The sequence below is a fragment of the Chelmon rostratus genome, chromosome 9, assembly GCF_017976325.1.
Source record: "Chelmon rostratus isolate fCheRos1 chromosome 9, fCheRos1.pri, whole genome shotgun sequence".
Lineage (NCBI taxonomy): Eukaryota > Metazoa > Chordata > Actinopteri > Chaetodontiformes > Chaetodontidae > Chelmon > Chelmon rostratus.
Genome location: NC_055666.1, coordinates 1,204,276 through 1,276,364, shown reverse-complemented (window position 1 = coordinate 1,276,364; position 72,089 = coordinate 1,204,276). Strand labels below are relative to the sequence as shown.

The window sequence follows — 72,089 nt, the reverse complement described above, 5'->3', positions numbered from 1 at the left end:
TGAAGACATCAGCAGAGACCGAACACCAACAACACCGAAGATATGGGGCAGGCGATCCAGACCATCACAGACTACAAATGGAGGAGCACCCCCATCATGTGTGAGGCCACGTTGCCCGATGACCTTTACAGCTTTTATGCTCTCTTCGCTCTCCTCAACAAACTCTACTCCACACCTACAGTACATGAGAATGTTGTTTGTTGATTTTAGTTCAGCATTCAATTCAGTCACCCCCATTCGCACTCTGGGTTTGAGTCATGGACATCTCACATCTCCACCCTGCTAAAGAAAGCTCAGAGATGACTGTATTTCCTAAGGAAAATCTGAAAAATATCACACACACCATCACCATCACCACAGGCTTTGTTTCATGTCAGGTTCAGGTCTCAAATTTGCTCGTACAAGTTGGATTCAGTCAGGTGAGGTATTAAGGACAGACTCTGGCCAGGTCTCATTGTTAGGCCTGTGCATACCTCTCGTCTACACGTGATTCTAAATGTGATGTATGTCTGCATGCATATTACTGCCTTTGTGTGTACCCCGTTTTCACCCCCGTATCTGCCCCCTGCATTTTGTAAACTGTGAGTTTTAGACCATTGAATGTTCAGAAATTCTAACTCATGGTGAGGAATGAGTTTGTTCTTCTCTCTGTTTCCTCCAACATACCATTTAAAGTTACATCACACTTGTACAGTGCAAATCTGTAGCACCCATCTGTAGCACTTAGCACAGATGGTGAAAGGTGACAGTTTGAAAATTTTGAGTCATATTCATATCCAGACCCAAACTGAAAAAAGAACATTTGCCAGTAATCTCGTATCTCAGTGGGAGCAAAGAAAGTGTAGAGCGGCACCAGTGGGAGGGCATTCTTCAGGAAACAGCGTTCACACCCTTAACAGCTGTGTGAATCCAGAGCGCAGCTTCTTCTCTATAATAAACATTTACCAATTCAAAGGATGCACCACAGTGAGAATTCTATAGCTCAAATGCTTTCAGCTCCATGTAGCTGCATGGTAATTGCTCCACTTATGTGCAATTAGTTGAATGTATCTTTGCATCTCACTGCTATACCCAGCCATTATCACTTTTTCAGTTCAGGTAGACTATACATGATAAAGAGTTTGGTACTCAAACTCTCACACATCTCACCGAAGGCTACCTAACCCTGGGAGACTGCTTCATAAGAATAACATGACATTTTGTTTTGGTATTAAAAATTTCATCTAGGTATCTCTCCTTCCTCCTCTACTGCTCTTTCCCTCTATCTTCTTTCAGTGAGCTCAGGTTGAGAAAGAGCTCTGATATTTGAAGTCTACTAACCTATTAAATGATTGATTACCACACTTAAGTATCTCATATTTAATCACCACTCCAATGATGTATTTAATGGACCTGCACCTTGATGAAGATGCCTGTTGAATAAGGTTGGTGTTGGAAGACATTATATGTGTGTGTGTGTGTGTGTGTGTAACCGGGGGTGGAAATCTATTATTTATTGTTATTAATACCACAAAGTCCGCCAGAGGAGTGCGTAAGTTCCGGTGATGATGTGTTGGGAGGTCGCGGCTGTCCAATCGCGTCGCTCGGAGCGCGTTACAAGCTCTCCGCCCTGTCTCTCACTCAGAAGGTGAGGGGAAGCGTGCGGAGCAGCTGCTACAGGTCGGTTGCTACAAAAAAATACTATTTTCACTCATGTTATTTCAGAAATGAGTGACATTTGTGAAGATTTGTTATGCTTATTTATGGATTGATAATGTACTTAAACAGATGCACTTTACTAATAAATGTTTTTTTTTCTATTGTTGCTCATGAAGTATTGAATCATGTATTAATTATGGTGTACACTGAATCTAGCTGGTTAGTGAAATGTTTATGGATGCAGAATCGAATCAATGGCGAGCTAGACACTGATTTGGAGCCGAGCAGTCCCAGTTAAGAGCTCTCCTGGTCTGGTAGTAGACTCTGGCCGCCTTGTTCCCCCCTCACCTCGCCTTGTTCCCCCCTCACCTTCTCTTACACCCATACACACACACACACTCGCACTTTGAACATAGACAGTGGACATATTGGACTCTACCCTTGCGGCGCACATGCTGGATTGTTTTTTTCCTCATTCTCTATGAACTCTGTGCCTTGTGATACGCAACACTGTGTGTGGAACCGCTGCCCTATTGGCTACATCTGAGATTGATGTTGATTTGAATGTCGTTGATGCATCAGTGCAATGTCTTATTGAATTAATTTTCTCTGCAGATTGTAAATATTGGGGTCACTGTATATACTGTCACGCATTAATATTTGGTACCAACTGCATCTGCTGTCTGTTGTGTTTTATTGTACCACTCAAAGTTCCCTCTAATTTTTTAAGCGTCTGAGCAGACACACAAGCTCCCTGAGCACACTGAGGACCACCGTGAGCAACATCAGATGTGTACGCTGTGGCCACACACCAGTATCACGCCTGTTCAAAACCTTAGATCATAGCAAGTTACATGGCTTATTAAAAGAATCAAATTACAGCAGCAATTTTCATTAGTTTAGTTTTAATATAATTGATTTGGCCCACTTAAAATGAAAAAGACAAAAATGTGAGAGTCCTGCTAAGGTCCAGTTATGGCATGGGTGAGGGTCATGTTCTGGAAGAAATGACACATATACACCTTTCAGACATAAAATTTTGTTCACATTAAAACATTCACATTTTGCACAATGTATATACATATACATTTATGTCCATATATATCCATTTAAAATTGTTTTAAATCTGGAAAAAAAAAAATCATTATTCCGAAGGACAATATTATTGGTCTAATTAACTATATTATATCAGTTCTAAAAATAGATATTAATTAATATGTTTCTGTTGAATTTTATTTTGTGCAGAGATTTTCTTGTGCGCTGAGTATGTGCAAGCAGTGCGCGCAGCTTAGAGGGAACACTTCCGAGAGTTGAACCCACCTTCTGAAGGCCTAGTCCCAAATGCTAGCTTCATGCTAATCTCTTTTAAAGCTATAATTTAGTCTGTGTACTTGCTACATTTATATAGAACATGTCACTCTTAAATACTCTGATTGGTCAATCGGCAAAATTCAGCTGTTTATTTCTTAATAGATGACCACCTGCTAAAGGGGCGGACTAAAGGGGCAATCTGTTATGCACTGATTTTGAAAATTAGACTCCAACTACAACCTGTTTCTACCTTCTCAATGAACGAAAAGTCATTGATATATTTGCTTTCTGTCCCCTAGTAAGCACAGGAGTCAAGCAGATTGCCAAACCAAATCATTCATGAGGACTTCCTGAGTCACAGCCCAAAATTATCTAACTGGTCCCATAGACAATGTAGGAAAGTTTGTACAGGGATCATGGTGGCTGTCTTGAAGGAGGTGGGGACACTTTCTATCACACTATCCTGTAACAGTGAGTATCAACTAGCTGGTAATCACATGTTCTTAGTACACAGCCAGGCCCAGCAGCTTTAGATGCACTCTCCTCAGCTCCCTCTGTGGATACTGACAATGACGGCTCCTCTGGAGGCACAGTAGATTTGTCAGCTGACTCTTTGTTGAGGAGATCAAAGCAAGCATAAATTGTGTTAAGCTCATGTGGCAATGTTGATGGGGGGGGGGGGGGGGGGGGGGACTGGCTGCTTTCTGAGTGGGAAATGATTTTACTATCTTCATGATCACCACATCATCATCACGTTTGCTGATCTATGACATCACTGATAATTTGTATTCCTCAGTATTGATTGAGTTCTCCTGGGTGGTGCCATCTCTAAACATGTGCCAGTCTGTGCACTCAAAACAGTTCTGTAGAGCTGATTTAGCCTCAGCTGTCCACACTTCAACCGTTTTTTTCTGATGGTTTGATCCTTTTTATCAGCTTGGAGTAAACAGGCAGGTGAAGCAGGGAAAAATTGGGTTGGTGGAGGCTTTGTAGCTGTCAGGAATGTTTGTGTGAACATGGTCCAAGGTATCGTTTCCCTGGTGAAGATGTGGACTTGCTGATTGAATTTATGTGAAACAGTTTTGAGGTATGTTTGATTAAAATCACCAGCTACAATAAAAACACCATCAAGTTGTTTTGTCATGTGACTGGCAATGACCTGAGACAGTTTCTGTAGTGCTTTTTCTAAATTTGCATCTGGAGCAATGTAAATAGCAACAACATAAACACAGGTGAATTCTCTGAACAAAAATGGAGCAAAGTTTGCTGGAGCTACTGGCTGCAGCAATGCATGTGTTGCTTTCGCCAAATTAAAAGTAATGTACCACCATTTTGTACAGATAATTTATCAATGAATTCACTCAGCATTACACTGATTGGAATCATATGTTCACATTGCTGTGTCTTCAGTGTTTGAAGGTTGAACTAAATTGAATCGGACCATTGCAAAGCCTTTTAGGGATATGACTCACAAAGTTAGAATTGAGGCAAAGGCTGTCATTAGAAACACTACCCCACTCTGTCCTCCTCACACATAAACACACCAAAGAGTGCACACATGCTTGCAGACAGACACACTTCTTCCTGGATAAAGGGGAGCTGAGTGCCTAATGGTGCATTGCAGGTGTGGATTCAACAATCCATTTGTCAGGAGAGGCATTCAATTAGTGCTGGTGGCCAACATGATCATCTGTGTGTGTGTATGCACATCTGGTGAACACTATGTGTGTTTTTACTTGCTTTCATATTTTTATGTGTAAAACATGTGCTTGTACCTTTGCAGAGGGCACAGCATGATAGCAACATTTAAATTACCTGGTTTTAAGTGAAATTCTAAAATTGTCATGCTTTGGGTTTTGGTTTAGTTATTTCCTGTTATATGTTAAGAGTTTCTTCTCATGCGTGATGTTTTGTATATAAATTAATAAAATGCAAATTTGTGCATGTTTGGATCAGCATACGGAATGTAACCAGATTACAACACTAATCGAGTACCAATAAACATCATGTACATCATACATTGTTTTTATTAGCAAGGTATGATGTATATTGTTATCTCTGACCAAGAGTGGGTCGAAGTGTGCATGTCTTTAATTACTGGGCAGAACAATGTTACTTCTCCTTGTAATAATGTGGAGTCATGTTCTATTCAATATTCATTGCATCTGTACCTGTTTCCAGCCAAGCCCAAATATCTTTAAAAATGCAGTCAGCCCTACTGTGCTTGACATGTAGGAATTATGACACAAAAGTTTTATTTGTCCTGCGCACAAGAGTAGTCTCAGTAACTCAGGGTATTCTTAAAATCACAAAATTGATTTTATTTATTTATTTTCTGTGTATTAAGTAAATCAGGGGCCTGAAGTTCCTGAAGCTGCGGTGGAAGCCAGCAAGCTCAAAGAATGCTTTTATTTTTTTAGTAGAGGACGCAGAAGCAGGTGAGTAAAGGTAACATCAAGGTGTAGTTCCAGTCACGTTTTCCTTGCATGTTTAATATGCTTATAAACTAGTGGACATACCAAATGCACCTCTGTCTTTCATTCTAATAACTAAATGACTTTTACAGTTTCTTTTTTCTCTCTCTTTGTTTCCATCTCAACAGCATGCTCTTTTTCTCTGCATCCTCCTTCCAAGTCCTGTTCGGGAAACACATTTTATTGGCAGGATATTTCCACCATAAACAACCTTACCAGAAGCACTTGAAATTGCAGATAGGAGAAAATTCACATTCACCCAACTTCTGGCTCCTTTTTTGGCAGAGAAAAAGCCGTGAGAAAGAAGGGAGGAGGAAGGACAGACGGAAAGTCTGCCGTGTCTCTTCCTGTTCAGTTCAGCTGAGAAGATTTTAATGAGCATCCGGTGAAAGCCTCCTTAACAGGAGAAGTGAGACAATGAAAGCAAGATGGAAGCTTTAATAGTTTCTGAGGCAGGTCAGATGCTGATGATGAGATGGACTGGTCAAGTGGAGATGATGGGTGGATGAGAAAGAAAAGGGTCATTGCCCTCCACTCCTCCATCGCTCTCTCCTCACTGAATATGAATACACAACATATACAATTGGGTAAAAAGACCACCAATACAATATCTCATATTCAAATAAAAGTGTATTGTATGATTACTCTGAGTTGATTACTCAGTTAGCTAGAGCAAGAAACAAGATTTAGGGCCTTGTTTCAATCCCAAAGTGCAACAACAAACAGTTCACATATGTGAAGCAGCACAGAGCGCTGAAGGGCTAGATGCAGTGGGATGCAGTGATAAACAAGTACTGAGTTATAACCGACCAGTCTGATGTGTGTAGAAGTGTGTCTGCTGATTCTGTTACATGGTCTTTGCATGTGATTTAATGAAGATAAACAAAGTGGACAGCTAAGTGTAACACACTTCACTAATAAAGACCACATCGATAAGATACAGATTTATAGTGGTTTCATGCCTATTATGGATGGAGGAGAGCATAGATGATGAGGGTTGAGTGACAAAGGGACTGAAGGATGTAGGGAAGGAGAGATGAGGGGAAAGAGGGATGAATGCATGAGGAGTGAGGGATGAATGCATGAGGAGTGAGGGATGAAGGGATAAAGGAGTGAGGGATGAGGGGATACACTTAAGGTTACACTATTATGCAGCTGTGGGAAGAAGATGCTGTAAATAATGTGCAGTAAATAATGTTTATGATATTTACTGCAGGCTTATGTAAAATATAATATGTTTCAGTTCATATAAATCAAATGAAAAAGTGTAGAAGTACTATTGAAGAAATTCACATTTAAGTGCAAACAGTAATATTGGCAAAACACCTGTACCACAGAACTGTAATGTGACACTGCTACTCTTGCATTCACCTTGGATCCTGTGTATTGACTTCCTCTCCTCAACACTCCTACAGGAAACAGTTTTGGAAGTTTGACTTTTGCTAAATTTTTTGTCTTGCTCTGTATAAGTACAGCTGTGTGTCGCTCGCATGATTTCCGCCCGCTCATCATCCTGCGCTGCCTTCACTCGCCGGCTTCTTTGTCACCTTCTATTCAGCAATGAGCCAGGCTGTCCCACCCCTTCACCGGCTCTTGCCTTTTCACCGTGTCCTGTTCTCCTCCCCTTCCTCCCTCTCCTCTTCCTCCTCCACCCCCGCCTTCTTCTCCTCCTCCGGCGTTCAGATGTACAGCCGGTGTATAACTCTTGTCTTATGGATGACTGAACGCGCAGCAATCCTGACACTACGCTGTGCTGAATGAATAGGGAAATATAGGGCAGTGGAGGAGTGGAGCATTCATCCAAGTGCTTTCACCCCTGTCGCGGTGCGTGTACTCACAGAGAAACGACTTTTTCTTCCGCCAAAGTGCACTCTGCACTTGCAAAAAAGAACGCTTATTAACTTTAGATGAATAACCACCGGTGAATGCGGTGGGGCTCGCAGTGGGGGTAGAAGTGAGGTAAAGAAACAAACAAAAAAGCAGAGGGTGGAAACACAACAGGGTGGTAGGAGGCAAAGCACTGGGGAGGCATATCTAGATGAAGTAAAGAAATTGGTGTTATGGAGCTGCTACACTTGCGGTCCGACTCCCTGCCTGTGCTCGGCTCGGGTCTGAAGTGCTCATTTGTTTCTCAACCTTATCATACCTCGGTTTCCCACCCCAGTGAACACACACAGACTCAGTGCAAAGGTACACACGACAGATCCATAAAGAAGCCGGGAAAAAATAAATGTTTCCTCGAGAAAACAAATAAAGCTTCTGAATATTCTCAGACTACAGTGAGTCTGACTATAAGACCACAGCTCTGTTGGAGCTGAGTTTACATGAGAGCACTATGCTTTCAATTCATCCTCTCTAACACACGCACATATATGCAAACTCATACACAACAACCCAATGACCCCTCAACCTTAATCACAATGCACAATCCCAACACACATGCACCCCAGCCCAGCCAATCCCCCATTTAACACTCACGCACAGCCTCGGGGGCCTCAAACCCAATTAGCCAGGAATGTGAGCTACATATGCGGTAATGGTGGCACTGTGTCACTGTCAGCTGTGCTACCAAAGAGGCCAGCAGACCAGCAGGTTGAGAAAATACTCCAGACCACAGTGAGGAGAGATGGCTTGTTTGGCAGCCAAGCTCACAACAAAGGAGAAAGTTGGATGGTTGGTGTGTTGTTTCTCGTATTTCTGCTGTGGTTGCCTTTGCATATGGACCGTGTTTGAGGTCATTTTATCAGGCAGGCATGTAACATTAACGTGATGCTATAGACAGAACGGTGTGTTGTTCCAAGGTGGAGCAGCTACAGAAGATTTTCTTGTTACATGGTGGCTCAGGCCGCATGCTGTTAGCGTGCTAGTTGGCTTAAACTTGTTGTTTGGTCTAGTTTGTGGCTCAGGCATTATACTGGTTAGCTTAGCATGCAGTTAGCTTGCTACTTAGCTTTGTGGGCTACCTTGGTTCATTCGGTGGCTCAGAAGGCATGGCAGTTAGCCCCATATATTGTTAGCCTAAAGTGATGTGGTAGACAAGAGTGCATGCTTTGTTGCTTGTTAAGATAATGTAGCTGAGGGTCATTGTTTGCCACAAAGTGGCATACTGCCAATGAGCATGCTGGCTGGCACGACATTACATTAGCTGGTTGTAGTTGGTTAGCATGCTGTTTGCTGGTCATACTGTGGACAAAAGTGAATACAACCGCCTAAGGAGGGTTGTGTGGAGTGTGTGGGTGCGTGTAAAGACGGGGTGGTTCTGGGATGCTGGAACACTATGGAGCCTTCTTGGTGGACTCGGCTCAACGAAAAGGTGCCAGCCTGATCACCATGTAGACTACTTGCACTCTTACACCCACAAACAAATACATTTTGATATCATATTCTTTAATGTAGTGAGACATGTCAAGGGACATAATTTAAGATATAATTCAGTCTAAAATGCAGTGTAAATAAGGCCACGGCATGCTGTCAAGTATCTGCTCTTTGCTTGGGTAAGGACAGGATTAAAAAAAAAAAAGCTTGATAGGCCAATACATCATCTAAAATGAACACTAGGCTATGACTTTGTCAAATGTAAATATTTGATGTTTATTCATGAAAAAAAAAATTAAAATATGTAGGCAGAGCTAACCGAATTGTCAACAAAGACAAATGGCACAAACAAACAAACAAACAAACAAACAAATGGCAGATTTCAGGTCATGAGGAATGTAAGGGTCATGTGATCGACAGAGACATAGGCCGCTTTTTAGTGAAGATGCTTGCCATCATCTCACACATAGTAGCAATCGCTCAACAGTCTCCTCATCTCATTTATAATAGTTCACTGTAATTTATTTCAGTAGATAAAATTTTACTGTTCAAGATATTTTATTTCCATACCCCACATAAAACAAACATTTGTAAAGTGCCAGGTAGATTCAATGGAGCAGTGTCAATAATAAAAGCTACAGAGTCAGTCTTGCTCAGTTTTGTGAAAAGTATCTGATCTTTTAATCATATCTCATTTAAATTGTTAGTTAATTAATTTGTTATACATGTAAATTAGTGCATGTCATCCTCAACTTCTCACAACTTAAAGGAGTCTTTAGCTACTTTCCATTGAAAATGATGCATGTGTATAATAATCAAAATTAACTTCACTTTGACCAGATACATTAAAATGCTGCAAACATGCTGCAATCTAATGTATATAATACTGAAACGATCTAAAAGGAGCTAATGCATGATATACTACTAACTAACTAATACTTTTTTCCTTATAATAGTTGTGTATTTTTACTTATCATACATTTTGAATGCCATACTTTTACTTGTAATGCAGTATTTCTACTTGGTGGTTGTGGCTTTTGCCTAAGGATCTGAATACTTCTTTCAATACTGCTCATTACCATCAACTGTCAGGTTCACAAATTCACCTCACAGACAAAATATTAGCCAGGAGAGGACAGAGAGAGTGAAACGAATGTTTTCTCTTCCTTCTTTCCTCCCTGTAAGTGACTTGACTGAGAAGCATGAATCTCAGCAGCAAGTCAGAAAGGAGCGTAAAGAAGCTGAGGGGATGGCATGCAACAAAAGAAGAGAGGCAGAGTTGAAATGACAAGCCCTGAGGATGTGCCTCAGTTCGCTCCACGATGAAGAATAGCAGGGATTGGATTTATGCTGCAGTCGAGGTTTAGAGGCTCAGTTGGGGGTTGAGAGGACCTAGTGTGCTTCTTAAACCACACAAGGTAATTTTTAAAATAGTTTGGTCTGAATTAGAAATAATTTAGCCTGAAAAGCTCTGTGAAGTTGGCTGTGGTGTGATGAGATGGGCTGCAGTTCACCTCATGATTTGTCCTGTTGGTTTGGAGGAGATATTACAGTGTTTTTGTGGAGATTACTTGTAAACACTGGTTCAAAGGCATCATAGTAAGAGGTGACAGGTGTAGTAACTCCTTACGGCAAAGGCAATTGAGTCATAAAGTAGTTATTTTTTTTGTTTTTTCAAGAACATACCTTTTCACATTTTCACTTTTTTAAAATCGTACTTTTACTTTCTACTCAAGTATTTTTTGGGGGGAGCAATGCACTTCTAACTAGTCTTTATTTCGAACATGTCACCAACAAAAAGTAGTAATTTTACATGTCCGAAAAAGAGCAGGGAGAAGCATAAGCTTATTTTATCCTACCCCTTTTCGTCACTCAGTTATGGACAATCATTGACTTCAATATTATCTGTACCTGTCATATACATACATACAGTATATATATATATATACCTGTACACCCATAAACATATATATCTGAACAAGTACATATTTACAAACAGGTTAAATACTTAAAAATGAACAAGCCAAAGGAACAAAGGAAAATCCATGAGAGCACCCAGTGATCCTCAAAGCCCTTCTTCCTCTCTATACTTCGTGTAGAAAAACCTTTTAACGTTGTGCAAGAATAGCAACATTTTAAATTCAAATCATCTCTTCACATCTTTAATGCAAACAAATAGCTAAAACAAAGTGATTATAAAATGATGAAACTAATTATAAAATTAAAAATGGCATTTGAAACACTGAATCTGCCCAACATTACTGAGGTTCAGCCTGCAAGGCATCTGCTGTCTTCCCAGTTTTGGACGCCTTCTGTGTGAATAAGGTCATCATTCAAGGGAGATGGCGGTCAAGTTCAGAGTTTAATGTATTGGGCAGGTCCTGGTTTGTAATCCTTTGGAACTCTGCATACATATACATTTAAAAACAGAGCAGAAGGAAAATACAGTACAACAATATTACTTTAACCTAGTTTTATTACTTTTGAAATATGTTCTCCAAAATGAATGACGGCTTATCTGGAACAGCAAATAACGGTTAATTAACCAGTTAGCATTGTCTAGTTGCTTTATGAATTAAATAAATTTGCTAACCTCTACTACAAACCTGTCTCACCATTTTTTTTGTCATGGCCTATGAGCCAGGTCGTGATAATGTAATTTCATAATAAAAACATCTACTCGGCATCACCGTTATTTGTGAACTCTGATCCAGTGGCTCCGGGGTGTCGGTGTTTAAGGTGTTCGTGCATCGCCGTCGTGCTGCCATGAAATGATAGTTGAGCTTCACAGAATTTACATTTCACGTGTTTCGTTGGATTATTTTCTGTGAAATGTTCAAACTTTGGAAAGTTTAGGTCGGAGTTTTCGAGCCTCTCCTTCTGTTTGTTCCGCCATAATTCATTCATTCATTCTTCTTCTCAGTTTCCTTGTGCGATGTAAACGGTGAGCGATACTGCCCCCAGCACTTTCTGTAGTGCACTGCAGTTACAGATGAGCACGAAGCGGACTGTGTTTTTATCATACATGACTAGTCGACGCTTAAATTTTCGCGTCGACAAATTTTTATTGTCAACGTAATCGATTATGTCACTAATCATTGCAGCCCTATTGCAGACAGGTATAAACTATGTTCATTTAATCTAGAAAAGGTTAGACATGTTTACAAGAGAAAAAATAATGACACATCTTCATGTCCTGTCTAAGACATTCGTTTGGACAAAAAACACTTGAGAGTAATATTCTCAGCTCTACTCTCTGGGAAGTAACTCTGTTTTGCCTTTGTAGTGCAGGTGTGTGGACTACATTTGCACTACACTATTAACAGTCTTGCAATTTAATACTTTAAACAGACATTTTTTTAGGAGCACCTACACCTAAATTACACGATAGACCCAAAGGAAACATCATGCAAGAAATGGCACTTTTATCCACTCCAACACTAGCACTAATAGAGCACTTATTTTATGAACGAAGCACTGATCTCATTCACACACTGCCGCAAGAGGGGGGCGTGTCTCGGTTATTCCGTAAATGAATGAATGAATGACTGAATGGATGAGGCAGCACTTTTGAAGCGCTGGTTTTTGGCGGGTTTTTCCCAAAAGTTTCCCAACAGCTCAACTACACACAAACGTCTGTGGGTCGACTGTGGGCTAAAACAAGGCAAGGTTGTGTTAGCTTCGTAAATCAACTGTTAGCCCACACTGCTGTAAGTTCAGCGAGCCTGCCAACTATGTTAATGTTTAGCCAACTGCGTTTTTTAAATTGGACACGAACGTTAGCCACTAGCTGCACTCGGTTGGGCTGTCATCCTGTGACTAGTTGAGCTAACTAGTTAAATGGGTCTAGTTATGATACTCTTGTATTTATTTTAAACTGATAATTAGCTGTGCCATTCACTTCACTTTATTCACAGGCCTGCAATGTTTTATTTTATTTTTCATTTTCTTTTATAGCCCAGTGTGAGTGTGTGTGTGTGAGTGTGGGCTGTGGACATTTTAGCTTATGTTCATTTTCATTCATGTTCACCTTCCTTCACTGATCTAATGTGGGTCAAAACTGTGAGATCCTTGTGTGGTTTTTGAACATTGTTACCAGTACACATTTAAAGGTCAACAGTGAACCAGTTACTTAATTTGAATAATGTTTTATAACTTTGTATTAAACAATTGTGACTGTTAAACTAAATCTGTGTTTTAATTACAAGGTTAATAATTTGTGGTTACTTAAAATACAGGTTAGTTTAGACACTTTAAAGGGGAGGTACCTAAATTTGTGCTACTTCTTGGATATTATTGGAGGCACCACCAAATTATTTCATATTCTTATTTAGGTCTTTACTGGTATATTGCGCCAAATCCAGACGAACTCAGGCCACGTTCCATTGTACTACAACACCCCAATCTATTGTCAGTCACTATTAATTAGCTACCTGGGACTGGGGTTACATAAGTTAGTATAAATTAAGTTTGCAATACTAAATCTATTTAATTATTTTGAACATTTGGGTTTACAGTGTACACATAGGGCTGTCACAATTATTACAATAATCGTTAATCGTGATTATTTTTCATATTCGCAATTATTTTTTATATTCGTGACTACTGTGAATTATTTATTTTATCCACAAAGTTGTATTAAATAGCGCTCAGAGTCCGATGTCATCGGACTCTGAGCTCGTTAACAGACAGTGTAACGAGGTTTGTCGCTAAGGAAATGCAGCCGTTCAATACGGTAGAAAAACCAGCATTTAAAGAAATGATGGTATGGTAGTAGAATATACAGAAAATAAAATAGACAATATAATTGTCAATCGCAATTATTTGTCTGACAACTAATCGTCTCCAGAAATTCCTAATCGTGACAGCCCTATGTACACGTACATTTTTCTTTTCCTGCCATAAGTGCTCTGATGCTTTCAGGTCAGCAAAATGTATTTAAAGCAAGTGAAGTAGAAAATGGACAGACAGGGATGAAAGGAAAAAATCTTTTTCTATTTTTTTTTACTGATGCAACTAATCCTGTGGAAATGTCACATCGTACTCACCACTCTGCTGCTCTTACTTTCTCTTTTGAACAAAAATGTTGTTGTCATTATTTTTCAAATTGCGATCACAATGTCATTTTTCCCCATCATTGTTAAACTATTGTCAATTGAACTCAGCAATTACTGCAGATCATTCACAGTCAAAGCACACCACGAAAAGGAAGAATTATGCCCAGTGAGCTGCTGGGTGATTTTTAATATGAAATATCTGCAAAAGAAAGTTGCAAGAATTTCATGGATGGCAAGTTAACAATAATAATTTTGGTATAGTTTTCAGACTTTGGAGACTTGAAACACTTGCTGAATGATGCTGGCAAAAGATCGTGCTTGTGGTGTAATAGTAAGTATGCCGATTAATGTGAAAATTAATGAGAGTTTAATTTGGTGCATGATGACCAACAGATAAATTAAGAATCAGATGTGCTCAACACATGTATAAACACACACACACACCCTGGTGGCTGGCATGTGTAAGCGACCTGTATCAAGAGGAGCAGATTAGATGTAATAGAGTCCTATGGGCCGCACAGCTTCCTAGTGATATAGTGGATGGGCCTGTCAATTTGACGGACAGCTTATGATACTGTGGTTGGATGGGTGCAGAGAGGAAAGGTGGGGAGGGGAGGAGGTACAGGAAGAGAGTGATGGATGCTACCCCTCTCTGGGCCATAAGGAATGAGTGATCTCCACATATCTATCACCTGACGAGAGGAAAGGAGGGATGAGAGAGAAAACAGTGCACATCCAGTCCTGCCTGGTCTTTTCCAACCCGTCCAGTGGGGAGTTGAGGGGTAAATCTTGTGTGCCTTATTTTGCTGATTGCCCTTCTGACAAGATAAAGAGCTTTGAATCCCCCAGGGATGTCCTGGGATGTCCCTAGGCCAATCACAGAGCAGACAGCAGGCGTAAATCTGGTGGAACACACATATATACACACATGATAGCTGGCAGTGCTGTTTTTGATGGATTTATGTCAACACTATCTCTGTCTGTTGCTCTCTCTCTCTCTCTCTCTCTCTCTCTCTCTCACACACACACACACACACACACACAGAATTACACTACAAAAGAATGTAAAACTTCCACTTTAAATGCTCATGTAAAGATAACTAGGATGTTTGGAAAACCATGGTTCTTTGAAGTCTGTCAACTGTCAAACAGAGAAAACGGAAAGCAAAATCACTTAACTACAAACACCCTTTATTGTTCAACTGAGTTAAAAGATTTCCTGCCCAGCCTCTTGAGCGCAACACACTCCCTAAATAAATACACAATCTGTAAGAACTTTATTTGCCCTAAAAAGATAACTCTAAAAAATGCAACTCTGAAAATACATCAGTCGTCAAGTGGCACTTGACAAATTCCTCTTTACTTTGGCATGTTGAATCTTCAGTGTGACGCACATCAGTGCAACAGTGACCATCTCATCTCACTCTCAGAGAGAAGCAAATAAGTGGAATTCCAAAAGTGATGACTGAAAAGTCCATTTTTAGGTAGCTACTACATGGCAAAATAGGAGTAATTATTATTTTGATTACTTGATTTATTGTCTGACAGGGGGGCTGTTTTGAAGCACTCCATTCCTTTATTGAAGTTTAAGTACTAATACCAAACTGTAAAAATACTCCATTATAAAATGTAAAATGTTACTTAAGGGAAGTGTATTAAAAAGTATTTAAAAGTAGAAGTACCTAATGCAGAAAAAGGTACGACTTTTATACTATATTATATTTACTTATGCAGCAATATAAAAACAGAATGTTACTGTTGTAGTTGGTTGAGGTGGAATATTTTTTGAATTAATTTAATTGTATAGGACTGCAACAAATGTATGCACTATGGTAACTATTTTCTCCATGAATTGATTGTTTAATTTTTTAAAAAACGCCAATTACCCAGAACTCAAGTGGCTCTTAGTTCAAGATGACACTGGATGACCAGCAGCTGGTCACAGTTGCTCTGACCCCTTTTTTCTTAATTTTCCTTTTTTCTATTCTATATAGGCATTTTTATTTAGCTTGTGAAGCATTGCGCAATCGTGCATGTGGGAAACCCACTTTTATTACACTTTTATTTGGTTTGTCACTGTTTTTTGCATTTTTTGGATCCATGTTGGGGATCCCTTTTAGATTCAGCCATAGCTCCGAGCGTCCCACATACACACGAAGAACTCCTTAATCTGTGCGGCCCTTCTTTGCTGTACGCGGACAAGCCCGTTGTCCCTGCGGAGATACACAGAAAAAGGAGAGGCTGTAGAGGTGGACGAAGTGTGTGCAGCCTCATGTGTTTCATGTGTTTGTGACTCTGTGGTTTCCCTGGATGGATTTACACTCACGTGCGTGGACCGGAGTGGTCTGTGAGGTCCTCTGCCACCTCTCCAACCTTAACCTCAGCCTGGAGAAGATCCCTGTCCTGTGGAAGACCTCCTGTGTGGTCCCGGTTTCTAAAATAACTCACGCCAAGGACAGACCTGTTGCCCCGACCTCCCACCTCGTGAAGGCCATGGAGAGGCTCCTCCTCAGCCACCTCCGCTCCGTGGTGAGCTCCACCCTGGACCCACTGCAGTTTGCCGAAAGGCCCAACATCGGGGTAGAGGACGCCGTCATCTACCTGCTGCAACGGGCGCTCACCCATCTGGAGACTGTTGGCTGCGCTGTGAGGGTCATGTTCTTCGACTTCTCCAGCACTTTCAACACTACAGTGCTGGGGCGGAAGCTTGAGGATGCGGGAGTCCCTCAGTGCCATACCGGACTCATGCATGACATGCATGTCACTTTGGACAATTTTCAAGTTCTGAGAGTGGATAGGCAAGCAATGGAGAGTGGTAAGAGGAAGGGTGGGGGCATTGCGATGTCTGCAAACAACAGATGGTATAACCTAGGACACATCAGTGTTAATGAGCAGCGCTGCACGAGAGATATAGAACTGCTAGCTGTTAGCATTTGGCCATTACCTCACTCGCACGACATTGCGATAATGGTGTACACCCCTCCAGGCGATGCTGCAGCGCTGTGGCCTCACAGCTGCAGACATCGCAACCCCAGGCCCTCCACCTCATCTCTGGAGATTTCAACCACGCCTCTCTGTCTTCAACTCTCCCCACCTTCACCCAGTGTGTCAGTTACCACACCAGAGACAATAAAACACTGGATTTACTGTATGCAAACACCAAGGATGTTTACAGCTCTTCACCCCTCCCCCCACTGGGCTGATCTGACCACAACCTGATTCATCTGTTTTATACCTTTGGTGATTAAACAACAGCCAACCATCAGGCATGTGAAGACATGGTCAGAGGAGTCCAGTATGGCACTGAGGGACTGTTTTGACACCACGGACTTGCAGTCCTCATGGGGAGGACATTAACAGTTTGACAACATGCATCACAGACTATATTAATTTCTGTGTGGCCAACACTGTGCCTGCCAGGAAGGTGCGGTGCTTCTCAAACAACAAACCCTGGGTGTCCCTTGAACTGAAAGTCCCATTGAATGAGAAGAAGAGGGTTTTTAGATCTGGGGACAGAACTGAGATAAAAGGGGTTCCAGAGGGAGATGAAAGGGGCGATAAGGAGAGGCAAGGAGAGCGACAGGAGGAAGCTGACCAGACGGCGTTACTTCTAAAGTCCCCCCATCAACAGCAGATCAAATGAGGAAGGAGCACAGGAGGATGAAGGCAAAGAAGGCGACTGTCCCTGATGGCATCAGCTCCAGACTGCTCAGGGACTGTGCAGATCAGCTCTGCAGGGTTGTTCTACATATATCCCAACTTCCTGTGTGGTTTCAGTGCCAAAGACTGTACATCCCAGGGAGATCAACCACTTCAGGCCGGTAGGCATAGCTTCCCACCTGTTGAAGACCCTGGAGAGGATTGTACTCAACTACTTCCGTCACCTGGTGAGCAACGAGCTGAACCCCCTACAGTTTGCATTGTTGTGGAAGACACAGTCATCTACCTGCTGCAAAGATTTCTTTCCCACCTGGAGAACTGTTTTTTTGACATCTCCTGTGCTTTCAACACAATCCTACCATCACTGCTGAGGGGGAAGCTGGAAGAAGCCAGAGTAGACTGTCACCTGGCTGCATGGACCATCAACTACCTCACCAACAGACCACAGTGTATAGATATATATATATATATATAGTCATTTCTTATTTTGTATTTTTTATTTTCCATTGCCTTGCTATTGCTATTTCCATTGATAATGCCTGTAACAACGAATTTCCCTAACTGGGGATTAATAAAGTTTATCTTATCTTATTTTAAAAAAAGACTCAACAGAGAAGGAGGTCCACCACTTTCCCCTCACCTACAATGCTGTCCTTTCATTCCTTCCAAGGAGATTTCCAACAACTCACATTCACAGTTGCCCTCATGTGACAACTCCAACGTCTGCCATTCACACCTTGCCCCAGGTGACTTCAATAACCACACAGGTTAAATGCCTAGTACCCCCCACCAGTCAGTCAGGTTCAAGGTTCTACAACCAAGGACTGTTTTTTTTTTTTTTTTTTTTTTTTTACTTTGTCAAATAAGGGGGATATCAGACTGTTCCTATCACACAGTGCTGCTGGCTTCTGTTCTACTGATTCTCCCCACAGCTCCTCCTCTTCCATTCACCGTGGATTAGGAGAGAGAAAGCTCCGTGACATAAGCTGGGAAGAATATAATGCACAAAACAGTCAGCTAGGCACAGTCTGTATGTGTGTGTGTATTTCATAGGGATATTGTGTGTGAGATCGTCTGCACTGTACAATGTAGGGTTTGCACTGAGCCCTTTCAGTGTGATGGATAAAGAGAGAGATGGGAAAAGAGAGAAAACAATGAAGGAAGAGAAAGATGGAGAGAAATATGGTGGGAGAATATGAGATAATAACTGAAAGAAGAGTGAATTTAACAGAGAGCACAGAAAATGGCAAAGAGTTCTGTTCTTGAGACCTTGCCTTGGTCTTTGGTTGTCTCACTGTAAAAATTTCACGTAGAGCTTTCTTGTTTCTTGTTCTTAGCTAGTCCATAAAAAATGTTGTTCCTGTTGGCTGAAAACATTTCCACGTAAACCTTGGAACAACTTAAAATATAGTATTGCTCAAAGTTAAAACTGCTTAAATTTGTTTGTGCCAGGTTGTAAACACGTTTATTCCTGCTGTAAAGTTGAAGATCGAACTATGGAGATTGACTTGCTTTTGGAGCCAGCCTCAAGTGGCCATTCACAGAACTTTATTTTTTTCTTTTCATCAGTTTAGTAATAAATGCAGCACTACTAAGCAACTACTACTACTACTTTCTACACTTAATTTACTGTCTGATGTTGCTTTTTTATTCCGACACAAATGTTTCTGGGATTGTCCTCACTAATTTCTCCATAAAGGGCACCACTGACTGACAGAAGAATGATGCTGAAGGAGTCCTTGTACACCCTATTTGGTACCAATCATCTCTGGTTCAAGGTCCAAATCTGTATCCAATCTGCCCCCATGCAGCCTTCAGTACAAAATACAAACAAATAAAAGTGCACAACAACTTTTATTTACTAACGCCTTTTTTCCAACGATTATGTCATACCAGCTTCCAGAGTGTGAAGATTCCCCCACTTTTTTCACACTTCATGACACTTTAAATTGAGTACCTTTGACTTTTTTAAATTTTGGTTTGATTAAATATGCAATCTGAAAATCTCATGATGGACATTAGGCACACAGAACCCTATAACTTGCCTGGTGTTATCATGTTGACTGTATCTGGATAAGAAAAAAAAAAAAAAAAAAACATGATAAAGCAGATGTAAATGCATGCAGAGGTCATTGCAACCAGACCACACCTTATGAGGTGGTGTGGCTCACTTTGTTCTTGAATCTCACCTAGGTGAAAATGGGGCATTTCATGGTTCTATGACGGAGTTGATAGAGGGGAACAGACTGTGAATTGGGGTGGGAGAGAATGGAGGTTTCAAGCAACCAAGGTCCCTGGATCGAAGCCCTTCATTAAGTAAAAGTAAGCCTCCTCCCATTTGGAGAGATGTTGGCTTTTGGCAGGTACTCTATCCCTCTCACATTCATCTATCCTTTTCTTCTTCTCTTTATTGGTAGGTGCTATTTGAGTGAATGACTTCTCGTCGGTGTGAATCACAGCTAATGTTTTACATACTGCTACCTGCTGTACTGGAGGGGCATGCAGTAAACACATCAAAAACTCCTGTCAATGTTGCAGCTGCTAATGTCAAAAGGTTAAAAATATGGGAGATTTACAAGAAACTATTTAAACAGGAGGAGAGCAGGGGAGAAGGGTTGAATAAAGGAGAATCCCAGGAAAAATTGGGGTGCTGACAGTCCTGCATTGAAGCATCATGCGACAATAGAAGTCTTCAGTGAAGCCCAGAGTAAAATTGACAAATATTTCTGTTAGTTACTAAAAGTGAGATACATTTTAAGAAGATATCTTCACATAATTGTCAAGACATTTTTTAACAGAAAGAAAAAGAGCCGGAGGCTAAATATTAATTACGGCTGCAGAACAAAAGAAAGAAAGAGAGAAAGAAAGAGACAGAGGATGCAAATAGAAAGGTAGAGGAGCTGGGGAATGAGTGCAGAACAGATCAGGGAACCCCAGCAGTGAATAAGCGCCTATCACTTTGATTTCTGCCCTCCTTTTCTTTCTCAATAATGAGCACTTTTAATGGTTTCGCAGAATGTCAACTCCCAGTTTGCAACCAGCAGAGCTTGGCTATGTGTGGGTGGCAGACCGGCGGGATAGAGGGAGGGAGAGGGGCTGGTAGAGCAGAGATGGGCAGATAAAAAGCAAAGGAGGAGAGGAGGCTATGCATTGGCCCAGCACAGTTTTTTAATGGAAGTAATTATGTTTAATGCTGCTTTGCACTAACTAATCATCTTTAGCCAGACTGAGCCAAGGGGATCAGTGGCAAGCACAGGTGTGTGTATGTGTGTGTGTGTGTGTATGTCTAAAATGTCTTAACATATACCTGTTTGACAGGTATATGTTAAAATTTTATGCTTGTAAACAGCTTTTGAAAGGAAAAAAGTAACACCAGAAGATGGCAAAAACAAGCAAGAGCAAAAGCATCAGAAGCTTGTTTACCTGTGGGCAAATCGCTGGAGGCGCACGAGATGTAGTGATGTGCTTCTGCATGGTTCAACCAACGAAAATACCTGTGTCTGCATCTGTATTCAGATAGAAGAAGTGGGCATGGTTTGTATTGGAGGTCACCTTAAGTTAGACAAATGTTGTATTTCCTAACATAATGTTCATTAGAAATGCAATTGTTGCGCCTTGAAGGCATCGACTTGATTTAGTTCTAAGGACGTAAAGACTGAGTTGCCCTGTAATTTTCCAATAACTAAACTCGAACAAAACTGAAATTACACTACTTAAACCAAAACACCACAGAAGCTCATTATTTAATGATATGGCTAGTCTGGATGGCATGGCAGTGGCCTCCAGCACCACCATGAGGAATCTGGCCGTTATCTTTGATCCGGATATGCCCTTAAACTCACACATTTCACAAAATTTACCTTATTTTACATACCTAACTGCAAAAATCAGACACATGCTGTCTTAAAACAATGCAGAAAAACTGTCCCACGTATTTGGTACTTCAAGGCTGGATTATTGCAATTCCTCATTATCTGGTTGCCCCAATAAGTCACTGAAGAGTGCACAGATCAAGAGTGCTGAGGTACACTTTCTGAAAAAAAAAAAAACTCGAAAAACAGATCACATTTCTCTCGAATCCGCCGCTCTGCACTTGCTCCTCATAAAATCCAGAAAACCTCCCCCTACCTCCAAAGGGATTTAACTCATGGGCAGAATCGCGACCTGCAGCTTCAAGTAAAATTTTTGGACAACACGTACATAAATGCAAAGTTAATGTCCAATAAAAAGGCACTCAATATATTTTTCTACATTTTGCAACCTAGGTGGACCAGCCACACACACACACACACACACAAACACACACCTTTTTTACCTGAAGTTATCTGAAAGCTGGAGCAGTGGCCCACATTTCCCATCATGCCATGATGCACTGAGTAGTCTACATTTGCTCTTTTACATTCCCATATGTAAATGTTACTTTGTAACACTCGTGTTTGTACAATAGTGTTTGAAATGTGTCTGTTCATGTTGGTAATTTTTGTGCTGGTTTATAGATTTAACTTTTAGCGAGGTGGGGATACGTTTCCACAACACAGCTGTATTTAATGACAGTGTTCTAATCCTCTGTGTTGGATGTTTGGCTTTGATAGCTGCTGAATGCTTCATAGGTGACAGTGTATGCCATTATGACATGTAAACTTGAGTTAATACAGTCTCTTACTCATATGTTTTCTTCAGGATGATCTTTTGTTATTCATTAAAGTGTTTTGGTATTCTTCAGCAAATGAAAAGGCTACACTTTTAAGTATGAAATTATTACTGTTGTAATAAACTTAATCAATCCTTTAGAAAAGTATTAGAACAGGATAGATCTAAAGGGGGGAGTGGTGAAGTTTTGACGGACATTGCCCCCCTCACCACTGAAGACTATTACAAGAAGAAGCAAACATGATCTTCAGTTCGTGCCTTGTCTGCTCTTTAGTTAAGTCTATTGACTTGGAAGCTCTTCAGCCTGGCAGGGGTCAGCTGAATCCCGAGCTGCAAGACATCCAACTAGCTTGAAATGAAAAAACTATCTTCCAGGACTCTGCTCCAGTCAGCTCAATGCCTTCATTTCTACCTTGATCAAAGTTAGAGAAGCCTGAACTGTGACGAAGACCGTCACAGCTACCACTGCATCTCCTGCACAATGTTATCAGCCTGCCGCCCACTGAGAGAAAGCCGCCTCAAGCTGAAGTCGCCAAGCGGGATCTAAGATTCCCAAAAATACCAGAGGGCTCCAGGAAGTTCCAGAAAACAGAGAGAAACACATCAGCTGGCCAAGCTGCTACATGCGACCGAAAACACCTGAGAATGCCTGAGAGTGGTCCACATGAGAGGAAACGCTGCTTCCCCCCCTTCCTCTGCCCATCAAGCATTAAGGTAGCCATGTCCAAACTATTCCATAAAGGGCCGTGTGGCTGCAGGTTTTCGTTCCAACCAAGGAGGAGCACACCAGGCTGGATTCATTTAATCAGCTGATCTCCCTTTTCAGCTGATAACTAAGGGATCCCTTGATGTTGATTGGTTGGAACGAAAACCTGCAACCACACAGTCCTTTATGGAATAGTTTGGACATGCCTGCATTAAGGAATACTTAAGAAGCATCAGAACAAACATTATGATTTTCTACCCATCAATATATCTATGATGTCTGCTTCTTTTGGCTTCTTATCCCCCGCAGCAGCTGAATGCTGCCTTACCCCTAATTTCCACTGGGTGAGTAACGTCTGCATTCCGTCCGTGACTCGTATGACAGGGCTGATTGCTGCCGTTTTACTCAATGAGAGCATTTCCACAGCGCACAGTGCGTAGTGCCTCTGTTTCAGAGGCGTCCCTCAATCTGCACAGAGCAGATCGAGCCAGACAGGAAGTCAGACACAGGAAGAGAGAATCTGGTATATTTTCAAAATAAAGCCCTCTGTGCAGAATCGTACACCAACAATAAAAATAAATGAAACAGACAACAAAAACATTTAACCTCGAAGCCTAGTTACCCATGGTAGAAGCACAAAATATCAAGGGCAAATGACCGAATAAACATGATCTGAGCATGTCAACAAAGCTCAGCAGGCAAAACGCTCTGCTTCTGAAACACAACCAGTGGGATTGGAGACGGATGGAGGATGGAGCAAATCTGTCACACCCAGTGGAAATCGCGGGTAAGGCTTCATTTTAACATTAAGATTTAATCCACTTGTTCTTTTGTGTTCCCACTAATTTAAGCATCTGATTACGATAACATGCATGATCTGGTCTGAAAGTCCTCATTCACAAATTTGGTATGTTGTTGCATTCACGACTTCAGTTCATTATAGTGTTTTTTGTATATATTCATTGTAGCGTTTAGCCTATTAATGGTCACATCCATTTGTTCATTTAGCTGTACGTGAAGTAGCTATTAGTTGTCTGAATGTATTAGTAGTTGTTTTATGTGGGCAGTGGTTATTGTGTGTGCTAGTAGCTTTAATTTATACAGATCTTGATTATGTGAGTTGGTGAGTATGAACCACTACGGCCTTTGCTATAATAAGTCAATATCCCTGAAGGTAAAATATGCTACACACAGTCTGCCATCTGCCTGGTTCAGTGAAAACTGGGATTCATCCTTGAAGAGAACACTGCAAAATGCCAGGCACCATCGAAGGTCAGCTTTTGCCCATTCAAGTCAAGTTATGACGACAACCTGTGGTAACATCAAGACCCTGGTGAGGGCAGCAGCACCCAGATGAGCTTCCCTGAGATGTTTTCCAGCAGTTTGTGCAGTAATGCTTTGATTTTGCAAACCAGTTGAGTACGTGTATTAACTGAAATGTCTTTGCAAGCATATTTCCCTTTACTATTCACAGCAACAACTCCATTATGTAGTAAAACCGCTTTAACGGTCTGTCTTTCTGTAACACCTTTGCCATGCAGTGTACTAAATTCCAAACCAAACTAACCTTTGTGTCTGACCCTAATTTGCTGCAAGTCTTGCCAGCTGCTGTATTTCTCTTCACTCATTTTATGACTCTTCTTGCTTTGTATTCAACAGTATATGTCTGAAGAGGAAGCTCTTAATTTTCTTTTGACCTTATTCCCAGCATGGGTAGCTAGAGTTTTAGGAGCCCCATGAGTGATAATTCATACTTGCTCTCACATCATATTCTCACATGTACATCACAATACTCTTCCACACACACACACTACTATAAAGTATATTTACTATCATAGTCTTGTGTACAGATTGCTATTCCCTCAAAGGCACAAGGCCCAGCCCATTATACTCTTGAATAGAGGATAACAGTGTGTGATGTGAGTGGGGGTGGAGGGTGGAGGGTGTTAAGATGTTGAGACTACGCCGCGTAGAGGAATTTCACCCCCGGCAATTATACCACAGAACTAATAAGCTAGTAAGGCTGCACAGGTTCAAACATCACCAGGGCAAGAGATGTTCCAGACAAAAAGAAGTTTAACAAAATTAATTTTCAAACAATGTTGTGTCACCAGGACTGTGGTAGCACTAGTCAGGCAAGGAAATTAAAGAAAAAAGGGGGACAGGGCTGGGGCTTACCGCTGTGGCAAGGAGCAAACCAAAAGAGGGGAGGGTCCTTGAAACTAACCAACCGTGACTCTGCACACCAACCAAAAAGGAGATGGTTAAGAAACCACCACCACCAGGGAATTGGACTGGCAGCGAGTGCCCTAAAAAGGACACAGAAGAGCCACAATATATAAAAGCCAGAACCAGAAGAGCCAAAAACTGGAAGATGAGCGAGAAAGCCAAAACAGCAGGATGAATCCAGGGAGTGGTAGCCACACACTCAATTTGGTGCCTCTGAAAAAGGCACAAAACCAATAGATTACCAAAGGCAATTAATTACCACTTCTTAGCTAAGTTAACACTAAGAAGCACTGTTAGCAGTCGGGCAATGACAATGAGACATGGCAGTGGACTTGATTTAGTTCTGATGTATGCCCTCATTGTTGTTGGTAACATTAGACAACTTAACTGATGTAATAGCTAGCTAATAAATCACATTGCTAACAAATAAGCCACTAGCCGCAAATAAAATACCCCTATTATCTGTGTTATCATTAGCAAATTGCTTAAACATTAATGTTAGGGTGCTAATGAATCTGGTGGAGTCTGGTCACATTAGTATTATTTGTGTCACAGGCTGTGTAGGTAATGTGTGGCATGTTGATCTATGCTCTTTGGACTCATTGTGACATTTACGCCACACTTATCAGGGGTTAACTAAAATACAAAACAACATATAATCTGCTATGCTATTTATATTTAAATTGGTATTATTTCTCTGGTAAGGATTGTACAGGATTGTATCTCCTGCTGTGTGGCACTCCTGTGCTCACTTCTCTTGTGTTTGGAAGAAGGAGAAGGGCTGGATGTGGTCTGCGGGGCTATGTCGGTATTCTGGGGCTAATGAGTAGATCAAGCCTCTTACTTTCAAAGAAACAAGTCTAGCTTCATAATAAAGAGTTATTCTTTGGAAGTCCAGTTTCATTGGCTTTCATTGGTTTAGCTTAGATAGAGACTTAGATCATTTTTAGTGTTTTAAAGATTGACTTCAGAGGAAGATGACTTCAGATTCTGTCTGAATATATGACCCTAAATGAATTGCAGCTGTATGAATGAGTATGTCTGTGGTTGATCTTATTTTGTCACTTGAGCAGCAAACCTTGGTACTCGAGTCAGACACTGTCTGGCTTGGGTGAGCAGGCCTGTCTGTCACGGTTGTAATGTATTATGTTTCAAGATTTTGTCTATTTATTCATTTATTCTTGTTTTACTTTTTTCCTGGACTTTTGATGCCATGTGGAAACAAACTGGTTTTGCCAAAGTTGCGTGATGGCCAAGAAATGAATGGCTTTATGATTCACAAAGAATTCAGATCAAAGGTAGCGCACATCAAGCATTCTTCCAGTTCCAGAAAGCTTTTTAAAAATAATGTGAAGCAGTACTTTCTACTTGGTTTGGAGCATACAGCGTTCATGGTTTGGCAGTAAAACCATCAATGAAACCCCATTTTCTGAGATTGTGTTTTGTTTTTATTGAATTATTCCCCTTTGTTGTAGTCAGAGGACAGTTGTGTAGAGCTTGACACTACAACAACATCCACACAGAACTACCTGTGCCAAACAGACCAGTGACTATGAAGTCCTAGTGGAAACCAACTTGCATCAACACAGCAGGTTTCTAGTTTCACAAGAGGGGCCTGAGCGAACGAGCCCGCTGCACCATAGCAAGCATCCATTGACACCATTACCAGAGCTGCCCAGCTTACTGCATCACAATCAGCACTGACAGTCGTTTACTTGGATAGTGTTACCACAGTTGACCAGACTCCAACTGCCATTCCATCCCAGTCCTTTCTTCTGCTGACACAATGCAGTCATTTGCATCAAACTGTGTTTCCTGGTTTTATTTTACCGGTTTTACGAAGTTGTAGCAGATCCTGTGCCCATATAGTAATAACATCTGTGAGGGACTGAGCCTTTGGGTGCGTGCACCTTTCATACCCATCATGATACTATGACCTGTTGACCCAATGAACCAATTTACTTGTGGAATGTTCAGTCGTTTTTTTTCCCACAACTATCCCAGTCTTCTGTTGCTCCTGTCCCAACTTGTTTGAAACATGTTGCCGGGATCAAATTATGAATAAGAAAATATTTACAAAAATCAATGCCAATCAATTTTTGTATGTTGAGGCTGTAACAGAAGCTGCATATACTGAATAAGATAAGAGATGCAGCAACCGCCTGTAACCCATGTCAAATAAATCTGCCTTAATATTATTATTGCACTCCGAACACCTCGATGTCACTACCTCCCGTCACCCGGTCATGTGACTGCACCCAACCAATCATGTCACGCAGAGTGAAATTTGTAGCAGCTGCGGCGGATCTCCTACTTAGAGTTGTGGGGAGAGCCGGTCAGCAGCTGTGTGCAGGTTCGTAGCCACCTCTTCTTTTACAAACATTCGCTATTTCGGTTGTTTTCTACTCAACATGCTAAGTATGTCATAAACTTTTAGATCCGACTCGTGGGCCACTTGGAGTTTGTGCCGCCGCTGTCGTGCATGAGTTATCAAAAGGAACTGGTGAGTGTTGCATGGTTGGGATGTTATACTAGCTCCGCTAGCATTAGCGTTAGCATCGGCCATTCGTAATTCATGTGTCTGGGCTATGTTGTGCTCAATAAGGTAAGCATTACCTTGTGGGTTGGTGGCTACGTCTGCTGCATGTATTTCGGCTGTAGCACAAGCTAAATTGCTACATGCCCACAGTGAATTCATCGTTGCGATTTGTTATTGTGTTAGCGTGTGTAAGCTATATGCTAACCTGTAGTACTTAGGATGTAGCTAAAACATAGAAACTTTGATAGCACTTGGGATGTTTATATGAATTGTATTTTCTATGTTTAGTTTATGATTTTTATTTTTGTGTACACATAAATAGATAAATGAGGTAAGCTAAAAGTTAACACAACTATTTGCCGCGACACCTTGGTTTGACTGGGCCTGTTATTTTGATGCAGGCCAGGTGTCTCCTTTTGGAGCCGAAGATGGTGAGCTAATGAACATACGGCTGGGAGCCAACAGCCTCTGTAGCACTACAGCATCACAGCCCTGCTGGTCTGGTAGGATGCTGTCACAACCCCGCAATTCTCATTCAACAGCCACAACTCCACTTACATCCCTTTTCCCCTAATGGACAATATTAATGGACAATTCTCATGAACGCTCACTCTCACCCTCGTGGATTGTTGTGACGGTATGTAGATTGTGTGCAAGCAACTTTGAGAATATATTTATTTTCTCATTGTGAATTTTTGTATGCTGTTGTGTTAAATCCTTAATCAAACTGAGCCATATCTAAAGTGCACTTAAGTAACATTCTAACTGGTTGCCATAACTGCAGTTTGTATATATTTTGGGGTTTTGTATTTTTTTTTCCTTACCATTTGTTGTTGTAAATATTTTGGGTTGTCATATTCACTTTACAATACAAGACACCTGCACTAACTAACCGCCTCTGGTGTCCTTATTAGTTGCTGACCATCAGCTCCCGCAGCCGCATCTAGACTTCTGAGCTGATTTTAGCCCATAGCCACAGTATATTGGTTAGCCCAACTGGCTAATATTATTGATAATTGGCTAACGAGTGCAACTACCCGTTACACACCCCTTACATGCTGTGTCTCAGAATTAATGCAGTGGGCTGTTGGGTTATTGTTGCATCATTTTTACTTGTGTCAGAGACTGCACTGAAACCGCTCAAAACACTGCAATGAAAATCTGACTTACATCTACAAACCTATGGTATGCTTTAGAAAGCACAGGGCAGTGATGGTGAAATGAGGTGTTTTTTCCACTAGTACAATCCTTTTGTCCGCTGCTGTTGGTCTCATTGTCTGAAAGGTACAGTACACTCTTTTTTATTTAATTTTTTCTTACAACGGGACATCTGAATCCCTAACCCTAAATCACCACAGGAGGTACTTCTACACCTTGCATCCCAACTTGACAGTAACCAAAGATGCAAGTTCAACATTAACAGGTCTAACACAGTTGAATGTTGCTGTCAACAGCAACAACAATCCCATGTACCAGATGTGCACCAACTTTTGGACCTTGGAGAGAATTTTTATGATTGCTTATGGAAGCCCTGATACTGTTGCCACTGCTTAAAGGGATGGTAAATGGCTCTTGACAGTTGTAAATGCAATTTTTGGTTACAATGTATTGATTTGATTGATACCGCATAATTCCAGCCCTCGTTTTATCTCAGATTTTGTCCCATCCATTTTATCCTGTGTTATGTCTTCAATGTTTTTCTCTAGCTTTGGGATAAGATTGATATTTCATCACTTGCCAGGCCATTGCTGTAAGCCTTGCTCATGGTGGTCCTCTGCCAGGATTCTTGGCACCAACACTGTATTCTTGTTTAGTTGTTGGCAAATCCTTGATAAAGCCTGTCTTGAAAGACATTGGTGATGCTGACCTATACAACACGGTTGAAAAGTCAAATGTTGTGTAAGTATAGATTGGCAAGTAATATGCAAATCTTGAGCGCATTCTACATTGCATGTGATGGCAACAGCTCGATGGTTACAGCAAGTTATCAATGATAAGCCCTATTAAAAAAGGTTTATTAAAAACATTGGACAGTGTTTTTAATAATAAACCTTTTTAACAGTTTACAACCTTAATGTCTTAAAAAATAATTGTACACAGATGCATGAGCCCTAGTTTAATAACACAGCCGGTCACATCACTGGTCTCACAGAACTAAATTAGCTGAGCCAATCACACCGAAACAAGAAAAACAATAGCCGCCCTACAATTGGAGACACAGTTCTTTAGGGAATCCTATTGTTGTCTGGACAAAGCAGACAGGCATGATGTAAACAGGCGGAAGAACCTCTAATCTGTAATCAATGCCAGTGCAGTTTTTCTTTTCTTTTAACATAAGAAAAAAACTTTATTTATCCCACACTGGGGAAATTTTGATTTTGTGGACAGCAAGAAGAAAATGGATGAAGAAGAAAATTAAGTGTGTGTATATATATATATATATATATATATATTACATTCAAAAGGAGGATAACAATAATGCTGGCGTGAGAAGGATGGATCACTTTCACAATGGAAGATTTTGAATTGCTGATGGTAAGATATGGATATGGTGCTTTTGCACTATTGCATGGTACAAAATATATAAAACAGTAAAAAATATGTCAGCATTGTGAAAAATATGTATTATTGCACAAGATGGTAGCACATATGTAATGGATTAGCAAATGTTGACATAAATAATGGAGTAAATAACCACAATTAAAATTAATAATAGAAACAGTATTTGTTAGCTAAAGCAATTTATATGAATTGAATGATTTTAGTCATCATTCCACTGCATATTATAATTGATGTGATACTGCAGCATTTGCATCATAGTGTAATAGTGTCAAAGATTAAATGCCACTATTGGTAACAAGTTGGAAAGGATACCATTACGCAGAGAATAATGAGCCTCAGTAATATGGGGTGTCCCACATAAACATGCAGAATACTGAGTTCTAACCAACCAGTCTGACATATGCAGAGATGTGTGGCATTATTTTGTAGGAGCATAAAAGAGAGAGACGTCCTGGGACAAGACATACACATGTTTCAGGTCGTCCACAGAGTTCACAGGTGTGACACTATTGTTTTAGTTTAATTAGTGAGATTATTTCTGATATGAATGAGGACAAAGCCAGTGCTGGGGAGTATTTTCTACTGTTTTTCTCTTCACAAGTACAAGAACAAAAGTGTATTTTGAAGATACTTTATCTTTGAGTTAGTCTTATACAGCACTTGTAGGCCTAGTTGACAGAGAACACAAACAGGCTTGGATCTGTTAATACAGTCACATTTAGTGTTTGTTGATAGAAACACATCACCCTTTTCAGCAATACATTTTTGGTATTTTACAGAGAGACTGTATAAAATGTACTTTTCTGTCAGGTTCATTATTGATCAGCTAACTTGTTGCACGACAAGTTTCCACTAGAGCTGATTGAATTTCAGTGGGTTGTGTTTAAACTGTTACTGGGTTATAAAACAACCCAAAGAATCCCGATGAGCCACACAATGACTGGAGACGTTACCATGTAGATGAGCTGATGATTCATCTAATACTGGGTGGAAAGACTGGTGCTTATATACTGGCTAGAGGAGACAAGTTTGAGCTGGGAAACATGGAACACTAGGTGGACTGCATTGGATTTGGGATGGAAACCAGAGGAAAGACTAACCAATGTCCCCGGTGTCTGGCAAAACCTCCAGACTTGGGAAATGAACTGGGGACGTCTGTTGGAAAACAATGTTTTAAATACCATGCAGACAGAAATCATGTTGCACTAATTCAACTGCTCTCCTTAGCAGAGGGAAGTTTAGGCAGGGCAACAAATGAGCAGCTTTAAAGAACTGGTCTGCAATTGTTACCATAACTGTTACACCTTGGGATGGTGGTAGACCAGTGATGAAATCCAGGGCAATGTGTGACCAGGAACTGGTCTAAGGAGACCGCCTTTATTTTCTCTGGACCTGCCTTTACCTGTCCACTAGCAATTACAAAGCCCAAAAAATTGACTGAGGAGGAGTCCAGCAACCTCTGTAAAACCTGCCAGACATCAGTAGTGTGCTCCTACTGAAAAAAATCTAAATATCATCCAGGTAGACAGTTCAGAAAGTCACTGGACACCATTGAAAGTTCTGGAAAACTGCTGGAGCATTGGTGACACCATCTTCCACTCATCATTTGGTAAGAATAAGAGGGAGATAAGCATTCCACAGGCCTACTTTGGTGAAGACGGTGGCTCCCTGAAGTGTCTCAAGAGCAGAGAGGACTTGTTAACAGTGATAGCCACGGTAGTCAATGCATGGATGGAGTGATTTGTTGGATGGTAAATTAATTGTGGCTTGTTCATCTTTCAGTTGTTCATTCAAACCTCTGACGAACATGAGAGTGCCGCTTTGTTCCATGGAGATTCCATTGTCAGGGTCCAGAACTCTACCAAGTAGCCTGCCACACTTCTGACTCCGTTCCAAATTTAACAATCTTTCAGAAACATTCCCCGAATGGTCTCGGTGGTCAAACACATTAAAGTAAAGTAAAGAAAAATCTGTCAAAAGACATGTCCTTTAACTGTCCCTTGGCATAATGTGCATCTGCACACACCAGAGGTTGCCCTCTTAACAACTCCAGAACAAAATTAATCTTTAACATTTCAGAAGGGAAAGTGGTCTCTGACAGAACATCATAGTGCATTGAAAGAGAAAACCACAACATTTACCAAACTCCCCTGAAAATGGCTCCATGTCAGTACCGTGGGACTCTGACTGAACGTAGGGCCTTAAGGCTAAAAAGGCTAAAAAGGCAAGCACAGGAGACAAGAGTTACAAGGAAGTTTATCTGGTTTACTGAAGCTAGCAAGGTCTGTTGCTGCTTGTGACGCATATCCAAGAGTGGTCCATGCTGTCCAAGCAGTCTTCCGTTGTGGAACAAGGCTTGATGTGAACCCTTCAATCTTAGACAGAAAAAAATCCAAAAATCCCTTTTATTGTGAAGATGCAAAAATGAAAAGGACAAAAAGAAGACAGACACACATACATAATTGTAGAAAAAAGTTTAAACAAAGGTTGCACAATTCTATTACCATGACATTATTATATCCAACAACAGCTTGAGAAGACTTGTTTTGTCTAACTCTAAATATATTAAAATAAAGGAACAATTTGAATGAAATCTGCTGTGGTTAATAAAGGTCTCCCAGAGGATGAATCATAATAATTTGAATCATACTTATAATATAATAACAGTAATAATAATTTTAGTAACTTCCTGATTTGTCCGTTAGCACCACCCTCAGCCTACAATATGTTTTTATCTCTGCTGTCGCTCTGATGATATCAAAGTCATGAGTCTGTTTTGTTCAGTCGCTGCTTACATTTACTGGATTTGCTTTATCTGTCATGATTTGGTGTGTAAAACACAGTGTTAACTGTGCAGTCACAATGCATTGTTTTCCCCAAACTAAAAAAGAAACAGAGCCACTGAAATATGGAAACAGTAGTTCCAACATTTCAAAGTCATAAATGTTAATATAAACTTCTGATTTATAGGCTTCTATACCCCACTGCTCCTGTAGTCTACTGTTAAAAGCTGCAAGAGTGAGACATGTAAAACTGGACATAACTATATTACCAGTGTGTGTAGTCAAAGAACCAAACTATTACAGAACAGTAACATGAAGAAATACTCACCAAAGTCAACTTGGAGTTTGAACATTAGAAATTCTACATCGAATTGCGTGGTCGCCCGTCAAACTAGGTCAAGATGTTGTCAGCAGCATCTCACTCACCAACGCTGTATTCTGATGTTGCGTGATTGAAGGTCTCCTAACACATACCTTTTACCTGCATTTGGGTGGTTTGAAGGATGTTCAAATCAAAATGAGTCAAGACCTCATTCGATATTCCTCTATAGGTCAGTGGTCGAATGTCAAGCAGCTGTGCCGATACAATGTGCTCCAGCTGATTCCAAAGCATACAGCTGTTATGTGTCAATTTCAGTCCAAGGGATGAACAATGGGTAACTCGCATGTAGTATGTTGTAGTGAGGGCAACCGGGTGACCAGGTCTAGCTGTTGGAGGTACTGTAAATTAAACATAGCCCCTTGTCTCACTTCCAATGATTTTGATATTTCATATGAATTGTTCATAGAACAAACATGCATACCTCCAGTGCACTGGAACTTTCTTGACTATCACTGCTGTTGAACTGCTGGCTAATTGAGAAAGAGAAGAAAGTTGTCCATTTGTATTCGTCAAGCTCAGAGAATAATATCTCCAAAATCCTGCTGTCAGTTTGCCTTATAATGTTTTTAACACACTGCACTGTATTCATAAAAAATAGTAATGTCTCCTCATTACCATTAACTTCCACAAACAAAAACTGACCTTAAAAAAGAAGCCAAATCAGAAGAAAAGAGTCTAAATTGCTCCCATTCTAACAAAACAGTTCTAACAAAAAGCTGTCCTTAAAAGTGCTGCTGCTTGATTTAATTGCACCCTCTAGCTCCAATTTAGCCAGCAGTGCTCTGGTCAGGTAGAAGCTTAGTTGTTAAGGCTGTAAGCCGATCAGGGAATGTGGAATTAAACTGTTTTCCTGTTCGATCAAACAAACTTCCTTTTTAATCATTCTCTCACACACGGTACAGTTCCCTCTTACATAAACCATCATAATTTCTCAAACACACAACCATTGTCCCTCACTTGGATTATCCTGTTTCATCAAGTGCCCAACTATTTACTTTTCACATACAATGTCATTCTTTCTCTCACACTCGATTTAGGCCCAACCATTGTTGCTCACTTATACTGTCATTCTTTACACAGCCTACTATTCTCTCTCACATACACTATCGCACTCTCTCTGAGCTGAGGCACTTTAAGATTAAGCTGATTGCTTTGCATAGATAAAATCTTCTGGAAGTTTTGTGACAGAGTCTTCTAGATTCACATGTGCCAGTGTTGTAGCCTACCTCTGCCCACAGCTGCACTGTCATATCATGTGTGCCACATGCAAATATCGCCATCCTTCAAGTTCCTCACACACTACATTTGACTATATTAACTTTGTCCTTGATGTGAAACCTTCTGGCCATTTCACGAGACGATTCAGATCAGATGATTTGCAGGAAATCGTGAGAATTCCATTGGTAAGCATTCCAGTATGTAGCACATCCCATCTATTTCTTTTCTTAGATCCGTTGACATTTCCAGTGAGCTGACTGAGTTAAAGCCTGGGCCTCCTCCTTTCATTTTAATGAGCACCTTCAACTCTCTTTCTACCTTTTTTCAGTGTCTCTATCTCATGTGTTCTATTTTTCTTATCATGCTCCTTTCTTCAGTTTCTATTTTTGCTACCAACATTACACCACTCTTTTCCATTTCCACCCCCTGCTTCTACCTGGTAGGTCACCTCCTATTCCACTGTCAAAACTCAAGTATGTCAATCTGTATGAAGTACTTATCAACATGTTCTCAAACAAGCAGGTGTAAGACGGCAAACACGTTTCACATAATCTAATAGTGAATGAAGTTTACAGCCATGACCCCACATATTTTGGCACTTAATGTGTGAACCTGTAGACATGTTTCACTTTTAATGCTGTTCCATCAACATCTGTTGACTAAAATGAAAACTTATTAAATGCGGACTTGGTCGTGGTGTTTTGTTTTTGTTTTTTGTTTTGCTTTTTACAATTTACCTCCTGCATTTCCTTTATTTTATTCTTTCTAATAATCCTGCTTTACATTATTAATTGCTAGCCGTTGCTATCTGAGAAACTTCCTGTCATCAATCACATTGAAAACAAGCATGTGTGTAATCGGTTGAACTTGATTTATGCCTGAATTTGTTTTACAATTCAAGAAGCTTTAATTATCACATCACAATTTTTAGAAATAATGAGTGCAAAGCCTGCAGCTCCAGCACCGTCATTAAAGTAATACCTTTAAATGTTTCCATCAAATTTGTGTAACAGACAAGTAGCACATTGCCAAACAAGCGAGCCCCTTGAATAGATGAGTTTTCAATTTAACATGGTCCCTTTAGCATCGTTATTGGATGAAAGTGCTCCTGTCCACATGCCTGAACTCTTCACACAGATTTATTTGATGCAGAGTTACAGAGATTTAATGAGTTTGATCTGTCCTCTGAAAAACACATGTAGAACATGATGAAAAAGACTAAAACCTCTGAGAGGGATGCTGAAGAAAAAAAACTAGAATTCTTTAACAGAGACTGTTTGCACAGTGCAATGTTTTGTTTTCCAAGTGAATGACTGTCTTCAGCAGAGGAAGATGTGTCCATATCCTTAATTGAACCATGGCTTTCTTTTCCTGCATTCTTCTTTGAGACAAGCTAAGAAATATACTGTTTGCTAACTTTGAAAGTCAATTGCTATGAAAGAATAAAGACATAAAAATGACATTAACAATGGGTTCCCCACAAAGTCACTGCATGGCTACACCAGAGTGATGTTCCAGTTTAACACACCTCAGATCTTTACTCCTGACCACTTTTTACAAAACAATACTAAATCATATCAGTTGTACCAGCTTTTTTGAAAACTGAACTGTATCAAATGGTTTTCATCAGTAGTTTGCTCAGTTGTCATGGAGATAAATCTGTCAAGAGAAGTCAGGGCAGTGGATGTTGTGATTGCATCCATAGTCTTTGTTGTGCACCTTGTTTGACAAACTTGTTAAGTGTATCAAGTAAAATAAGCACAGAGTTATTCCTGGCAGGGTGAACAAGCTTTGAGACTTCCATGTAGAGAAATGACATTTACCAAAAACATAACAGAATAATGAATGGATAAATTATGAAAAATGCAATTTTGCAAAATATTTCATATTGTTTTTTTTTCTTTTTTTCAGGAAGTTAGTGCTGAATCACAAACATATTTTACTCTGCTGATGGAATATCTGGTTAATTTGTATGGGAACAATATCGCAGCCAGGGCAATGTTTGGGCGTATGTTTATATATATATAACATGGACGGATGCAGTAAGTATGTATGAACAGCGATGAGTAATATACCTTATGCCACATATGATTTCAAAACAATCACATACTGTAATTATGTTTATTGTGTTATTTAAACAACTGAAATGTCAAAATAGTAAGACAGGTAAAATAGAAATTACTTGCCCAGACTGGATTTCTGCACTGATAGTGGACTCTTAGTGTTCTCTGTGTGGACACAAGAAAGTTAGAAAACAGGAATATATCTCAACGTGATGAATCATAATGACCCCTGAACACCTACTGTACATCACAGCAGGAGCAGGAGAGTTTTCTTCTCTTCAGAGAACATCCTGGATGGATATGAGGCAATGTATTGTGTATCTGAGCCTAATTAGGGCTACATTTGCAATTCATTGGTAACTACTGTATATTAGCCTATATATGCTTAATTTGTATCACTTTGATTTGCATTTAATTCTTTGCCCCAGGGTCAAAGTGTCAACACACCTTACAGAAGATGCTGTCACCAACTGATCATATTATCGCTGCCTTCATTCATTGTTGTTTGTTTGTTCTATTGATGTTCTGCTGCTTCTCTCTCGCAACACAATGTGAACGTGAGTCACCTGTGGTGGACCACATGGGATGCTGGTCACATTCATGCCTGAATATATGACAACGGAGAAAACTAAATGTGACGTCTTTGTGAAAAATGAGTTGGATGAAATGTTAAAACGGCACTCTTAATTACCAGGGGTATTATTTGCTCTCTCATTTTAATTTCATTGACATTTTAGTCAATCACCAAAACGACCATCAGAGTAGCTACATTAACAACAAAGTGTAAATGCAATCCATATTCATATATACTGTAATGCACAATTTAGAAAGAAAAGTTTGTAAAAATGCATCCCAATTATTTGCTAAATTACATTAAGTGTGGATTCAGCTGTTAAAAGGACACTGATTAGCCAATATTTGCCTCAACAATTATTGTTTGTCATGTATTTTTGACTTTAGCAGGGTCTTCTTCTTGCCCTTTATGGCATCATGGTATTTTCTGAACTTTTGCTTTTAGCCAAACTGAGTTAGGAGCAGGTTTAAGTTTGGCAGAACCCAACTAAAAGACCTTTTTCACTGCAGACATATTGACTGGTGGCAGTGGGGAAAGCACAGGTATAAATAATGAAATTAATTATGGAGGCTAATTTATACAGGCTTTTGTAACAATTAATCATTTTAATTTATATTGCCTCCTTCTTTAATACAAAGAAAAAAATGGACTTCTGATTTTTAATTATTTATAAGCTAGTAAATACATCATCACTGACCAGTTTCCTGGTCTTGGGGTACATCACAAATCTTTTGAATTGCATCCATGTTTCCTTTACTTGCGTGTTATCCTTGTGTCTTAGGATACATGGACAGACACGAGGACGCCACGTGAGGAGACAAGAAATGAAGAATTTTTTTCTCTCTCTGTTTCTAATGACAGCGGCAGATGATCACAGCTGGATCAGCTGTCAGGTGGCTTTGACAGCTGTAAAGACTTTGTGAATCTGTGTCTGCACACATGCACACTATGCTAATACTAGTAACGGCACACAGTTATTAGTGCCAGAGCAGCAGCATTTCCTCTTTGTAGCCTGTTACCTGTTTTACAACTCCTGCATATGGTATCACTTGTCACTTGTCTTTTTAAAATATTGTCTGATACACAGTATAAATAATGAATAAAAAGTCAATTGCTGACTGACAAACTCTCTCTGACTTTAAATCCACAATAAAAGTAAACGGGGGAAATAACAGATCACGAAAAGAAAAATCTCTTTATAAATAAAGAAAGTTGTTTGATTATTTGTAACTAAATTAGATGTTGAATCAGAAAACAAATAAAATACTTGGAAGAGATACATTTGACTTTAATCTGTTATCTGTCCTGACTCTGGTATGAAACTCTGATGTGGTGTATTGTATTAGTCTGGTCAGTTGCAGCATCCAGTCAATAACTGACATCCAATAAAGGGGCATGTCAGCCAGTTAAACACTTCTGTGAAGGCTGCTCTCGTGTGTAGCGTTTAAGCCCTGTACACTTTCCCACAATGCAATGTGTTGCATTTTATGGATGAAAAATTACTGTTGTGCAAACATACAGTATCATGACTTTTGTTGGATGGCGGTTAGATCTGATACACAAGTTGATTGCTCACATGCCGACACAAGTGAAACACAGGTCTGTTTAAATTCCACATCACTGATATACGTTCGATATAAACCAGTGCATTACTGCTCTTGTTGGCGAACACATGTGAACGGCTGTTTTCAGTGCAAATGGCTGGAAGATGATCCAGGTTTCTCTCACTTGTCTTTTAAAAACTTGATCTGTAGTTGTGACACATTACCTAACACATAACTGACTTTACTGTGCTGCTGTTAACAGACCAGGTAATCATCGTGCTGCTGGTACAAAGGAGTGGAAATTCAGAAAATGACACATGCTATACAGAGTATACATCTCAGACTCACAATGTACACACTCACATAAAAATGACAGACTGTGAATAAAGTGCAGTATGTAGTGTGTAGGGAGGGATTTCAGGCACAGCTCAACATCATAGATAAATTCATAACTGATGATTAGAGGTGAGATGCCCGCTCCATCCCCCTTGTTAAGCAAAATGACAAAAGGTGTCCCCCTTGTTAATGTTCATCCCTCTCTATCCCCCACAAGGTCACTAATAGGTGGACCCAGACACGGCCCTGTCCAGACCCAGACCTGGGGCGCTCCCATAGGGTCATCCCACCTGTTAAAATGAACACTGCTCCTGCTAACAGGTGCACGCCCATACCAGAGTGGAGTCATGTCAGATTTTGTGAGCTGAAATTTACTGATGTGTTGTGGTGAAAACCAGGCAGGGCAGGAAATGCTGTTTTCCACTGGACAGTAACATAAGTTTCATGCATTTGCTGAATTCATGAATATTCTGCAGCCAGATGAGAAGCTTTGGCAGGTTGACAGTCACTGCATGGTTTAAATTTTTCACAGTTAATTTTTTTTTTTTTTTTTTTTTTTTTTTAATAAGAACACACTTCCAGCTTAAACCAAAAGGTCAGCTCTTTATTTGTTGGAGACAGGAGTAAGTGAAAAAAGGGAACAGTTTAATGAATGGTTCAAAAATGTGCAACAGACAAATCCTGAAGATCCACAGAATAAAACAAGAACAAGTCGGGAGAGGGTCCAGTTTCACGTCACAGACTGACAGGGTGTAGGCTGGAGCTAAAGGACACCTGAGCACAAAAAGACAAGATTCAGGTAGCAGACAAGGAAAAAAATAACAAAAGTGATGTCTGGAGTCTCAGTTGTTACCACGAGGATGAACAGAGCACTCAGTGGATACTGGGTGGAAGGCCGCTGCTTTTATATTCTGGAAGCAGGTGAGTCTTGATTGGCTGATTGGCGTCAGGTGTGCTCAGGAGAGGAGGGGGCCGGACCAGAAATTTGAACTCATCAGATGAACTGAAGCGTGGACACAGACAGAGAGACATCTTTCTCTCTCCAGTAACAAAAAACAAAAATGCTCTTAAACCGATCTGAGAAGAAAGGGTGCAACGTGAGGCAAATAGTGTCAAAAGTGTGACAAGGTCAACTTAGAGGAGACAAAAAACACACAAACACTGCTGGACTCAAATCACATTCCTCCACAGTATTAATGCAGCATATCCGTCATATTGATGCGACGTGCAGCAGATAATTGTCCTGTGAGGAGGAGCTCGGTTGCACAGCCTTTTCTTGGCATTTTCCAGGAAATTGACTGCTAACGTATGAGATGTGATTGCAGCCTGAAAGAGGGAACCTTTAGGTCACAGAGAAAAAAAAACGAATGAAGCAGTGCGGAGTGCAGCGGGCTGGCTTTTGTTCCTTCTGAATGGTTGGTGAGATGCATCAGTGTTTGATGAGAGCCATTTATGGGACTGTTAACTTTGTCAGCCAAACAATAACTCCTCCTTAATTGACAGAATCCATTGTGGCTCTCTCCCTCTCTCTGTGTCTGTCTGTTTATGTCCCTCTATCTTTCTCCCTGCCCCCGCCCCTGCAGGGTGCCATGTTCCCAACTGTGTGCAAGAGCTACCATTAAACAGTTCGTCAGGAGTGCGTGTGTGTGTGTGGAGGTATAAATAGATCCTCTTAGCAAGCTGAATTGATTAATTGCATGTTGAGGCCCAAAGAGTGGCGTTTGGAGAGGCCACTGCTCAAGATTACTCACCATTCTCTCATTTTCACACACATGCACATCTCGAATGAAGACTCCTTCCACAGCAGTGGATTCAAATTCAATATGAAAGAAGAATCACAGCTAAATGTACACATTTACACACACACACACACACACACAATGGAATCGAGATGCCTGGCAACTGCAGCGCTGAGAGGTTTGGAGAGAGGGAATAAAAGAGGCCACCTGCCTCAATTAGTTTGAGGACAGAGGCGTAGATGGAGGGAGGCAAAGAGAGTGTGAGGGAGAGATGAAAAGAGAGTGAGAGTGGGAAGGGAGAGAGGCACAACAGAGGGGGAGAGAGAGAGCACACAGGGAGCGGCTGATACTGATGCCTCCAAACTTGCTTATTTCCAGTAGACTCAGACTTAGACAAAGAGGACATTTTATTTCCTCTCTGTTATTCAGCCTGAATCTGATCTGAAAAATATCACACACTGACATTTGCAAAAACTAACCTGTAACATGACCTTGTTTTGCACTCAGGGCTGGATTGACACTCTAGGGAGCCAAAGGAAACGTGAGCCCCAAGTGATCACAGCAAGCTCTGTTATGTATAATGAAGGTGTTAACTCAAGGCTCCTTTCATCTGAGTTTCTGTTGTTCTTTAGTGAAGCATGCAGTGAGACTAAATAAATGAGCTCTTTATCAAACTGACAGACAGTGAACCTCACATCTTCAGTCCTGACTTATCAGCAGACATGACGGATCTCAGGCAGGAATGTGATGTTGACTGTTGAAGAACCACTGCAATGTGCAAGATGAGGGTCAGCTGGCTGATGGAAACAGCAGAGGGAATCTGTAGGCTTCTACTGAGTGTCCTTGCTAACTAGGCTAATGTTACTTACTGTTATAAGGTTATTAGCATTTTCTTGCTGGAAAAGCTTTATGGAAGCTGTAGTTTTTTGTTACGCCATCAATGTTTAACTCACCACAGATCACCAGTGCTTCAGATTCTGAAACGTGCTGCAGCAGATACTAGTTTAACGTACAATGTGGACCATTAACCTCAGGAACATGTGTCACTTTTTCAGAAAGGCAGATGAAAGAAAAAGTTGAGTTACAGAAATTACACCTTGGCTCCTCCTACTGAAGCCTGAATGACAGACAAATTCAAGCGTGCGTTTCCTGTTTCACTGGTATCTCCACTGCTTATGATTCTAGCTTGTTTCTTAACCAGCGCTTGTAGCAATTTTCTTATGACTTTTTGAATTGATATGCTGAGGTAGCTTGCTATGTTGGATGGCATCCTGATTTCTAATCCTGTGTGAAAACAGCTTTTGTGGGATGCCAGAAAATTATTTGGGTGGTGACTCAGAAGTCTCTTACCAGGCTACAACCCAGAAGGTTAGTCGCATTATACTAACTTTATGGTGGCAGATCAGAAAAAAACTCACATGATCATCAATATTTTGTGCTAATATAAATAATGTTGTAATGTTTACAAAGAGAAATGACTCAGTTTTGTCAGGCAAAACCTCTCAGGGTTGACAGTTCTTTCAGGCAAGAAGCTCTGCCACACATATTCAATGGCAGGTGAAACCCAGGTGTGTGCTCCTGAGGCAGGTTGAAGTATCTGAGCAGGCCATGACTGCATCAATGAGGGATGCAAAAATAAAAATGAATAACTGTCATATAAATATTTTGGCAAAATTTTACTTACTTAGCTTTCCAAGGAGCTGTCAGACTCCATGAGGTGCAGCAGGGTTCTCCTGTGAATATACTGTGGAAATGCAGACTGAATATGAATGTAATGAACATCACCACTTCCTTTTGATGCAGCTGTACGCGGAAATAGCCAGAGGAATCATATCGGCAAATACATATTGGAACTGATTCCAAAATTCAATACGTAGTAAATGCCAAATGATAAATAAAGAAAAATCAATGTCCTTACACAAAAGCAAATTAAGATATTGGTTTGATAGATAGAATGCTGGTACTGGAGAGTGGAACTGTGTATGACAGTGGTTTTGTTGTCAACACACAAACTCTACAGGTGTTTTGGCTCTGCCTCCTTTAGATGGTTTGATTTGTAATAACTGCCAGTTTGACTCTGCTGCAGACTCCCTACTGGGCGAGCTATATTCAAGATTATACACCCCTCTCTCTGCTGTCTTTCTCACACACACACACACACACACACACACACACACACACACACACACACACAAAAGCAGCTAAGTAACAGCACGGCTGTTAAAGTGAGATGATGGAGAGATGGAAGCTAGGATAAAATGTCAGGGAGGGCTTTGCTTTTTTATGTGTGTTCTTGTGCTTCCACCTTTGTGAGAACCACTCTGAGCTGCAGACTTCCACAATGAGGACATTTTGCCTGTTCTAATTTCTTCATGGGTTTATGTGGGATTAAGTCTGTTGTTCTGTACAGACATCAGCGTTCTAGAGATGGGAACCTGTCTTCTTCCCTTCAGAAGAAGCCATTTGCTGCCATTAATTATTGTACTGTCAGAAAAACAGCTTCCATAGGGAGAGCATCCATTGCAGTAAACAAGCAGCCAGTGTTTCTTTTGTCAGACTCTCTGTTAAATTCTGTTTTCATTGTGTCTGAGCTGAGTTTTCCATATCAGCGCACACATTCAGTGACTTGCTATTAGACCACAGAACTTTTCAGGCTGTTTGATGAGTGGAGCCAGAGGAAGTACAGTTCACCATGTAACTATTTAATAAATGGAATGTGCAAGGGAGTGTGCTACAAACTGTTGAATAATCTGGATACACACATGTCTGTCTCATTAACCAATAAACTTGCTGGTTTCAGAGTATCTCAGCATACATTTCATAACAACTAGCAAAAAGGCTTGGAGTTCTGTATTGAGAATTTTATAAAGTCCGAATCCAGATTCCTTTTGAATTCATTATTAAAAGGGAATGTATGGAAATAATTTGGAGGTGGTTTTAAATATGACTCCAATTGGACTTCTACAGATATGTTTCAGCCTGGATTCTGTGAGAATCCAACATTCCTCAGTTAATTTCTTGCGATGGAGGAGTTGAGTGTGATTGTTTTGGAGGCTGAGATGATGGATCACCATTTTTCAAAAAGCTGTGTCACAACCAACTCATGCAAATAAGTTGGTAATGTCAGGACACACAAATCCGATCTTACTGATTGCAAATAATAGTGCAACAGTCTGATCTGATGTGAGAAACAAATCTGTTTTGATGCAGTCTGAGCAAAGCCAAAGGCTAGGGGAGGAACATGACCCCTGGTTCAGGCAACCAAGACTGGGCAAGAGTGGAACAGAGGCCTCCTGTTCTGTGCTGCACAGCAGCTGGCTGACGGGCTCTCAGAGTTGGGGTTGATTTACAGACACGCACACACAACGCACACAGGGGGCTCTGGTTGCAAGCCTAATTCACACAGGAGCATGGACTCTGCTTCCCTATCTCTAATTGAGATGTATTACCCTTTGTTCCACAGCTTAGAGATGCCACAGCATATACATCCACTAACCTCAGTAGCCTCCAGCTATCTAAAGCAGCTCCCACACTGTGTCCTGCAGACCTCTAGGGGTCCTTGGGGAGTTCCAGAGGTCATTAAGGGGGTTCCAGGGCCCCTTGAGGGGGATCCAGAGGGTCCTCAGGAAAGATAGTTAATTCAATTTCACAGAAATAAAATTCATGGCGAATTATCCCAATTAGGAATAAATGAGCATGACTATTGTAGTCTAGGATGTGTTATCACTCTTTTGAATGGTCCAGGTTTATTTGTTGGTCTGATTCAGGATCTACATTTTGAGGCCGACATAGGCCTTCATTTTCCTCTTTGTAATCACTCCATGCTTTCATTTTCCAGATCCTAAACATGAGCTCTTTAATGAGTAATTCACCAATAGGAAAATTGGAGCCTAACAGTGGAAGTAATGATTATGCAGACAGTAGAATGATATTATTAGAAGTAATAAGCCAGGATTATACTTAATACTCTGTGAATTGGCATGGGCGAGGGCCCTCTAAATGAAACTGGAACGAGGAGAATTAATCACTGAGAAGTGTCTGAGCTAAATATCAATTATCAGAAATGAAATGTTTCTTTTCGTGTATCAGAACCAATTCAGGCCCATTTCATTTCATTTTTGCAAGCCACTGTCATTATCAGCAATGTTACCACGTCATCATCATGACCAAATTTTAAAGGTATGCAATGTGTCAGTCATGTCATGTCCATGCATTAACCATGTTCATCATCATCATCATCACCCTCATTCCAACTCAAGTACTCAAGTAAAGTCTTATTGTCTTTCCTCCAGTGTTCTTGTGATTCTGACTTCATAAATATGATAATTCATGTGAAAATCACTGATCATTACTATCACCAGAATTATCAGTATAACCCTCTTCAGCATATTTGGCAGATGGTCAGGGTGACTCATCCACAACATGGTTTTCATCATTATATTATACTCAGTGAAACTGCATTGAAAGCAGGGTTAAATGAACATGGTTGGTTTTGGAAATCTGATTCTGATAGCTGTTTGGGGCTGGCACTCTAAATCTATATGTGTCTCCTGCAATTATACACTATTTTGTCAGCACTAATACGTCAAAATTAAAAATCAGACAATTGAAATTGATTGAGGTTTGCACATCTTTTACATGCTCGAGGAAAAAAAATGAATAATCCTTTAAAGAAGTTTCAAATGACAAACTGTGCTTAGTTTGTGTGTGTATTGTCAAAAATAGTAGTAATAATGTTTAAAGATTCAAGAGATATTGGCAACAGATTTTTTTTAATTTTACGTTTCAGATTACATTTGACAAAATATGACGGAGAAACTTTAATCACAGACAGGTCAGAAGAAATATCAGCAACTCAATGTGAGACAGACAAAACTACATCAAAATCATTGAAGTTGTTCAATAAATAATTAGGAAGCTAAAAAAACTATTAATACAAATTTGGGATGAGACTTGGGCAAACAAAAACTGAAGGTTAAAATTACATCTGACAGACATAAAATAAAAAATCTGTCAACAAAATCATTGATTAACATTCTATTGATTAAGTATACTCCTGCAACACAGGGGCACCTTTTCTTTTGGTTTGGTTTGCATGTGGTAAAGAAAACTAAATCTTTCACATTTACACATTTTATTTTTCACAAATATCTTACCATGCTTGTCATCTCTTTGTATACCATCTTAACAAAAACACATGGCATCTCTTTTACCGACTTCCTCGCTGTCCCTAACAGCTAGAGAATAGCTTCTCTCTCCCTCTCATTTGCCTGCTCTCTCTTACTCGGTGTGTCATATCTGTAACTTTTCCTCTGTCTCCATCAGTGATACTCGTGCATTGGAGGTGAGGCTTAGAGCATTGGAAGCATGGCTCCACGCCACAGAAACTCAATTGTTAGCTGCTGCAGTTAGCCAGGCCCCGGTAGCCAGTGCATACCGACCAAATGCAGCTCCTCCCTGAAACCAAGGAGGGTGGGTGAGCACAGCCCTAAGCCGAAGCCCATGATTCACCACCAACCAGTTCATGGATCTAACAGGATGTCCCAAATCAGCGACACATCTGCTAAGAGACCAGGGGGCAGAAACCGTCTTTACATTTAAGAGTGGGTTTTAAACTTCCCTTTCTGATAAAGCTTACAGTTAGGGCTGGCTCAGGCTTGCCTTGGATTAGTCCCTAGTTATATTGCAATAGGATTAGACTGCTGGGGCACATCCCATGATACACAGAGCTCTTCTCTCCTCTCTCTCTCTCTGTGCACATTAATGTCTCATTAATGTTAATTCATGTTTCTTCCTCCCTCTTTGTGCTTTCTCATCTCACAGGTTCCCATGGATCATGGCTGCACCTGGATTGTGGATCATGGTTGCATCTACTGCCACCCACTGCTACTGTTATTATTATTGGTCATATTTCTGTTATCATTAGATTCATAGTTGTTGTGTTTTCAAAGGATTTTAGGACTCAAAAGGCCACACTCAGACAGAGCAGACAGGAGTTATGTTTAACAATTTAGTGAATGTTCGATAAATAAGGCAGCAAACAAATCCAAACTAGGCTATGAGTTCACAAAGGCTGAGTCCAGAAAGAAACTGGCCCGGGTTTCGCAGGGAGAGCAGACTGGACAGGGCACAGACAAGAACAGGTGATATCTGAACTCCTAAGCACAAACACAAGAGAAAGTCAGGAAGTCTGTTCACAGGCAAGCAGCACACTGAGCACAATCTGGGTCGTTACCATACTGGTAGGCTGACGATTCGATGGATGCTGGTTAAAATCCTGGTGTTTGGATACTGTGTAGGCAGGAGAGTCTTGAGTGTTTCATTGAGCACAGCCAGGAGGCTGGCCCAACCTGTCGGCCACGTCCTGACAGACGGGAGGAACAGACAGGAGACAAGAGGAGGGGAAAAACACAACGGGGAAAGGAGGGGAGACTGTACATCTCCACAATAGTGTTGTTATAATGTACATATACTATCATATATTAATATACACATATACTGTATTATACTTATACACATATCATATACTGATTGTAACAGATTCGGTTTCCTCCTCTTCCCCTGACCACTAATATTTCCCCCAGACTGGATTCAGTTATGCTCTGGCACCTGAATTACTGGCCAGCACCGCTCAGCCTTATGTCTAGGCAGGTGACCATTACTCGGATGTGCGATAATCTCTTCCTGGAGCCTGGCTTCAGTGTCGGCATCATGGTCAACAGTTTGGCATGGCTGGCTTAGATGCTGTATTACGTGTGCTGCACGTTTAGAGAATGTGTCAGTGGCCTTATATCTGCCTTTGCTCCTCTGCCTTGCAGTGTGGCTGGTTTCTTTCCTGGTTACAGGTCTGTGGTAATGTTGTCTGATTTGCTCACATAGCTTCGCTCTTCTTGAGGTAGGCTGGCTCATTTTACCTGCTAACTTGAGGCAACTGCTATTTGGCCTTCAGTTAAGCGCAGCTCTTTTTCTCTCAGTCTCTGCTGTTAATAGTGATTGAGCAGCAGCTTGCTGCTCTCACCCTCTCCATCTCTTTATATGTGAGTTAGCTTTACTTTTAATTCAAATAAAGTTTATAGCGTATTCTTGCACTTTGCAGGTACGCTCAGGTCTAGCTGTACACCAAGGTGGATGGCCCTTTCATCATTATCTTCAAACATATGATGAACTGTAGGATATTCCATTTTCAACAGCATAAAACAAGTGCATTACTTCTCCATTAGTACTTAAGTTAAACACATTCAGAACACAGTACCTTACCAGCCAGCGGACTGCAAGGTGCAAACATTTCACCAAACCCTCACGTTACTCTGATCTTAGTCTGTGATCTTAAGTTAAATTCTGACAAAGGAAACTCAGCAGAGTTCTTAGCTGTGGGAAAAAACAAAAACAAAAAGGAAAGCAGCATGAAAAGCACAACAGAAACAGAGCTCTCACTCCACAGTACTTGAGTTACTACTAAAAGACTCTTATCCACAACTCCTGATACCAACTGACCAAATATCTTGATTTGTTTCTATTTCTGCCACAAGAGCTGGAGCTCTTATGCAACTTTGCAGGGAGAAGAATCTCTCTTCACTTACATAACTATAGGACGCATCCCTCTGCTGGAATCATGTGACTTGATACTCAATAAGTTAACCCTTTAGTGACAAATGATCTACATGGGTTTCACTAACCTTACGTTATGGACCTCTGATGAAGTCATTCTCATGTTACAGTGCACTCAGGAAAGTTGTTAGCAGGTAGGAACATACACATTAAAAAACAACCTGTTTCATTTTAAACTCTTTTCTTACCCTTCCAACCATTTCCAATTTAAAACCACACTGATGGTTTTCATTTGTCTGAATGTTAGGGAACATTGTATTGGAGTTTTGTGTATTTTACTGAGAAAGCTGCACTGTTAAAAATTACCAGCATTTCACAATAAGTATACACAGTATTATTTTACAGTAACTTGTTGTAATCAAGTTCCCCTGTAATATCCCAATGAATACCTGTAAAAACTACAGTATTCTTGGATTTCACAGCATTTACCTGTTATTTTACAGTAAAATCCTGCAATCAAAAAACCCCTGTTACATCACAGCAAGGTCTGTAATATCACAGCAACACATTAAAAAAATGCAAGAATTTCACAGCATTCAATAGTATTAATACAGTGAAATATTGTAGTCAAATATTCCTTGGAAAGTCACATGACGTAACTGAACTGTAAAGCTAGATAGATAGACAGACAGACAGACAGACCCTGACCCTGGCCCTGCCTGCACACTCATCACGTTTCACAGTTGCTGGAAATATGAAGCACACTCCTCAGCAGAAATACCAAGTTAGCAGGAGAATAAGTTGATCAGGGTACATATGGCTCATGTAACTGAAGTATCTGTACTTCCTGCACGGAGCATTGAGCGAGCAAGTTTCTGGAGGCGTGGCTTTGGATGGAGCACTGACGGGAGGAGGGGGTGGAGCTCAGCGGAGGCGCCGCTTTCCCTTTGACTTCCGAGCTGAATGGAGGAGGTGAGCTGCATGCCTAACGTCCGTTTGCAATGCACCCAAGTTGTTTTAAATGATAATAATATTTATTTTTAAATGAACGTCTATCGCATGACACCGTTCATATTTTGTTAGCAAGTGCCCGAAACTGTCGGAAGTTCTCTCACGTCCTACTGTATTTGAACGTAAATGGCGAACGGTAGCAGTAGCAACTTTTAGCTAACCAGCCAACGTTAGCTTGCTAAAGCGTCTGCCTGTGTGGTCTGGTATAGGCAAGCTAACGCTAGCTAGCTAACGTTAGAGTTTGCTGTTTACCACAGCCTAGATAGATAGATAGTTAGATAGTTAGATAGATAGATAGTTAGATAGATAGATAGTTAGTTAGTTAGTTAGATAGATAGATAGATAGATAGATAGATAGATAGACAGACTTTATTTATCCCAAGCTGCAAAATTGCAGAAAAAACACGACGCGAGCTGGTGCTACAGGCTGCTACTGGGACGGCGCCAAAAGCGGGGTCAAGATCAGACAAACATGAGGCAGCCGCTCTAATTATTTGAATTTGAATACCTAAATACTGTACATTATGCTTTTACTGAACCGTTTTTAAGTGTTCGTATATCATACGATTATGAAGGTACATGACTCAGCATTTGATCAGATATACAGTAGTTAGGTGAATCATCATATATTATATCAATGGTGAAAGTTTTGCATGGTGGTCAACATGTATGCATTTTTTTAGTCAGTTAATTAGAGGTCGGCGGCATAGTCTACTCTATCACGTCTATGTCCAGAGCGGTAAATGAGAGCAACATAATTCTTTTTTTAATGAAAGCAGGACACGTAAACCTTTACATCGATCCTATTGTTGTGTTTGTGGTAGTCAGGCCAGTCTATGTCCAATAGGGATCCGTGTGCCCTTCCATGACTGGCAAATCCAGTGGGGAAGCTGTGAGCAGTCACATGATCAGTCAAAAAAGATGTAAAATACTTGATTGTTCCTCACAGGGTTGAGGATTTATAAGAATTCATACACAAAGAGACCAGGCAAGAGGAAAATAGAACATTCCATAGACCATTAACATGTCCAAAAATGTCCATTAAGCCCCCCCCCCCTTTTTTTTTAACAAACCAGCAAATATGTACAGATTTCATGTTTTCACAATATTCTCATGATCATAATCTGCATTCAAACTGAAATTCGTATTGTCGGTTGCCTTTGTGTAATTTTTCCTTTTTCTTTTCTTTCTAGGTCATCAGAGGACGAGGCTAACCATCCCATCAGTGTCAGGCTAAGAGTGAGGAGAAATAGTTTGGGTAGGCGATTAGGCAAAAGGCACCAAAATGTTTCTCTGTAAAATGGTTGGATGTGAGCATGTGTCTGAGAATGTGTATAACTTTGTTCAGCACACAAAGCTGCATAGTAATGCCCCTAATTATCACTACCAGTGTGGGGTACCTGACTGCCCACGGAGGTACAGAAAACACACAGGACTGCAAATTCATATGTATAGGCTGCATAGGTCCTACCTGCAAGCTGCTGAGCCTATACTGCCTGACATATCAGCTCCACCACCTGACACATCCTTGAAATGTGTGCTTGAGGCTTGTGCATTTAAATGTGACATGTTGGCCTCTCTTATTAAGCATTTGAAGACGCACATAAGGGGAGGAATGGAAACTAGATGTCCATTTAGAGGTTGTGATTGCAGGTTCACACACGTATTATATTGTTGGAGACGGATGTCACTCTCTTCTGCAACAAGTAAAAACAAGAGTGGAGTACAAAAATAGGAATAATACTCTTGCTCGATGCCGCAGAGAAGGAAGACCGCGCAGGGAAATGGCAGGAGAGGCCAGACTGGCAAGAGGTCCTGTTGACCAATACGGGTATGTAACAATATACGGGTAAAATCATAAGTATTGTACAAGACCATGAATAACCCTGAAACAGGACAAAATGTACTTTTCTCTTGACTACTTTATTGACACTTTAACGTGGACCCTTTTCACGTCAAGCGTGTTGCGGTGTCAATACTGTAGTAAACACAGATGTAGACCCTTCAGCCATGAGATGACCTGCTCCAACTTCTGAGCTATAACCTCCCCCAATAGTATTGTTACCCTGTGATGCCTACCCCTAGGTGTGTGAGGTGGGGCCCAGCAGATTTGCCAGTGGGGGAGACCGAGGCAACGTTGGAGAATATGAAGAGGGATCTGCTCAACATCTACTCAGGCATGCAATCTACTGTCTTTATTATTATTATTTTTTAATTTTGTGCAATGCAAATTTGGGTGACTTTAGTCAGTTGTTACTTGGGTACTAACAATTGCACAAACATTTGTATGTCTGTGTACACAGAGGAAGGAATGAGTGGGGCAGAGAGAGCAGAACCAATAATGAGGAAGACATACGTCATCCTGCGGAAATACCTTAACAAAGTGCCTGCCCCAGCAATGTCCGAGATCAAACTGGAGTGGCCCTTTCTCTTCTCTCAGAAATGCCTATTCTCACACTTTAGCCTCCTGACAGACATCGACATCCTTCCAAAACTGCAGGAGGCAATCAGTCGACGAGGACAGACCATCCTGGATTACTGTGCAACGCTGGACAACCCCAGAATCTGTGATGTTCTGGCCTGCTATGAGCCAGACTCTGACAAGGCCGCCTGCATCCTGCTGCTCCTAATGTCATACTTCAGAGAGCCGAAGGAGAGTTTGATGCTTGAAGTTGATGTAAGATTTTTTTATTCAAATATTTAAAATGCAAAATGAGTGATTACATTGTACACCATTTATTACCTTGATACCTGATTTATCTCTGACCAATGAACAATATTTATCCTTGAATGTTAAATCTATGCTATTGTGTGTTACTGTGTTACAGCCATGTGCCACTGCTGTGGACGTTAATACTGCAGAACTCCCCAGCACCCCCTGCTTGATCGTTCAAGGTATTGTTACTTGGATTTTGTATCAAAATTTCACACTCAGTTTTGTTGTTTTTTTAATACTAGGAATCTACATGACCACAAATAATAATAATAATAATAATAATAATAATAATAATTACATTTGCATGGCACACTACTATATATCTGAAACGGATCTCAAAGTGCTCATAACACATGATGTGGTATCTGTTCATTTCAGGTGACATGATGAAGCCCTCTGGGTGGCTTATATCCATTGAGGGACATGTTGTGATGGGCCCACACCCTGTGTTTGTACATGGAGTAGCAGCTTTCTTCAGCAGCTATTACGTCTTCAACCTTGAGTATCCTGCCGCTGGATCGTCAACGCTGGAGTTCATTCAAAGGTCAGACCCTTTATTGAAAAAGATGTGTTTGTCATACTTCCAACAGGGTTGGGTTTAATTTACCAGCTGGCCAATTGCATGAAGACACGTTTGAACGAGATGCTGCTCTCAATGGGTTATCCTAAATAAATTGATATTGAAATAGAGTGGCAGCGCATATTGCTACAGCCCCTTACAGTAGAGAAACAACAGAGGATGCCCAGACCACTTTGCCTAATGCCCGGGCCACGCAGCAGAAAAAAACGGCGAGATGACACATTGCGCTGCTCATGCCGGCTGTGTGGATACTCTAACCTGTTAGTATGGACTCCGAAATGAAAACCATGCCGTAACGCCAAGCTCACGCTCTGCTCAGGCGTGCTGTGTGGCCCGGGCCTAAGGCAAACCTGAGGCACCCTGGCTAAAGATGGCTAAAAATAATTTTATGATAAGAGGAAGATCCGACAAGTTTGGGTTATAGATCTATTAGGGTGTAATATGGGAAAAGGCACAGTTGAACACCTTGATAAATGTTGCCTGCAATACATAAGTATTTAAAACTGAAACTATCTTTGCTTATTAACAGGTGCTTCTTGGGCATCAATCCCGAAAGAGGCTCAAAGACCAAGAAGCGCACAACAATGAACCCTCATGTGAGCACCCTTTTGAGGAAGCTCATTGACTTTGAGTGGGCATCATAGTTGTTTTTTTTTTTGCTGCAGGAGTTGTAAGGCTCAGTTTTAAATATTTCTTTTTGTATTTTTTTGGAGACAACACTACAAGATTTTTGTAGTGTTGCAACGCTGTTGCGTGGGTTATAGAATGTTTGAGACTGAGAGGAGCACATCACCCCTTTGCGACATCCCTTCATCGCTCTCTCTCTTACTCTCTTACCTTGCCAGGTAGGCCTCATTCCCATTCTCGTACTGTTATTGTGACACAGCTGGGTAGTCCGGACAAATGTTGCCTTTCTAATGTATTAAATAAGGTTAAAAAAGAATAACATGTCTGTTGCTGTTTTTGTAAATTTTTTGGCAGTTATGCTTAATAACCTATTTTCTAAATAAATATGCCATTGGGCTAACATTGACTTTGCTTCAGAGTGTGGTTTCTATGGGGGGTTTGATTGTAATTGTACAGTGATTACTGTAAAATTTTTCGCTGTGAATTCACAATAAATAATTGGATAAGTTTTGCATGACTTCCACAGTATACATTGTAAATTCACAGTAAATTACTGTCAACTTGTGCATTACTTTCACAGCACACACTGTAAAAGTACAGGGCCCTGGTGTAATGATGTACAGCAAAAGGTTGTAATTCCCCAGTAGTGTACTGTAATATCACAGTAATTGCTTTGTCATTGAAACTGTGAAGTTACAGTATACAGTTGTGCTTTTACAACAATGCATTATAATATCACAGATGTGAAATTACAGTAAATTGTTGTGAGTACATTTCACAGTATAATGCTGTGATCCTTGCTGTGAAAGTCATGCAAAACTTATCCAATTATTTATTGTGAATTCACAGCGAAAAATTTTACAGTGTGCACATTTGATGACTGAAGTGTTGCAGGGTTTCCTACGCTGCAGTTGACAATCCATCATCTCTGTTGGGAACCAGTTGGATTTCATGTCGCTGTGGAATATTGTTTCAAATTAAATTGTACTTGAAATCATCACATCTTGTTAGTTCATCAGCTGTCTGATTAGGTTGAGACACTTTTCCATCCATCTGTCCACCTGCTGGACTTTAGTTTCATCAAGTCTCGTCACATCATTTCTTACGAGTGAGTGCATAGCATGTCCTCCACGGCACCACCACTGCTATTACTACCATTTTCCTTCATCACATTCAATCATATTCCATTACATCCCATTGCTGACCCTGTGAAGCTAGGTGCCACGTTCCTCTTTGTGCCAGCTGAAATGTCACCCATGTTCCCTGTGGGTGTGTTATTAAGAGTGAGACACACAGCTGCTGGCACAGAAACTTCATCGTTTGAATACGTTTCTCTATCAGTCCTTCAGCCTTTCCCTTTGTTTTCCTCTTCTTGCATTGACCTGCAGTAGCAAACTGCTGGACGTCATATTGCCCCATTAAAATGAAGATATGTTGCGTCTGTGCACGGGCACACCTGCGTGCACACACACACACACCTCATTACATCATGTCAAACAGATGGATAACACATTTAAAGCCTCTTGCATGCATGCAGTACATACTCAAAACACAATATAATTATGTTGACACTTTTTGTCAGTGACTTTAAGAGATAAACAACTTAAGGAGGGTACTTAAAAAAAAATACAAGAGTCAAGAAGAAAGTATAGTTGAAAAGGAGGTATGCTGAAAACCATGTAATAGGCAGTTAAGACTAATTGACCCTTACATACAGAGGTATGTTGCATTTCATTCAGTGAGAGTGGATAATGTGGTGGTTTCCAGTTGTATCACTGTTATTATGAATACAAACACAATGAAAGTGTGTTTTTATTAGCTTACTGTCGCAGTAGCATGTTGATGACACCTGGGTGTCAGTTTAGGTACAGAGCAGCAGTTTGACAGTGGAAGTTTTGATGACGGTAGCTCAGGAACAGGTTGTTTGCACATGACGTCATGTCATGCTTTTGTTGTGGTGCGAAGTGCAGATGGAGGGCAGGAAGTGATTTTCTGCTCAGGAGGCACTATGGCACACACTGACAATGCCTATAACGGAACCAGGAGGAGTTTTTAAAATCAGTATCAAAAGTAGTTGTTCAAAAGGGTGAAAAATGCAAAAAAAAAAAAAATGTCAGAAAAAATGGCTTGTTAACAGTCTGCAGTGGGGAGGAGCTGAGTGAAATAATGGTGGAAATTGTGTAATATTAGCTATTGTTTTAACCTATGGTGATAGATTTGAAGCAATAGCTACAAGCAGCACGACTACCACATTAGGACAGGTAATGTAAATAATGTACCCTGTCTTGTTTCATGACGACCTTTGGTGGCGTTCAAGGGATCTTTGTGGGCAAACAACCAGAACGTTCATCTCCACAGCGCTGACTTTTTCTACATTAATTGACAGGACAATACAAGGTGCTCCTAGCTAAAACCAAAGTCATCCTGGAGCACCTTGGTACCGAGGTCAGGAACCCAGCCGCTAACAAAAAAGTTGTATGCCTTCATACTTTTACATGCTGTCATTTGATTTTTAGAGTACAACGACGTCTGAATCATCAGGTAGTTGGTCATATCTACTGCATCAATCGCAGACAAATCTTTCAGTTCAGTTGAAAAATCGCTCCTTTTCATAATGTAAGGGTCACAACCGACATGTAAGAACTTTGCTCCATCTTGTCCATTGCCGTTTTCACTTCCTGCCCTCCATCAGAATTTAACATCACATGTCTGCAAACAACCTATTGAAGGTTACCTGAGGCTATATGATGGCTACAGTTTGTCATTTATAAATTAGGTCATTTAAAAAGTATGTTGAGTATGTAATGATGAGGCTAGGTTAGACAACATGAGCTCTAACTGGGACAATGGTCTACATACCCTCCCAAGAGAAGTAGCCACAACTTCCAAAAACACTCAACATCAAAAACTGTGGATCGGTGCACTCAATGGGCACAAGCATGTTGCCATGACCACGAGCAAGTGACTAGTGATTACTGTGCTGACAATTATATATATATATATATATATATATATATATATATATATATATATATATATATATATATATATATATATATATATATAATATGTGTTAAGGGTTGAAAGGGAGACACCTGTGGAGAAGAGCAAATATGAGACACCTCCTGAGGGAAGTAATAAAATGAGATGGGATGGAGGGAAAAAGCAGAGTTAAAACAGAGCAAACCGAGGGAGTGACAAATACAAATTCCTGCTGACCCACAGCCACTTCGAAAGACAAATTACATTGGTGAACCGTTTTCCCCTCTTTTCCTCTCATTCATTACAGCTCTCTGCAGGATAACAACAAATGAATGGCTGCTGTAGGAGATCTATGTTCCACAAGTTTCTCAACATGGCTCCCACTATTCAGTGGCCAATCCCTCTCTATTGCTCTGCACTGAGCCAAAATACACTATAATGCATTTCATTTCACCCAGTGTAATCCTCATAACTGCTGCCGAGAAATGAATTTTCCTCAGTGGTATAGTTCTGAGGCGGGCAGTTCTCATGTACAAACACACGGTTCAGCACAACTTTAGCCTACTGCTATAAGTAGCCAGAAGTGTGCTTTTCTGACTTTTATTAGGATTTAAATATGCTATACTTAGTCCATCCTCTTTTTGTTATGGAAGTTTCTCACTGACAGCTAATTCACATGGTTAATATAATAATACGTATAATAAGTGCATACAGCAGGTAGAATTCCCTATGAGCATTTTCTCACAAGCATTGATGGAGGAGACAAATATCATATCTTGCAAGACCTAGGACCCAAAGGCAGCACTCAGACATAGAGACAGAGAGGACTCACAAGCAACAACTCTGATCCTTGATTTTGTTCTATTCTATTCTAATTTAAATATGTGTATATATGCTATATGTCTGTGTAACGTGGAGGGACTGTTACTTTCATTGTGCAACCCTGTGTTGTAAATGACATATAATCAACATGACTTTAATGAAATATGTTTGTGAAAAATGAATAAGCTTTCATCTGATTCCTGAAATCAAATGAAAAAAATTAAGCATATTTTATCTTGCTCAAAACAAAAAGTGAATCCAAGGTTTCCCCCAGCCTGAGGCTCTTTGCTGCATGTCATCACTTCCCTGTCTCTCTCCAGCTATCACTATCACAAATAAAGCAGAAAAAAATCTTAAAAAATAACTGATTCAGGATTGTTCACTGTTTATTCCCTATTTATTTATCTGTGTTAAAATGCTCAATTTACTAGCTTTTGCCAAAGTACAGTTGTTACGTAATTTAAGTTCTCTACTTGGGTTGCGGCACCTGAGCCATTGCATTAACTACGGAACATTCAAGGGATGGACCTTAATTTCCTTTAGCCATGTCCTCTTACATTCCCTGACCTTAAACTCATTATCCTAAAGATTTCAGTTGTAGTTGATCTGGCGACACCTGTGGTTGCTGAGGGCAGCAGTGACAAATGTTGAAATTAAGCATAGCGTAAGTTCAGGCAGGCCACGGAGGTCAAGCTCAATTGGCATTCTAGTTTCATTTGCTGATGGCTCAGCTGATCTCAAACCAGCCCACATCAGCTGATTCTCGGCTTGCACCTTATTGGCACATCTCAGACAGGGTGCTCTATTTAAGCTGTCATAGCCTGCTTACCTGCACTTCCTCTGCAAGTTGTTTAAAATAGCAGCCTGATGCAAGCCTCCCTGCCTCTGGAGAAATTAAATCACATCAGAGAAGTTATAAAAGACATGCAAGAGGCAACAGCCATCTCTAAAAGAGAGTTGCTTTCTTTGCTTGTGCATCTTAATTTTGCCATGGGTGTTATTGCTCAGGGACGCTCCTTCATATCCAGGCTTCTCGACCTCTCCAAAACTGTAGAGAAACTTTATGATATGGTGAGCTTGGATGCAGGCTGCAGATAAAAGCTCCGCTTCTGGTCTTGCCTGCTTGACAAGTGGGATGACATCTCATTCTTTTATAATGAAAATCTAGACTCTCCATTGACTTTAAAGATGTACATAGACTCAGCTCCTTCCATTGGTTTTGGATGGTTTCTATAATGAGTGGCTTGCTGATGTATTGCCGTCATCTTTGGAACCTAATGCGTCTTGCACGCCTCCTATGGAAATGTACCAAATCGTTATTGCTTGTCTTCTGACCCTGCAAACTAACATGCTGTCTGCTGCTCGCTATATGGGATCTGGCTTAGCTAAGTCCATATTAAACATGTATGATTCTGCAAGGTCTACTTCACCTCATTTTGTGTCACCTTCTTTGTAGCCGCCTTGCCTGTCAGTATTTCCATCATTTGTGCCTTCATAGTTCTCTGTTTTGAATCCTGAAAATGCTGCCGTCCTCCATTAAAGGACTTATTACAGGTAGACAGTTTTCACCTGCTCTGTTTGGATCCATCTACCATCAGCCTGCTTGAAAACCCATCTGTTCATCTTCTGCTAAATGGCTTTAAGAGGGAGAAACCACAAAGCAATGACGTATGTCTCCCTTTCACTCTCCAACCCTTAAAAAGTATGATGACTTACTAAAGCTTTACAATAAGAAATGGTTCTTCTCACAGCGTTTTATGGTTTTCTCAGAGGTGGTGATTTCACTACATGCACAGAATCATATGGATGCTCACCATAGCAGATCTAATGATGCACACTCACCACGTTTCTATACTCTTAAAGTCTGACAGGGATAGGAGAGGATCACCCATGTCCCGGGCTTGGTTTGCTTCGTGTCCTCCCCTCCTCTGCCAATCCTGTGGGCTTCCACCAGAACGCTACACTGATCATTCTCTCAGCATTGGAGCAGCAACAACTGCAGCATCTGCAGCTCCTGTTTCAACTCTTAAGGCTGTGGGTCGATGGTTGTCTTCTGCGAATGAACGCTATATCCGGCCTGTGATTGATAATTGTTCCAATAAATGTTATAGGTTAACTACGTGGACTCTTTTAAAACTTATTAGAGAACAACTCAATCCAGGGTCAGCTTTGTTTCAGTTGGTCTTGCTGCATTTCAATTTGCCTAATTTTCTCTTAGCACCTCCTACTGACACTTCCCTGTAGGCACGGGGAAGGACAGGGAGGTTTGCCAGTATGGTTGCTTTGGGGGCCCTTGCTGCTGCTCTCCCTGCTATAGCTGTTCCATGTAGGTCTTCACTGTGTATTCAGTGTTTGCAGGACGTCTGACAAACTGTCTGTGGCCCGTAGACCCAAAAAAAAAAACAATCTTACTCTCACCAGTCCACAAAATATTACGCCATTTCTTGTTAGGCCAGTCAATGTGTTCTTTGGCAAATTGTAATGGCTTCAGCACTTTTTATTAACAATGGGACTTTGCAGAGGCTTTCTTGCTGGTAGCTTGGCTTCACAGAGATGCCATCTGATTGTTACAGCACTCACAGGCAACCTTAGATCTTCCCTGATCTTCCTGGAGCTGATCATTGGCTGAGCCTTTGCCACTTTGGTTATTCTTCTGGTCCGAAGCAGACTATCAACTGAATTACGTTTGTGATCCGAACATGAACTACAGACCAAAACAATACAGATACGTCACCAAATCATTACAAACCAAACGAAACCGTTTCTTAATCATTCATCTTTGCGTAAGTATGAACAAAAGCGTCTTAAACATGTTTTAGAGTAATATTGGCTAATATTGGAGAAATATGGTCTCTTTTCCTGGTTTTTGTCAGAACATGTACCGCAGCATTCTGGATTAGTTGGAGAGTATTTAGCAACGAATTGGGACAGCCTGATGGGTGGACTAGTTTTTCTGCATCATTTTGAGACAAGATGTGCCTGATTTTAACAATGCTACGTAGGTGATAGTGAGATTGTGAGTTTCTAAGTTGTTTCGGCCCAAGTACGGTAACTTCAGTTTTGTATGATTTTTATAACATAAAGTTGCAGGTCATCCAGGTCTTTTTGTCTGTAAGACACGCTTGGAGTTATGAAACGTTTCCTGATAATGTTGCCTAAAGGAAGCATATATAGGGTGAAAATGATCAGTCCAAGCACAGAACCCTGTGGAACTCCATGACTGACTTTAGCATACACAGAGAAATGTACAGGTCATTAATATGTACAAATTGAAATTGTTCTGAAAAGTCGGATTTAAACCAGCTTAATACAGTTCCCTTAATGCCAATGTAGTGTTCAAATCTCTGTAACAGGACACCATGGTCAATGGTGTCAAATGCAGCACTAAGGTCTAACAAGACTAGTACAAAAACAAGTCCTTTGTCTGATGCAATTAGAAAGTCATTTGCAACTTTAACCAATGCTGTCTCTGTGCTGATACTCTTTAAATCCTGACTGGAAATCCTCAAATAAACTATTGTTATGTGGAGCCATGCAGCTGACTGGCAACTGCTTTCTCAAGGATTTTAATTGGTGAGACGCCATTTCCTTTTGAGTTTTTGCAACGCTTACCTTAATTTGCAGGTTTGAGGAGGAGCTGAGAGTCAAGTGTCATAGGCAATGAACCTGTAGCACTATCAACCAGATGATCAATTTAGGAAGGAATAAACTCATCACAGTCTTCTGTTGTAGTGATACACGGCACATTGAATTAAATGCAAATCAGATCACATCCTTAAATTTAACTACTGCACTATCAGACATCTGCTGTAGGAATTTTTGCTTAGTGGCGGGTAGTTTGGTAATAGGAATTCAAAAGTCAATCAAATGATGATCTGACAAGACAGAATTCTGTGAAAAGATTATTAAGGGTTCGATTTCAGTGCCATATGTCGAGAGTGTGGTTAAAACAGTGAGTGGGTCCCAAAACACTCTGACAGAAGCCAACTGAGTCTAATAATGAGATCAACACCGTAATAAGAATATCATCATCAATGTCTACATGAATACTGAAATCACCTACAGTAATTTGTCTGTTTTAGGACTAAGGACTGAGGGTGGTACACTATGACAAATAAAACTGTATGTGATGTTGAAAGGCTTTCAAATGAGTCATAACTGAGTTTAGGTATAGGATTGATTAATAGGCTTGAGTCAAAAATGGCTGCAACTCCACCTCCTCGGCTGCTGCCTCGAGGAACGTGAGTATTAATGTGATTCAGAGGATCAGCTTTGTTTAGGCTAACGTACTGTTCATGACACAGCCAGGTTTCCACAATAAATCAATATCATGATCTGATCATTTACTAAGACAGCTTTAGAGGACAGAGATCTGATATAAAGGACTCCACATTTAATTCTCGTATCTATTGCAGTGGTTGTGTTCATTTTTAATTTTCGTTATTTTGTTACATTTTTGCATCTTACACACCAAGCAAGAGAAAGCAGGGGAGTGAGAGGGAGAGAGAGAAGCCAGCACTAGCTGCTAGGCTAAACTAATGTGGCTAGCAGAACAGGCAAGTGTGTAAACAAGTGAGATTAGCGATCGCTAAAGAGATAGACCTAAGAGTGCTTGAGCAGAACTAATGATAGTTTAAATAGAGGGTAATTAGCCACTGTAATAAAAGAGCAAAAGAGCATCTTTCACTCAGACAAACGAGAGCAGAAGGACACCACTGCTAACCAGCCACCAGAAACAGAAAATGGGGTGATATGCTCACCTCAGCACGTCAGCACAACGCACAACCAAGTACTTTTTTATGCCTGCACCTATGTTTAATAATATTTTAGCAAAGCAAATTACAAACAATGTATCCTCTTAGTTTGGACAACTTGTTGGGAATAAAGTCGCTACTGGGCATGTGAACAGACGATGAGCAGCATCACCATATTTGGGCCGCACCATGAGTATAAATGTAACTGATTTGTCAGATTTTGAATATTTGGAAGAAATATTGTTTTCTGGCAGTTCCATCCAAAAGCTGTGAACAGTAAACAGTATTTGGCACTGCACGATGGTTCACTGGGAGAACTGGGGGTTGAAGCTATGCAAAGACTGTGCAAAGTTTAGTCTTGACTTCAGCCTGTCATGGAGAGTTTCATTCCAAAGCCTGTGGGCAAATCATCAAGTGCCTTAAAAACAGCATATCTAAGTATGTGGGTTCTGAGTTGATCATTTTTTGCTGACAGAAATATTCCTAAAATGAATTCAGTCTATGTCAGAGCAACACAATGAAGCATGCTGTTTTTAAATCAGTACAAGACAGTTATTTTCCCTCACATACTCATCTCCTAAAGCACCTATACACATTCATTATTTTTCATCGGCTCACAAGTTGGATGGATTCATAAGATACAACAGCATTCAGCAGGCAGGACTGATGAGGTTACATGGCTCCATATTAGAGAGGAGAGAAGAAAGAGAGAAAGAACAAAAATGTGTGAAAGGGAGAGAGTCAGACAGAGAAAGTGCTTTTAAAATGGACACACCAAGCTGCTCTAAGCCACAGAGAAAGAGAGGAAAGGTCACCACCATCGTTTTAAATTACACTCTGCCTAGTGGGTAGCGCTCACTTTGTGTGACCGCAGAGTTCAGCGGAGTGGGCAGATGGTTCACATTCGGGTTGGAGAGTTTTCAGTCTCACCCTCTCTTCCTGTCTTTTTCATTCTTTCACTTGTTTTTTTTTTCTCTTTGTTGTGACATACACTTGTTTTCTGATGTGATTACAGTAGAAGAATACATTGATAACAACATCTGCATCGCCCTACATTTACATTCCTTATCAACAATTCATTTCAAATATGCTACACTGGGATGACAGCAGAGATACTGTGCTGATGCCTCCAATGCAATATACTGTTTCTGTTGAGGTCAATATTACAGTTATCAAAGGTTGACAATTCAGTAAAGTCAATAAATATCAATGTTTTCAGTGTATAATACAATAAAAAACATCTGGTCATGACGGATTTGGCACAGGCTTTATCAAGCTGCACTATGGGCCTGCTGTGTGTTGACTTTGATATATTGGACATGGACATGACACTTATGTCAAGTAAATGTTTGAACTAATGTCCTACTTAATACATTCATTACCTGAACAGGAGTGGTTGCTGAAAAGGGGAAAAATTTCCATTACATATAGCTTTGTGTTTATGGTTTCTGAGTAGCTGAGTAACTTTTCAGTGCCTTGCAGAGTACCAGGCATAACTTCAACTATAACATACTTCAGCAAAGTAAATTTCATTCTAGCTCTGCGGTATGGTCTGTTCTCTGTCTTTTAAATCAAATCAAAGTGCTGCAGACTCGATATACAACTAGATACAAGAAGGGATGTGTGTGTGGTGCCAGTGTGCACAAGACTCAACCTGACGCAGGTGTGCAGGTATGTTCAGGCTTTGTATCCAAGCTGTCTGATCTCCTGAGTGCTTGTGTTTCTTGTTTCTAACACATATTTTTAGTGACGTTGCTGCGTTCCAAGATGTTATTCATATTAATGGAAATCAATTTGTATGACATTGGAGTTTGCCTTTAAGAGGTGAAACTACAAGGTCACATTTGCCTCAGTTACAAAGAGATTAAATTACTGAAAATGAAAAAAAGACTGTCATACTACGCATTGCTGTCAATAGATAAAATAGCTCAGTAAAACAATGTTCGGACCCAGTTAAATTAATGCAAAGTTTAGTCATTAAGGCAGGTGAAGCTTGGCAACAGGTAAACAGTCCACAGTAGCATAAACAAGCTGTCAGGGGTCAAAAAACAGGGCAGGTGGAAGACCGGCAAAAGATGGTTTAGGTATACAGTGTATGCCAGCTGGATACTTGGGGGGCAGCGGAAGGCTGCGGGACCAGTTGACTAAAACTGGCAGGAACACGAAGAGGGCAATCACTCTGGATTGGAATGCCTGGAATGAATCTGAAATGATAACAGGCAACACAGACAGTGGAAAAACGTGCAAAGAACTGGCGGACGACATAACCCTAGTTATATTAAGTTTTGGCATTTAGAGCTTGACATTCTATATCAAACACTGATTAGTGAAAACACAAATTCACCATACATACAGTATATATGTAGTGCCACCTGTTTCTCTTTAGTCCACAGTCACAACCATCCAGCCTAGTAATTTGCAATTTCCCTCTATGGCCAAGTGACGGATGGCTGTTCCACATTATCCTTTTAATTATGCACATTGATTCACCTGGCGGCCGCTGCCTTGTTTACTCCCCAGCTGTAATGTATTTGTGTCCAGTGCTGCACTGATGAATGTATCCTAATCTTAATCTGCACACGGCAACATCCATCTGACTAATGCAGGACTCTGGGATAAATCACTGGGGTCCTGCTCTGAGTGCTGCCAGCTGACTACTGTCTCCACTCCTCCCTCTACTGCTGCCAAATATTTGCTCTCTCTCTCTGTCCACTCCTTTCTTCAATATCACTTTCCGTCTCAGCTACTCTTGCTCTCCCTCAAACTTTCGATCTTCTAATTTGATTTCTTATTCTGCAGCTCTCCCCTGTATCATTTCATTTTTCAGATCATTTACATATTACTTTACATCACGGAGTCAGTCTTCTTGTACACTGCTCCGAGCACTTGTACATCTCAGGCCCACGTGCTTGCAAACATAAAACAAGCATTCAAGCACAAAGACACTGCCTACCTTGGAACTGTTGAGTGCTGACTGGCTACTGGCCAAAAATGTGCTCAATCAGCCGAGGAGAAAACAAATTTAAATATTCTCAAGGTCCCTTGTTCCTTAATTCAGCGCCATCGTTACAAGACAGCCTACTGCTTGGTGTAAGCACAACACTGTATGGTTCATTAATATTTCAGTTGCTCATGCATGGTTTAAAAGTTCACCTGGCTAATCTGCATGCTTCTGTTGTACTGTTTGTATCATTCAATCCTCAAATAAGTAAGCACAATGTCCACAGAGCCTGTATATCATGAGTCCAATGGGAGACAGCTCCAAACACAACCCCAGTCTCTGTCTCTCAGTCTCCTTTAATTTAGAGTCTGGAGAAAGGAAACATCGGTAAGAACTGGATCAGAAGACCTCAGAGACCTGATGGTGATGTAACATTTCTGTAGCTCTTTAATGTAGACAGGTACCATGCAGGGCTCCAAAAATGACTGCAAGAATTCTTTAATGGGTAAGTGCAAAGAAATGGAGCTCCAGTAAAAGTTCAGTCAGGACTGAAAGACTGTCTTCTGTTTGATGAGGCCTGTAGCTTATTTCTCATTCCTTCCCACATCCACTCCTCTCACGCATGCTCACTCATGATTCCTCTGCTGTCATTGTCTGGGGCTGTCCAGTCTAGCATAGCGACACACCTACTCTGTTGGCCTATCATCTTGCCGCTTCCTTTTTAAAAATGATTCTCTGAATCTCTGCCATCCTTCTTCCAAACTGCTGTTATGTGAACCCCTCCACCTCCCCATTACCACCCAGTCTTTGCAGAGCTTCCTCTTCATCATTTCATCATCCTCAACCCGTCCCTTGTAAAGACCTGCTTAAAAGCTTTGCATCAGCCTTCTGGACCACTTGTTAACACTACAGGGATGTCTTGCTAAGGCATGTAAACATGAAGTCACAGTAGTCTTGATGTGATGAAACAGAAAGTTGAATGATGAACCACGATGGGCCTAAGTTTAGCAATGGCTGGTCAATGATGACCAGATTTAGGGTTAGGGGTTTTTCCACTGTTACATGTCTTCTTCCTCCTATTCCAGTTTGCAGACAACAACAAAACAGCAACAATCTGGTGAGCATGGTTGAACGGATCAAGAGACACCCCCAGATGCTAAGCTTTGTGTCAGCAGGGGAAAGCTCTGTTTGGCTGATCTCACAGTATTGACACTGACATATCTCGGTGTTTCCGTTATCAGACTACTGCAACAGTACTTCCTAGTGTTTGATTTCAGGGTCATAAATGCTACCGCAAAAAAGGCCAGGACTAACTTTTCACTGAAACATTTGATCAGCTGAATTGTGTGATGGGCTATGTTGCCATAAATAATGATTATATATATATATATATATATATATATATATATATATATATAGATGCACTTTGAAGTTTAGCAAAAAATAAGCATTTGCTGCCTTTGAAATGTAAACAACCATGTCTTTAAACACAAATGCATGAGAGTCTTTGAAAATACCCTACCCCAACATTTTCAAATTGATCCACCGTAAAGATTGGAGACACTAAAAAACAAATTATAAAAAGTAGTTGCAAATGTAAATACAACGTCATGCAATTTATGCATAAATGTGAAGGCCACCTAATAAGTAACACCAAATAACACCTTGATTTTAAGATTCATAGAAATAATGTTTTTTATTTTGAATTACAATGTGTCAAATGACCATGTGAAAAATACGTGACAGTGTGAAAGTTCATAGTGCTGAACCTACAGAGAATTATCACCTGAATCTGCAGCTACCCTCAGCTTTACAGAGCTTCGTAGTGAGTTTCAGCTCATTGTTTGGTTGTCTGGCTGCAACTTCACTGTTTTTGTTCACTCTCAGTGCTCTCACAGCCTCACTTTCAGATGCAGCAGGCCCAGTGTTTAGTGAGAAAGCTCTAAAATCCCACTGCTCAGCACCAAACAGCACACGGACACTGTTTGAGAGTAGCTATTGAATATAGCTGAGCTTTTAGCAGCCAAAGAGACATATATGTTTCTCAAGAGTTGACAAAGACAAAACCAGAGCTAAAACACCTGAAGATTTGACTTGTATTCATCAGGTGGACACAAACACAACTTAAAAAGAATGATTCTGACAGAAAGACAGTGTGTTTGCAACTTTTTTCTCGTTCTGCCAAGTGGCCAAAAAATGAGTTGTTGTGGGTTTAAGTAAGTTTGTAGCACATTATAATGTAGTTCTAAGATGATAGAAGAACATTTTTGTTTTGTTCAGGTAACGGTTGATTGCAGATACTGTATAACATAATTTCAGTCATTTTTTAAAACATGTCTTCTGTAGCTTAAAATACAAAAAAGCTCAGCAACAAGGTACAATGTGTAGGTCATGGCTGGAATTCCAATGGCTTGTTCATTGTGTGGTTTTTGCTGCTCAGCTTTGGGCTTTTCCTGTCAAATACATAAGAAACACTGCCTGGAGGATATATTGTTGCATCAATTAGAGGGGCTAATGACTGATTTGCAGCTAATTAGTCCTTGCCAGGTAGTTGTTAGAACAAAACAACAGAACCCTTTGACAAAGGCAGTCAAAAAACAGTCACTGTGCAAATACATAGTTTGTACAGAGCACTATGTTTTCATAACTTTGCAAAAGTATGTGTGAATGGAGTTTTACTGACCAAAACTTAAGCAGATCAATTTGCATTCTGTAATTCATGAACTAATGCTCACTGTTGCTCTTCCTTCTTGCTTCATTTAACCCCTTGACGCCTGAATTTATTTAGAATTATATTCAAAAAAATAATTCTTTGTGTTTTTGCTTTCAAATTGATCCTAAATTAAGAGGAGTTTGTTCATTTTTCTGTAGCACATACAATAGATTTAAATTTAGGTAGGTTCACCAGCTACAATAGGGTTCAAACAAACAGTATATGTCCACTTTTTCAATGCTTCAATGCAGTAAAAACATCTTTTTTGTGTATTTAAAATTCATTTATTTCATCAAAACAGCCACAAAATTGGCTCACAACCATTACATTGTAACAACAATTAGAACAGGGGTTGTAGCAACCAAAAACGTAATAACGGCCAATAATGTAATAACTACCAATAACGTAATAATTTTGGCCATTTTAAATGTAATAAAACCAATAATGTAATAACTTGCCAATAATGTAATAAAACCTTTGAGCCAATAACGTAATAACTTTTTGCCAATAATGTAATACGCTATTACATTATTGGCTGGTTATTACGTTATTGGCCTAGTATTTAAAAACCTTTTGAAAATGTAATAACTGGTGCTGATAATGTAATAAAATTATATATGACTGCAGTTCTTGGGAATAATACACTTTTTTGTGCAGTTCACTGAATTAAAATAAGTACAGTGGACAAATTTAAGATTAAGATTCTCTCTCTATCTCTCTCTCTCTTGCCTGATCTCTCTCATTATTAATATTGATCAGATAAAAATGATAGTTGATCCTGTAAGATCCTGTGATGTCATCCAGGTGTTTAACAGCGGGTTTAGCACAACTCTATGATGTAACAGCCTATAGATCACATCTGGACTCTGTGAGGAACTGGAGCTGTTTTATAAAATATATGTTTATATTGTTGATACATATCTCATCAATTAATATCCATCTAATGTAAGCTGATAGAGGATTTTCACTTCCACTCCAAACCTCTTCATTAGCTCTCTCTCTCTCAATGTTGAGGTGTCAAATGACAATTCCGGCGCTGCCGAAATTTTGACAATTTTTAACTGAATCAATAAACATGAATGAATTTTTTGGAAATGAACCATCTCTATTATCATCCAAAGTTTCCTTTTACTAACAGAGCTAACGGCGCTAATGCTAATGGCACTAACAGAGCTAATGCTAATGGAGCTAACGGAGCTAACACTAACAGAGCTAACAGCTAACGGCGCTAATAGAGCTACTGGTGCTAACATTTCTAATAGGGCTAGTAGAGCTAACAGCGCTAATGCTAACAGCGCTAATAGAGCTCATGGCGTTGTGCCTGTCTATGTATATGAGGCTGTCTGTGTGTATCTAACTGTATTTGTGTGTGACTGTGTGTGTGTATGTATCTGTTGTTGTGTGTGACTGCACATGTGTGTGTCTTCGTCTGTTTTTGTGTGTGTGTCTGCTTGAACTACACATTTATCAAATTGTCCCAAGTATTTTGAACAAGCAGCCCAACCAGCTCCTACATGGAGATGTGTGGCTATGGTATATGTGTCTCTAAATGTGTGTGTGTGTGCGTGTGTAACTTCTGCCCCACCTGCTGATAATTACCTCTCTACCTCTTTCTTGCTGTCGGTTTCTTCCGAACAACTTGTGATTGTGACAAAACCGTAGCTGCTATCAAAAAACTGATTACACTGTGAGATGCGGACAAGTCTGGGCCAGATGTATGTGTGTTTTATGTCCAGATATTCTTTAGAAAAATGACTAAATGGTTGATTAAAAAAGACACACTCCGGTGGGCTGCGACTCAGAAAACAGGAGATTGTATGGGTTTAAATGGAGCAGCAGAGCAGGGCAGCTGGTGCAAGATCCCTCTTTATTTAAATTTGGTGGGGGCTAACCCTTTAAAATTGAACTTTGTCGAGAGAAGAAAGGTTTGTCTACAAAAAGATCCAAAAATTATGTGTCTCCTATTCACCGTTTGGATTTTACAGCAATTTTAGAAAAAAAATTCCGGCGATTTCTCACTGGCTCTTTCACTCTAAGTGATGATGTCATCCACTCTAGGGGGAGAAATTCTGAGCATTTTTTTTAGAAACTTTATGGTCTTCAGATGGTCATAGATCAAAAACCGTAAGAGATATCAAAAAATGTGCCGACGTTCATTTCGACCCAACAAAATTATCTACGTTTTAAAGTTTGAATGAAGTCTCTAAGAGAAAGTATGGCGAAGCAGTGGACAATTGAAAAAGGCTGAAATTTGAGGAAATTTCCCATTCATTTCTTATGGGAAATTCTTTGCAGTTTTTTGCGTATAACTTTGCGATTTATTGACAAAAGAGCTATGAAAGTCGTAGCACACCATTCCCGATCGAGCCACGTTTTGATATATATTGACTAGTTACACGCCGAAATTCTGGCGGAAGATGAAAAATGGGAAGAAAAAACGTGCTGGATAACAATAGTTCTCGCCTCTATAGCTCAAAGAGCTATAGAGGCGAGTGCCTCATGCGTTGCCTCGTGTCACTAATAAAACTGCCATTACTTTTTCCAGTAGATATCCTTAACTTTGTACTGCCCAAAACTCAGATAACTTAGAATTAGCCAGACTTTCATCCATTGGCTATGTTTGCCAAACAACTCCCTTATCCATGCACTGAGACCACTGCTGCGTCCAGCAGCCTTGTATAGCTTCATAATACTGATGGTGAACTCATTTTCTTTGTCCAGCTCTAGGCCCTGCTCAAGTGTTTCTCTTATATAGAGGTTGGGATAATGCTGCCGACAGTGCCTGGAATGAGCGCAAGACTTGATTGAATGTCCCAAGCATGGACATCTTGGATTAGAGCAAACTCAATAAATTTGGAATTTTGAATGGGTTAAATTGTGCTGCCACTTAATTAGCAACTTCAGTGACTATGAGTGTTCTGGAGATAACACTAAGCATCATCCATTTGCAAAGATATGATTAGCATGGTAGAAGTTTCCATCTCAATGTAGATTAGAAACAGGCACGCAGTGCAGAACTTAAAATGTTTCACAATTGTGTTGAAGTCACTGTGTGGTCATTCAGTAGCATCAACCTGAGCATAAACTAGACATATTTGACAGTGAAAATAAAAAAATAACAGTCATATATAATTTTATTACATTATAAGCTCCAGTTATTACATTTTCAAAGGGTTTTTAAATACTAGGCCAATAACGTAACAATCAGCCAATAATGTAATAACGTATTACATTATTGGCAAAAAGTTATTACGTTATTGGCTCAAAGGTTTTATTACATTATTGGCAAGTTATTACATTATTGGTTTTATTACATTTAAAATGGCCAAAATTATTACGTTATTGGTAGTTATTACGTTATTGGCCGTTATTACGAACGGTCCGACGAGAAACCAGTGCTTGCAAAAGGTTCCTAGGTGTGTGATGAATATGCACAAACCGGCACTAGAGGAATGGATGCAAGATTCGGCTGCAATGTGGATTAAAGCGGTATGATGCATTTGCGACAGTTGGCGTTAAGGTCTACAAGACCTAAATGGTAGCACTCTTATCTATGGATCCTTAAATTCCTAGTAATTTCCCAGTATTTTCCTAAAATGCTTCCAGGGAGATCCTTGTACTTTGGCACTATTTATGGTAAAAACAGAGACACTGTTCAGTGTTAGACTTTCAGTTAATTAATTGCAATCAAATGCTGAGCTTGTATAGTCACTGCAAATTAGGTCAGCCGAACATGCAAAAAAATTGCTGTACGTCTACAGGCAAACCTACAATTCAGCACAATAAAGAAGAGAAAGTTTGAAATAATAAATAAATAATGAAAAAATATGTTTCATTGAAATCTTGAAAATTATTCAAATCTATACAACCAAATGTGACTATTCAGTGTCATGAGATCAGGTCTAGCTGTCTTGGAGCCTGGCCTCATTCCAGAGCGTCAAATACCACTGCTTTGTCACGCCTCGGCATCTCATACAGACGGACAAGGTACCACTCAGCGTCCTTTGAGACCTTCAAGTAACACCAGCATAACCACAGCAATATTAGACGCCCAGAGTAACTGCAATGCCTGTCCAGCACTTTCTCTGCCCAGTGACACAGAAAGCCTTTCCAACACGTGGTTATGTTGTTTAGGCATCAAAATGAACTACAGTACTGTGGATGAAATGTGTGTGTTTGACCCATCCATCCACCCCACCGTCTTTCATTTGTGGACTTTCTAGCTCTTTATATGGGTATGCCCATTCTCATAACTCGCCACTCGACTGGCCCCAGCCTGTCATGATGGTGACATTTAATCTACGATTGTCCTGGGAAATGGTGTTTGTTAATTCTCTCAGAAGTGATGCTCCCTCTCTTTCACTAAACAGCAACTATTGTGACCACAAATGACATTTACAGGATAATGATAAATGCTGAAAAAAGTAAACAAGTGGAAGAGAAGGGTCATATATTTGGTGAACTGACTCTGTAGTGTTAGTTACACTACAATGTCTATCTAAAGTTTGTGAACATCAGCCACCATCAGCTACTGGTCATGTGAGACTGTAGCACTAAAACCGAACAGTGCATTGAACTCAGGGGTCTTGCTGCCACATTCATGAGCAATATATGA

General features: G+C 40.4%; 1 protein-coding gene across 1 annotated transcript; it reads left to right on the top strand.

The window, feature by feature from the left end:
- Positions 1 to 16,762: 16,762 nt before the first annotated feature.
- On the top strand, positions 16,763 to 53,279 carry LOC121612009. The gene is made up of 10 exons (XM_041944751.1): positions 16,763 to 16,898; positions 17,573 to 17,682; positions 49,164 to 49,300; positions 49,737 to 49,795; positions 51,008 to 51,170; positions 51,425 to 51,516; positions 51,643 to 52,016; positions 52,168 to 52,234; positions 52,434 to 52,599; positions 53,165 to 53,279. Exons 1-10 carry the CDS (start codon positions 16,763 to 16,765, stop codon positions 53,277 to 53,279), a joined length of 1,419 nt encoding a protein of 472 aa, XP_041800685.1.
- The last annotated feature ends 18,810 nt before the right edge of the window (positions 53,280 to 72,089 follow it).

Bases quoted from the DNA above. Each gene is read 5' to 3' on its own strand.
- LOC121612009 (XM_041944751.1), top strand. From the start codon at position 16,763: ATGGTGTACACCCCTCCAGGCGATGCTGCAGCGCTGTGGCCTCACAGC. The intron at 16,899-17,572 runs GTGTGTCAGTTA...GTGTGGTTTCAG, and splicing joins ACTCTCCCCACCTTCACCCA to TGCCAAAGACTGTACATCCC. The intron at 49,796-51,007 runs TCAAGATCAGAC...CACACACGTATT, and splicing joins GGACGGCGCCAAAAGCGGGG to ATATTGTTGGAGACGGATGT.